General features: G+C 46.1%; 1 protein-coding gene and 1 long non-coding RNA gene across 11 annotated transcripts; one reads left to right on the top strand and one right to left on the bottom strand.

Annotated features, from left to right (window-relative positions):
* Nucleotides 1–4,099: 4,099 nt before the first annotated feature.
* LOC147361157 (uncharacterized) lies at nucleotides 4,100–12,341 on the bottom strand. The gene is made up of 2 exons (XR_015139838.1): nucleotides 12,208–12,341; nucleotides 4,100–5,114 (listed from the first exon to the last, which is right to left on the bottom strand). It is a non-coding gene; the product is annotated as an uncharacterized LOC147361157 (long non-coding RNA).
* Nucleotides 12,342–12,350: 9 nt separating this feature from the next.
* On the top strand, nucleotides 12,351–48,876 carry IL15RA (interleukin 15 receptor subunit alpha). Of its 10 annotated transcripts, none has more exons than XM_086334781.1 (7): nucleotides 12,351–12,484; nucleotides 32,147–32,341; nucleotides 34,121–34,213; nucleotides 37,032–37,223; nucleotides 37,792–37,824; nucleotides 45,881–45,950; nucleotides 48,030–48,876. In XM_086334781.1, exons 1-7 carry the CDS (start codon nucleotides 12,391–12,393, stop codon nucleotides 48,211–48,213), a joined length of 861 nt encoding a protein of 286 aa, XP_086190907.1. In that variant the 5' UTR covers nucleotides 12,351–12,390; the 3' UTR covers nucleotides 48,214–48,876. The 10 variants fall into 10 exon arrangements, with proteins under 10 accessions (XP_086190907.1, XP_086190906.1, XP_086190913.1 ...); XM_086334780.1 differs by having other exon boundaries at nucleotides 45,878–45,950; XM_086334783.1 differs by lacking the exon at nucleotides 12,351–12,484 and adding an exon at nucleotides 12,531–12,754.
* Nucleotides 48,877–57,907: the final 9,031 nt, after the last annotated feature.

Here is a 57,907-nt window from a genome sequence, read left to right as displayed (position 1 = left end):
GGGAGGTCGTGGACAGTGCCCGGTCCCACCAGTTGGAGACCTGGGAGGTCGTGGACAATGCCCGGTCCCACCAGCCTGGAGACCTGGGAGGTCATGGACAATGCCCGCTCCCACTAGCCAGCCTAAAGCTCTCTGGATTCCGTAACTCATGAGGCACTGGGTAGAGTGCTCAGAGGGGCCACACCTCAGCATTGGGGAATAACAACCTCCAGGCTACAAGCTGTGTAAATCCTTCCTGACACACCTTAAAAGCGAGATCCAAAAGGATCAAAGCGTATCCACGCATTTCACTGCACTCTGGAACTAAGCTCGAGATTGTTTACAGGAATGCAGAAAAACATCCAGCAGCCAACTAGATAAAATCCACAAACCAGTCAGGATGTACGGGCCATGCAAGCAAGCAGGAGTACATGACTCACAATGAGTAAAGGTCAATCGATCAAAACCAAAGCCGGTGACCCATTAGAACGTTAACAGTAACTGCAGTCCATCTGTTTAAAAAAGAAAAAGGAGGACTTCCCTGGTGGTCCACTGGCTAGGAATCTGCCTGCCAATGCAGGGGACACGGGTTCGATCCCTGATCCGGGAAGATTCCACATGGCATGGAGCAACTAAAGCCTGTATGCCTGGAGCCTGCGCTTGGCAACAGGAGAAGCCGCTGCAATGAGAAGCCCGCGCACCCAACTAGAGTAGCTCCCTCTCGCTGCACGCAACTAGAGAAAAGCCCAACCACAGCAGCAAACACCCAGCACAGTCAAAATTAATTAACTAATTTTAAAAGATTTTTTTAAAAGCTAGAGGAAAGATTATATATGTTAAGTGGAGACATGGAAGATGGGCAGGGAGGGGCAGAGTAAGGGTTAAAAGGGCTTTTGTGTGACTGTGGCTTTACAGGTGCGGACATATCAAAACCTATCCAACCGTATGCTTCAAATATTAACCCCCTCCAATAACATGCTTTCTGAAAAATTCACCTCTGTTTGAAGTTCCTGGTGGGGTGGCAGGGTTTGGGAGGTTCGAGGGGAGACTGGCGTCTGAATGAAATGTCTTCTGGCCTCACCAGCCTGCAGGTTCAGATGAAGCCAGGCTACTGGGGATAAACCATAATGCCTTGTTCTTGCTCCATCTGCTAGAGCTGGACTTCAACCCCGCACACACCCACGGCATATGCGCACACACACGCTGACACGCACACACCGTTTCCCTCAGACACCTTTGGGGATCCCCAGGATCTGGCTGTCAGGACTGCATTTACACTAAAACAAGTTCTGTGCACCCTGGAATCTCACCTGGAGTCTCTGTGAACCCCAAGTTCTCAGCTCACACCTAAATAGCTTTTCAGGTTCTCATCCACAGCCAGGGGGCCAGACCACTGGGACAGCCTCAGACAGGCACCAGCCTGTCCTCTCTTCCCCCGTGGGCTTGTCCCCGGGGCCCACTCCTCCAAAACTGCAAATAGACTCCTGCTTACTGTCCCTAGAGGTGCAGCAGGCATGCCCCGAGAGGGGTGGATTTCACTGGTGAACTCAAGGGCACGGGACATCCAGTCTACAGAGATCAGGACCACGGTGCTAAAACCTCTTCTAGGGCCTCTGGAGTTTCAGCTTCCTGTGTATTCATTTTACAAATATGGAGCACCACTCTCTAGGGAAAACCAGACAGACAGCTTCATAGCCGGTATGCAAGGATCCTACATAAAGGAGGACGTTTTGACTGTGTTAGAAATGAAAGGACTAGTCTGTGTTCTGCACCCCTGCAACCACCAACGCTGGGACTCATGAAAACAAAGTCACCAGATGCTAATCTGGTTCAAGGAAACTCCACCAACTGCGTGGGACAAAAAAGGAGGGGGATCTCGGGACAACCGGGAGAGCGTGTTTCCTTCCCTATGCCCATTGCCTCCCCAGCCCGTGGGGAAGAGGAGAGGGCAGGGGAGGGGCGAGCTCAGAGCCCACCGTCCCCTGCTCTGGGGCGGGTGGGAGGTTCTGACACAGGCACTGTTAAACTGAGACTCAGGAGAGACCTGGGCAACTGTGGAGGGACAGGGGACGGCAAAGACCCTGGTGATCTTTTCATGATGCATAACATGTATCAAACATCTTTAGGGTACGTAATTTTTATATGTCAAAGAACATCAACAAAGCTGTTAAAAAAAAAAACAAAAACAAAAAGAGCCTAGGGGAGTCTGACTGTTTTGGGATGGGCAGCCAGGACACTAATCTTGCGCTCCTAGAAGTGGGAAAGCCGGGGAGCTGTCAGAGATGGCCCAAGTTCTGAGCTCCCCTCGGGGCAAATGAGGCCCGAACAGAATCCAAACGTTCCCAGGTGCCCGGTGCACCGCAGGCAGGGACTGCACACTCTCCAGGCCTCAGCGAGGAAGGAGCCTGGGTGCAGGCAGGGAGCTGAGGCTCAGGATGTCAGCGGATCTCCTGCAGGGCACGCCCGGAACTGCTGGGACTGGAACAGGAAACCCTCCCTCAGCACTTGGAGACACTGGGGCAGAAATCGATGAGAGACATCCCCCATCCAAGGAAGAGAGGGATGAAACTCAGACCCAGTTAATAATTGACCTGCAAGCTGACTGAAGTGGATGGAGGGACAGCGTGGAGTGGATGAGGTGGAATGGAATGTACCTGGCAGGTCAGAGGTTTAGTCAGAAATTATTGTCACACATTTCAGAATGGATGGAGCCTCAGTGAAGAGAAATACAGTGTGTTTTTTCTTTCATAATGTCTGTGTTCCTAAAATAATATTTCATTTTGATACTTAAATTGTATATGCAAGATGTTAAAAAAGAAATTATTGTCACAACTCTAGAATGCTTCTGCCACCTAGGTCCTGTGAGGGCAGATGTCTGCTCACTTAGTAGGAAATCAGATGGCATTTCTGCTCCCCAACACTACACCTGCAGGGTTGGCAGGCTTTTCCTTCCCTCTTCTCCCATGGTTCCTCTCCCTAGAGATGTCTCAGTCATATTATAGTGACAAACCATGTGCTTGGATCCTTAGAGACAAGGATATTGGAGAATAAATAAACTGCAAGTCCAGTTTTGTTTTTTCTGTTTGTTTGTTTGTTTTTCCTGCCACACTGAATGTCTTGTAACACCTTACTTCCCCAAACAGGGATTGAACCTGTGCCCCTGCGATGGGAGTGTGGAGCTCTAACCAGCGGACCACGAGCTACGTCCTTTCTTTGTGCTTCTTAGCCATGTCCCTCCATCCTCTTCTGGTTCACACAGTACCTGGTGTGAAGTCTTCAGAATGCAGTATATTCCTTATGGATCATTTCATTATTTCATTCTGGATGACTTTAAGTTTTTCCCTATATCACTGATTTTAAGCAGTTTGACAATGACATGCTATTTGTTTTTACTGGTATTTATCTTGATCGGGGTGCTTTCAGCTTCCTATTCTGGAGTTTGTTGTTTTTCATGCACTTTGGGAAAATTTCAGCTTTTATCTCTTCTTCCATCTTCCTCTCTTTCATCCTTCAAGGGCTCAGTAACATGCATGTAAGACTATCTTGTACTGTCCTGTGGCTCCAGGATGTTGTTATTTCTTGTCCTCCCTTTTCACACCCTATGTTTCAGTGTGGATCATTTCTATTGACCTTTCCTCAAGCTCATGGTTCTTTCCTCTGCTAATAAGCCTATTGAGGAATTCTTCATATCTCACATCATGGTTTCATTAGTCTGCTAAGGCAGGCCTTATCTCCAAATGCAGTCACCTTGGGGGGTTAGGGCTACAACAGATGAATCTGGGGGGAATTTAACCCGTAAAAATGATGTTCATTTTCAGAATTTTGATTTAACCGTTTTCTAATGTTCACTTTTCCAACTACGCCCTTTTAATACATTAGTCACAGTTATTTTTAAAGTTTTTGATAGTTCCCACATCTGCATCACCTCTGTGTCTGGTTCTGTTGACTGTTTTATCTCATGTTATCTTGTTTTTTGGGTGGGGGATAGCTTGTTATTTGGATTGAATGTTAAATTTTCTGTGTACAAGAATAGTAGAGACTGAAGCAAAGAATATTTACACCCATAAATGGGCATGGATGTTCTTCTATCAGGCAATTACAGCAACGTATTGCACTTGTCTTTACCTCTTTAAATAATTTTATTGAGGTATAATTTACATACCAAAAATCCACTCAATTTTAAAGTACAATTAAATGACTTTAGTAAATTTACTGAGTCGTTGCACTTCATTTTTATTGTGTTTTGCAGATAAACATCTTTCACAAACTGAAGGTTTGTGGCTACCCTACATAATCTGAGATTGGTCACAGACATAAGATTTTAAAATGTGTGAACTGAACTTATTCCAATAAAGTAATATTTCTAATTTTTAGCATGGTGGAGGAAGCTGAGTGGTTGAATAAAAAGATTACTATATATTAGATGTTGCAAAGCCTATAAATGGATTTTCTTGGGCTTGCATGGTGTCTTGATTTTTTTCTAAAACAATAATCACTGTTAGCAAGCCAGGAGTTATCACACAAGGACCCAAATGTTGGACACACACAAAGCCTGCAAGGGCTTTCAGCTCACTTCCTCTCATGCCCCGAGCCCTGCTGTCTGGCCATTGTGGGCATTTATTTGGGTTTGAGATCCTGGGGTAAGTCATGAGTTTGCATTTTTAAAACCCTAAGGTTCTGTCGCTTTCTTCCTTGGTTTTATCCTGAGTTATTCAGGAATGAACCAAAAAACAATGGAGAGAGCAGGAGGCTCACGAAGCTGGTCCTCGTCTTCAAGCCTCCTCACTGGGAGATGAGACAAGGGAGGAAGAGGAGACAGGATGAGGGGCAGAGAGGAGAGGCAGGTGTATTTCTGAAGATTAAGGAAGAAGCCTCAGGGCAACTGGCCACGTTGGGCCCTTGGGTGGATGAAGGATAGGAGGGGATTCTCATGGTGTAACTGAAAATGAAACACAAAGGCAGTTCAGCTCGGGCTGGTTTGCTTCATGAGTTCGGCATCTTAGTTGGCTGTAATCTTGCTGTAGGAGGTGATGGCGGAAGCAGGAAGATTGGTCCCAGCTGTTGGGACTTCACCCAGGGTGGGGTTTCTATTCTCACCATCTGTTCATGGGGCCTCACTGTCCATCTTCTTGAGACTTTGGTGTGATGAGAGGGAAAAAAAAAAAAAAAACTTTTGAGAAAAACAACTTTGTCTTTCTGAGTTGCTGCTGAGACATTGTATGCTGTGATAATCCTTCTCACACCCAGAGTCTGGACATCTGGATAAAGACTCAAATGGAGGATACCACTCCAAGTTCCCTCTTCAGTATTCTCGGGGCAGCTTTTAAAGTTACTGCTTACAGGGAAGCCTGTGAAAAATTAGTGACCTCCGCCCAAGGACTTCATGAGTAATAGATGTTTGCTCCCCTCCTCTCTACCTCTGGCTCACTGTGGCCTGGGATGGAGAATTGTCTTTCCTGGAGTCAGCTGGAGTCAGTTGTGCCCCACTCCTTGCTTTTGGGATCTGTAAGTGATGATAAATCCTTGCCTCTGCCTCCTTTGTGTGGATGCATTGAGACTTTGCCTTCAATCAAGAGGACCCCATGGGTTTTACTTCCCCAAAGCTGGAGCTGGGATGCTGAGAAAGCTCCCCGCCGACACCACGAGGGTGGCGGGTGCTGCCTCCTTCAGCAGATCACTGCCTGCCTGTTCTTCTTCTGTTACACCCTCTGGGCTCCTCCGGCTGTCTGGCCCCCATCTCGGCAGATGGCTCGACTTAGTGTCATAGATAATGTTTCTCCCAACCCCTTTCCCACCCCTAACTTGTACTTAACATTTCTAGCTGATAACTTTCTTTACAATCATCTAGGGAAAAGGTCAGTTTTCATTCCAATCCCAAAGAAAGGCAATGCCAAAGAATGCTCAAACTACCACACAATTGCACTCATCTCACATGCTAGTAAAGTAATGCTCAAAATTCTCCAACCCAGGCTTCAGCAATACATGAACTGTGAACTTCCAGATGTTCAAGCTGGTTTTAGAAAAGGCAGAGGAACCAGAGATCAAATTGCCAACATCTGATGGATCATGGAAAAAGCAAGAGAGTTCCAGAAAAACATCTACTTCTGCTTTATTGACTATGCCAAAGCCTTGGACTGTATGGATCACAATAAACTGTGGAAAATTCTGAAAGAGGGGAATAGCAGACCACCTGACCTGCCTCTTGAGAAACCTATATGCAGGCCAGGAAGCAACAGTTAGAACTGGACATGGAACAACAGACTGGTTCCAAATAGGAAAAGGAATACGTCAAGGATGTATATTGTCACCCTGCTTATTTAACTTATATGCAGAGTACATCATGAGAAATGCTGGGCTGGAAGAAGCACAAGCTGGAATCAAGATTGCCGGGAGAAGTATCAATAACCTCAGACATGCAGATAACACCACCCTTATGGCAGAAAGTGAAGAGGAACTAAAAAGCCTCTTGATGAAAGTGAAAGGGAAGAGTGAAAAAGCTGGCTTAAAGCTCAACATTCAGAAGACGAAGATCATGGCATCTGGTCCCATCACTTCATGGGAAATAGATGGGGAAACAGTGGAAACAGTATCCGACTTTATTGTTTTGGGCTCCAAAATCACTGCAGATGGTGACTGCAGCCATGAAATTAAAAGATGCTTACTCCTTGGAAGAAAAGTTATGACCAATCGAGATAGCATATTGAAAAGCAGAGACATTACTTTGCCAACAAAGGTCCATCTAGTCAAGGCTATGGTTTTTCCAGTGGTCATGTGTGGATGTGAGAGTTGGACTGTGAAGAAAGCTGAGTGCCGAAGAATTGATGGTTTTGAACTGTGGTGCTGGAGAAGACTCCTGAGAGTCCCTTGGACTGCAAGGAGATCCAACCAGTCCATTCTGAAGGAGATCAGCCCTGGGTGTTCTTTGGAGGGAATGATGCTAAAGCTGAAGCTCCAGTACTTTGGCCACCTCATGCGAAGAGTTGACTCATTGGAAAAGACTCTGATGCTGGGAGGGATTGGGGGCAGGAGGAGAGGGGACGACAGAGGATGAGATGGCTGGATGGCATCACTGACTCGATGGACGTGAGTCTGAGTGAACTCCAGGAGTTGGTGATGGACAGGGAGGCCTGGCGTGCTGCGATTCATGGGGTCGCAAAGAGTTGGACACGATTGAGCGACTGAACTGAACTGAACTGAGGGTAGTTTATAAAGGACAATGCATCACATATTACACATTATATGTCATATATGTAACACTTATCGAGTATTTGTTATATGTGGGGCACACAAAATGGTTTTATTAATTCATCTGATTTTCACGGCCACCCTATGGTGTGGATCTTATTATTACCACATGTGCAGAACTGGAGAGAATGTGGTTCAAAGTCAGTTAAAAAGCAAAAATTCCAAGACAAATCAAACAAAAATGAACACACAGATACAGAGAACAGAATAGGGGTTACCAGAGGGGAAGGGGCAGTGGAGGGTAAAATGGATACAGGGGATCAGCTGTATGGTGATGGAGGGAAAGTAAATTTTTGGTGGTGAGCACTCTGCAGGGTAGACAGAAGTAAAAATAAAACATTTTACAAATGAAACTTGCTATAAGTCTTGTCACCTCAGTATAAAGATCCAAAACAATGTTGAGTCAAAAGAAAAAAAAAATGAAACTGCAAAGAGTTGTTAAACACACTCTCCTCTGACACATTTAAATCTTTAAAATTCAGAGTCCATCACTCCATCTTTCAACTACAAAAGTGATTCGAGTATGGCTATGAGACTACAAATGAATATAATTGTGATATCAAGAAATGGATTGGGGGACTTCTCTAGCAGTCCAGTGGTTAAGAATCTGACCTCCAATGCAGGAGGCCTAGGTTTGATCCTTGGTCAGGAAACTAAAATCCCACACTCCAGGGGCAACTAAGCCCCAGCATCGCCCCTGGAGAGGAGCCTGTGTGCCGCAGCGAGGATTCTGTGAGCTGCAGCAGCGATCTGATGCAGCCAAAACGAAAATGAAGCAAGTAGATGAAAGGAATGGATTGGTCGCTTGGAGATTTCTGCTACTGAAGACTTATCACAGGGAAGAAACTGAGGGGTGATTTTCCCTGAGGGTGAATAGGCTTTTGTGTTCCAGAATCCAGGCTCTCCCAGGGATGCAGTTTACAGACTGTGTGATGTTTACTTGTCTGATTGATGGCTGGGTACCAGGGAGGTGGACCCACATAGGACTCTTCTGGATAAGGACCTCAGCTAATTGAGAGCTTCTGCTGAGACTGCCCGTGAGGCTGTGCAAAACGGTGTATCAAGGGGAATGGAGGTGGAATCCCTAGAAGGGGTCAGAGAGGCCTGCTGAAACCAGAGGCTGGAGCCTGGGTCTGGACAACAACTATCCAGAAATAATCAAGAAGTCAGAGGTGGCAGGCCTCCTCTCTAGTTTTCCTGAAAAAAACCCATGGGAAGGGAAGAGAGCCATTGCTTTGGGAAGGGTGCGGGGGTGGGGGAGGCGGGAGTCGTATCGGATTTTTGTTGATCTTGGCAAATGGAAGCTTGGGGCCAGATATGAAGACTTACAAAAATAGAAAATGTGGTGTTTTTTATATTCTGAAGATTGAGAAGCAGTTCCTTCCTCGCACAGCCAGCACTCGTCTGTCTGCTCTTCAGCAAGGCTCCTCTGGGCATGGACTTGTTTTCTCTTGGTCCCTGTATCGCAGTTTGCTGCCTTGGTTTCCCTGGGCTGTCTACTGCTACATGCCCGTACACTGATCCCTACAGATTTCCCTCGCCTTAGCTCCTGAGTCAGCATCTCCCAAACTCAAGGATGCTATCCCTTGGTGAGCAGTGGAATGATCACCCCCAGTCTGGGGACCAGTTGTGCCTGGTCCTTAAATGGCCCCCACGTCTTTGTGCTGTCCTTCAAGAATCTGAGTGTGTCCACGTGACCCAACAATTCTGCTCCTAGGCACACACCCAAGGGGACTGAAGACATAGATTCACCCAAAGGCTTGTACATGAATGTTCTCAGCAGCATTGTTCCTAACAGCCAAAAGGTAGAAACAGCTCAAATATCCATGTGCTGGCTTATGAATAAACAAAATGTGGAATATCTAGTTAATGGAATATTATGTAGCCAAAAAAATGAATAAAGTACTGATACACCCTACAACACGGATGAACCTTGAAAAAATTATGCTGAGTGAAAGATACCAGACACAGAAGGACATACTGTATGATTCCATTTATGTGAAAGATTCAGAACAGGCATATCCATAGGAAAAGAAAGATGTGAGGTTAGCAGGGACTAAGGAGAGGGGGAACTAGGAGTAACTCCGATAGGCACTGGGTTTCTTTCTGGGATGATGGAAGTGTTCCGGAATTCACTATTGGTGATGGTTATACAATGTCATGGAGAAGGCAATGGCAACCCACTCCAGTACTCTTGCCCGGAGAATCCCATAGACAGAGGAGCCTGGTGGGCTACAGTCCACAGGGTCACACAGACTCAGACACACCTGGAATGTCTTAGCACGCATGCATACAATGTCATGAATAAAAACAAATGAATTATACACAATAAAGTGGTGAATTTACTGTTATATGAATTACAGTTTACTTTAAAAGTTTAACATTCTTGGGACTTTCCTGGTGGTCCAGTGGCTAAAACTCTGAGCTTCCAATGCAGGGGCCCCAGGTTCAATCCCTGGTCAGGGAACTATTAATAGATCCCACATGTCACAATAAAGGTCGAAGATCCTGCATACTGCAACTAAGACCTGGTGCAGCCAAATAAACAATTTTTTTAAATTAAGATTCTAAAGCAAGAAGGAGGCAGAGGAGGAGGAGGGTGGGAAATAATCCATTAGCCTTGATCCACGGCCTCCTCCTCTGGGTGACCCAGTGTGACCCATTACCCTTCTGTCCTGAGGGTCCACTGTCTACTCCTCCAGAGGAAGGGCTATGGCTGAAGACCCTGCTACCAGGAATCACCTTTCCTGTTCCCACAGCTGTGTCCTCAACCCTAGCTGCGCTCTGAGTGGCGGCTGATAACCCAGTTCCCCAGCCCTGTAAAGGCCTCTGATTTGAAGGCCCTGGGACAAACTCCTACATGAGTCACCCTCAAGGTGTGGATACCGCAGGGACCCAGCTGCTCACTCCCTTTGGCCTGAAAAATAGGTCTTGGACTTTGTTCTCAGAAGTAAAGATACCATAGGGGCTTCCCTGCTGATTCAGTGGGTAAGAATCCACCTGCCAACGCAGGGACACCGGTTCAATCACACGCCCCATGTGAGCCGCATGGGAGCCACAACTACTGAGCCCTAGATCTGGAGCCTGGGGGCAGAAAATATGAAGCCCCCACAATGAGAAGCCTGCACGCTGGAACTAAAGAGACGCCCCCGCTCACCATCCCTAGAGAAAGCCCATTCAGCAATGAAGACTTGGTGCAGCCAAACATTAAATAAATACATAAAACAAATTTAAAAAATAAAAAAACACCCTCTTGTTTAGGTGGAAATGTGTCATCCTAGAAACATATGCTGAAGTCCTAACTCCCAGTGACTCAGCATGTCACCACTTTGGAAACAGGATCTCTAAGAGGTCATCAAGAGAAAACGAGGTCATTAGGATTAGGGTGCTTCCTAATCCATTACATCTGGTGTCTATAGAAGAGGGAGAAATTTGAACAGAGACAGGCATAGAGGGAAGGCAAGTTAGTAACTGGGAGTAACTGCAGTGACGCACTGACAAACCCAGGAACTCCAGAAGCTAGAAGACGCGGGTAGGACGGTCCCCCAGCGTCTTCCCAGAGAGCTGGGCCCCCAGGAACACTTGGATCTGAGACTCCTGACCTCCAGAACATCAGAGAATCACTTTCTGCTGTAATCAAGCACCTAGTTCTTGAAACTTTGTTAAGGCAGCCCTAGCAAACTAACACAGACCCAAAAGCACAGGGCGTCTGGGTGTGGATGGCGGAGCCTCACACGTTTTAAAAAAGAAACCGTCAGTATTGCTCACTAAAAGTGACAAAGTACTGACACACAGCAACTTGAATGGATCTCAAGGGACAAGAGTGGACCTCTAGTGGTTACAAACTGTACGATTCCACTTATATACCATCCTTCAAACGACAAGGTCACAAAGATGGAGGACAACTCGACGATGGCCAGGGCTCCATGAGAGGGTGCTGGGGACGAGTGCTCTCCGTCTTGACAGTGGGGGGCACAGACATCTTCACACATGACAAGACTGCCTAGAACTGAGCACACACCCTCCCCTGAGTCATGGAAAACGGACCAAACCTGAGCAAGGGCTGCGGTTGGCATTCGTGACAGTTTGCTGTGTGCCGAGTTATTCCGGATCTTAGCACTTGGAGAATGGAGGGAGGCCCAGGCCAAAGATGCCGCGTCGGCCTCATTTCACTTCCCAAACTGGGGGTTTTCGATTGTGCATCGGGAGCTTTCTCATAGCGCACCTGCTTCTCAGGACTGTCCAGCTTACCTGGAGATCCCAGGAAAGCAAGCTGCCTGCCCAGCAGCAGGATGGTAGGCTAGGCGAATTCCTCTAACGGAGGAATAAGGCACAGAGGGGAACCACGGTTGGTCCTCTCTCCCGAGCCCCCTTTAAATAGCTGAAATGTTCTTGGGGAAGAAAGATGCAGCAAGACTAAGAAGCGCCAGTGCCAGTGCCAGGAGTCGGGGAACGTTGGGTCAGGCAGCTCCGGGTGCGCGCCAGGTCTGGGCCTGGACGCACAGGGCAGGTGACCAAGCCAGCCACGCCGGGCGACAGCCCAGTTGTCACCCAGCGTCACAGGCCAGGACTGGCAGGGCGTGGGGCCGCTCGTTCGCAGGCAGCCCAAGGTCCAGGCCTTCTAAATCAGAGCGACAGACGCACACAAGCCAGGGGAGGTGACCGAGTGGAGTGGAAGCCAGGTGTGACGCCCACCGGCCGTGTTTACGGGAACGAGTCGGTTTCTCCCATTCCCTCTGCGCGGGGACACGCGACGGAATAAACCGCTGGGGACACCAGGGGCTGGAGGGCACAGCCGGCGAGGACTCCGGGCCTCCGCGGGGCACAGTCCGGGCCTCCGCGGGGCACATTCCGGGTTCCCGTCCGGGCGCGGCCGGAGGCGCTGCGGGGACTCGGCGGCGGCGCGGGGGTCACGGCGCCGCCGGGTTTTTTCCAGGGGAGGGGGCGGGGATGCTGAGTCACGGAACTGTCACCGCTTCTCACCTCTCTCCTGCCCTCGGGGGCTAAAGCAAAAGCGAAAGCGAATGCGGCTCGCGGGGCGGCCGGTCTGGAGCTGCGGCCCGCCGCCTCCCCCAGGCCGTGGGCATCTGAGCGCGCCGGCGGCGGGGCGTCCCGGCCGGGGCGAGCCCGGGAGGCGGCCGGCGGGGGCGCGGCCGAAGTCTGGCCATGTCCGGGCGGCTCCGGGGCCGCGGGGCCGGCGCCCTCCCCGCGCTGGGGCTGCTGCTGCTACTACTGCTGCTCGGATCTTCGGCCACGCGGGGTAGGGCGCGCGCGCCTGGCGGGCGGGCAGGGAGGCGGGCGGCCGGGCGCGGGGCGGCCCCCAGCACGAGGTGCGCCCCGCGCGCCGGGGACACGTGGAGGGACGCGGGGACCACGGGCTGCGGGCCCCGCTCGCCTGGCCACTCAAGGCAGGCAGCGAGTCGCCGGGCTTTTCATTCTACGTTTTCCCCAATTTCCGAGGCAAAGGGAAGAAGCCGGGGTGTGCTGCACGAGCTACAGTTGGGAGCTTTACAGCGATTTCGAGAAATGGGTGAGCCCCGCGAGGAAAGCAGGGAGAGCGTTCAACAGCCGGCAGTCCTCGCGGGGGTCCCTCCCCTCGACCAAAGCAGGTTATACGGGTGGGCGGCGGTACGACGGGGTACGGACCGCGTGCGTCCCAGAGGAGAGCAAACGTGTCAGGCAGGTTGCACACCCGGGGGGCCTGGCAACAGCTGGGAAGTCTCAGCGTTAGGAAACCCTGAGGGCGCGCGGAGGTAGGGGCCGCAGTCCGGACGGCGCGGTCCCAGACAAACCGGGAAAAATGAAGTGGAAGGATGGCTGGGTGTGTGTGTTCAGGAGGAATTTTAGACACACAGCTGTCAACTCACTGGGCAGACTCAAATGAGTGTCGTTCTGGTGGGTTTTCGTCCCAGGAGCTGGACAAGAGGGAGGAGAAAGTAGGGATGTATCCGCGTTTATCCGCGTTGGCACGCCTTAATCATTTCGCAGTCACGGAGCTGCGAGGGTCTGATGAAAGCTACAAACCCTCTCCTCTGAAAAACACACGAATGCACGACTTAACAAAACCTGCATATAGTTTTGGGGTTAAGGGGCCCCCAAAGGCCATCCATGGACTCTCCAGAGGAGAGTAATCCCGCGATCTGTCTGTGCACGTGTGTGTGTTTAAGGCAACACTTCTCATAACATATCCAGTCGGGTCAGTCGGCCGTTCCTCCACTGGAGGATCCATCCGCATTGGCCGCCGGCTGGCCTGCTGAGAATCCCCTAGCTCTTCTGGCTTTCCTGAGGTTTTTTTTCCCTGAGACGATGTTTGGATTTCCCCCCATATCTGAGAATCCGAGTTATGAGGGTGATGTCAATTCCTCCCACCTGCCTAGCCAATGTCCCGCATGACCCAGGGGAGAACAATGTGGGGCAAGTCTACTGGACGATATGAAAGTGAAATGCAGCCTTAGTCAGAACCCAGCAAAACCGAGAGCAGTGTACCTCCCAGGGCAGAGCAGGCTGCAGGCAAACTCCCTGAAGCTCTTCAGCTCCAGCAGCTCTTTGACCTCACAGAGGCACGGCTTCCATCTCTTAGCTCCTGATGGTTCTTAGTTTTTCCTAAACAGCTCTCTTGGGGGGCGGTTGACAGATAATAAACAGTGCACATATAAATTAAACAATTTGATAAGTTTAGAGGTAAACGTAAAGTCAGGAAACCATCACCACCACCACGAAAGTAAATATAATCATCACTCTCAGAAGCTTCCCCATGTCCTGTGTTCCTTTCACTTATAATAATTATCCTGAGAATTCTCCAGCTTGTAACTTGTATCAAGCAGTCCATTCTTCTTTATTACTGAGAATTGTTCTAATGCACGGATGTTGTAGTTTTTTTATCCATCCACTTTGTTGCTGGACGTTTTGGGAGTTTCTGGTTTTGACTATTAAATATAAAACTATTATGAACATTTCCATATAGGTTTTTGTGTGGACAGAGGTTTTCATTTCACTTGGGTAGAGAAAATGGCTGGGAGTGAATGGCTGGATAACATGACATGTGTATGCTTACTGTTTAAAGTAACAGCCAATCTGTTTTCTAAAGTAATTGTACTCATTTACATTCCCACCAGCAGTGGGCAAGAGTTCCACTTCCTCTCCATCCTTGTTGGCACTTGGTATGGCCAGTCTTTTTTTGTTAACTTTTAATTTTTTTCCAGTTTTATTGAGGTATATGTAATTGATATATAATATTGTGCAAGTTTAAGCTGTACAAAGGGCTTCCCAGATGGCACAGTGATAAACAACCCACCTGCCAATGCAGGAGATGCCAGAGACACAGGTTTGATCGCTGGGTCAGAAAGATCCCCTGGAGGAGGGCATGGCTACCCATGTTCTCCAGTGTTCTTGCCTGGAGAATCCCATGGACAGAGGAGCCTGGTAGGCTACAGTGCATGAGGTCGCAGAATCAGAACAACTGAGCAACTGACCGCACACACAAGGTGTACAAAGTGATGATTTGATATGTGTATATATTGTGAAATGCTTGCCGCAATAAGATTAACACATTCATCATCAGCTCCCATAGTTATCAAAAGAAAACAATTATGTGTGTGTGATCAGTCTTTCTCTTTAATCATCCCCATTCTAGTAGATGTGTAGTTGTCTTTCATAGTTTTAATTTGCATTTTGCTAATAATTAATAATATTGAGCATCTCTTCTTGTGCTTCCTTGCCATCAATCTGTCTTCTTTTGGTAAAGTGTCTAATTAAGCATTCTGCCCTTTAAAAAATTGAGTTATTGAATTATTATTGAGTTTTGAGAGTTCTTTATATTTTCTGGGTATAAGTCCTTAATTGGATATATGATTTGCAAAAAAAAATTTTCAGAGTCTGTGACTTCTCTTTTCATTTTCATAACAGTGTTTGATGAAGAGAAGACATTTTTAATTTTGATGAAGTTCAGCTCATTAATTTGTTCTTTTGTATTGTGCTCTTAGTGTCATATCTAAGAAATATTTGCTTAAGTCAAGGTTACAAAGGTTTTCTTCTATGTTTACTTCTAGAAGTTTTATAGTTTAACTTTTATTGATGTCTGTGATTCATTTTGAATTAATTTTTCATATAATATGAAATATGGGTTGAAAATATTGTATTTGTTTGGTTTTCCAAGCAAATGTGGCTATCCAATTTTTCCAGCACCATTTGTTGAAAAGATGATCTCTGCTGAACTGCTCTTACACCTGTATTCAGCATCAGCTGTTTGTATATATTGGTTGCTATAGACAAAACATCACTACATGAAAATCAATTATATTTCTATACATTAGCAATGAGTAATTGGAAACTGAATTTTTTAAATAACAATATCATTTGCAATAGCATCAGAAAGTTAGGGATAACTCTGACAAAAAAAAAAAAAATGAGAAAGACTACACTAAAACCCACAAAGCACTGCTGAGAGAAATTAAAGAAGATCTAAACAAATGGAGGTGTGTCATGTTCACGGACTGGACAAATTAATGCTGCTAAAGTATCAGTTCTCCAGATAAAATTTTTATCAGATAAAAATTCCAGCAGGCTTTCTTATAGAAAATGATAGACTGGTTGCAAAATTGAGACAGGAAATGCAAAAGACCTAGCACAATCAAACAGCTTTGAAAGACAACTGAGCTGGGGGATCAGCACTTCTGACTTTAAGACTTACAAAGTTGCAGTAATCAGGACAGCGTGCTTGCTAAGTGCTTCATTTGTGTTCGACTCTTTGCGACTCCTTGGAATGAAGCACGCCAGCCTCCTCTGTCCATGGGATTTTCCAGGCAAGAATACTGGAGTGGATGGCCATGCCCTCCTCCAGGGATCAAACCCAGGTCTGCATTGGCGGGCGGGTTCTTTACCACTAATGCCACCTGGGTAGCCGCCAGGACATGTTCTCCTGGTGTAAAAATGGATGAATAGCTAAGAGAACAAAGGGTACCTGATGTTTTTAAGTGAACTGAGAAGGGAAGTGGACACAGATGATTAGATTTGCTACTTGGCAGTGTGATCCTGTTCGGGAGTTATACAGAGCAGCTCCTTCCTTACAACTAGCTGGGTAAATGATAGTTTCAGATCTGTTCCCGCTAGTTTTCAGTGCTAATAGACAAAGCGAGTTGCTGTCATCTGTTCTGATTCAGGAGGCCTGATCTGGAGGGGAACGCATCATCTTGGCCAGGCAGCTTCTTAAAGACCCTCGTAACCGTGAGGCTTCAGGTGATTTGCCTAAAGCAGCTGGAGACGATGATGATTCGTTTGAAGCTGAATATCCCTGCTCACCAGCTTGGGTTTTGTTATGCAGGGTGCTGGTGTGCCTAAGGGTGGTTGTACAGCTTGTGTCTTTAAACATTTTTTAAATTAATAAGCCATTTTTCAGACATCTGGGGAGTTTTGCTAAAACTTTTGTCAAATCATTTTTATCTCATTTTTGCTTTGTGCTGCTACTGATGGCAAAAAAGTGATACAAACTTAAATGTACAAAATATAGGATTTGTTGAAATCAACCTGAATGCCCAACAGTGGAGGACTGCATAAATATAATGGGGTTGCTTTCAAACAGTACGCACCGTATGATTCAGTCTTTACTAGAGATCTAGAGTCGAGAGATGATAGGTTGTGTGTGTACGCGTCTGTGTCTGTGTAGTTTTCTGCCTTTTCTTGTCTTTCCAATGTAATTTGCATTGCTTTTGTAATAAAAGGAAAAAATAAAACTACAAAAGAAGTAACACAAAAAAGAGCTAGAATTTTGGAGTTTTTTCTAATTCATCTTTAGTTAATTATAACCAATCCTGTTTGGCAATGTTTTGGTGGCTTTGTAAATTTTGCAGATTGCTCAAAATCGTGCTCTATAAAGTCACTGCATATAACTGCATTATATACATATATTTTACAATCCTTTATGACTTGTTTAAATAATTCCTTATTGTTAGAGTTGTTGGTAGGCTTCTGTTACCTGCCAAAGGATGGATATTCAGGTTGTTTCAAAATCTCTGATATTCTACACAGCATAGAATAAAACAAATAAGGCAAGGGGAAAGCCCTCGAAATCTTTTTTAAATGGCATAAACATTTGAGGATATTCTTTTGCAATAAAATCATCACTCTAGCTAACTTGTATTGGGCTAGATCACTTCTACCAAACTGATTTTACCCAATAGCACATAACTAAGTAAATACATGTATAAAGTCCCCTAGTACATTCTCCTGGAGTCGTATCCATGTTACTTATTAAACATGATTGGTGTTATTTGAATGTTTCTACTTGGAAAGATGATTTTCTCCTGCACAGCGGGAAGGTAATTAAGGGCTGGGCCCAGGGGGTATTACTGGAGCTGTATGGTGGAAGAGTCGGACCTCTCTAGTGGCTCAGATGGTAAAGAATCCACCTGCAGTGTGGGAGACCCAGATTTGATCCTTGGGTCAGGAAGATCCCCTGGAAGAGAATATAGCAACCCAATCCAGCATTCTTGCCTGGGAAATCCCATGGAGAGGAGCCTGGCAGGCTACAGTCCACAGGGTCACAAAGAGTTGGGCACAACTAAAGCGACTTAGCATGCATGCACGTGGTGTACGGGTTACTCTTGTCAAGAGTGTGGAGAATAAACTGTAGGCAAGAGAGTCTGGAGGCAGGAAGCTAAGCTGGAGACTTTTGCAATAGTTCCAGTAAGTGGTGATGAAACCCTGAACCAAGGCGGTGTTGGTAAGGCGGAAGGTGGGGGGCAGATTTCCTCCTGAGTCCTTCGAGTATAGAATGTATTTCATTCTTTTGTTCGTCCTTCAACCTACAGCCACTCAAGTCTCCCAAGCTTTCAGAAGTCATAATTTAAGGATTTGAATGATGATGAGTCTACCTACCACACAAAAGGTAGACTGGGAGGCTTAGTTAATGGGCCTGAGAGAGCTGATGAGTTAAAGGCATGACCTGGGTGTAGCGGGTACTTACACTGAGTGCCAAGAGGAAAATGTGTGTTGGCTTGGCTGGTGCTTCAGCCAGAATAAAGAGGGAGAATGGATTACTGAAAACACAGAAAGGCTTTTATGCATTGGCTACATCAGTGTCACAATGAGCACAAGGGCAGCGATCATATCCTATACGTCTCGGTATCCCACCAGTCAGCGTGCTATAGGCGTTTCAACAGCAGAATATGAGGCAGGAAATGCTGAAATGGATTCTGACTTTTCTTACAGAATGGGAGGAGCCTGCTACTCTTGAGCTCTGGATTCGAGAGTAGGCCAGGATTACTTACTCATGTTAGAAAAAAGTCTGATTCACAGGTTTTGGGAAGTAGAAAGAGGTGTGGCCCTACACAAATATTTTGGTGACTTCATTTAAACAATCGTTAGGACTTGTTATGTATATTTTTTGCCTACTTAAGAATTTTGAAAATCCAAGAATCTTACATTTTCTCCCATTTCCATTACTTCATCCATTCCATTCTATAGATTAGTAAGCTGAAAACTAACTTCAGAAAACACCCATCACATACTGGGCTTAGCTCCTGTAATAAGAGTACCTGAGAACTATATTCAGGAGCTTTCAGTGTAGTAAACAAGGTGAGATTTGCTTCACTAACTATCTAGAGGACAATGTTATGAGAAGAGAAATTATAATTGAAGTATCAAAAGGTGTGACTAAGGCCTCTGAGATGAAGATTATTGACACAATCCAATGTGTTACCTCCATTGCACTTGTGAAAGTCTAGCTTCGTAAAGTGAGTTACTGACCAATATGTGGTTGATTGGCTGCGCAGGTGGCTCCGTGGTAAAGAATCTGCCTGCAATGTAGGAGACACAGGTTCCATCCCTGGGTTGGGAAGATCCCCTGGAGATGGGAATGGCAACCTACTCCAGTATTCTTGCCTGGGAAATCCCATGGACACAGGAGCTTGGCGGGCTATAGTCCATGGGGTTGCAAAGCGTTTGACACAACTGAGAGGCTAAGCATGCACACACACACACACACACACACGCACACACACACACTGTTCACAGTGGAAAGTAGACTTCCTTTTTCAGTAAAATGACAGAGTAGACATTCTGAAAAATTCTGCTGGAAACAAAACACCCAGAAATGATGAATAATAGATAGAAAACATCTATTAAAATCCATAGCCAATAAAATATGTAATCAGCTGTTTAAAGTAAAAATAATAATAATGTGGTATTTATAAGTAGAAGCAAAACATTTGAGAGAATAGCAAAAGGCTGGATGGAGAGAAATGAAAGTATATTGTTCAAGGTTCTTATACTACACATGTGAAGTAGTATGATTTCACCTGTGGGTGAGCTGTGATGAGGCAAAGACATATACTACAGATCTGAAAGCAAACACTGCAATAACACAACAGAGTGTTACATTTAGTAAGACAACACAGTAAATGAAATGGAATCATGAAATTTCTATGGAACCACCTGCATAGAAAATCCCATGGAATCTACAAAAATGCTAATGGAATGAGTGAGCAAAGTTGCAGAGCACACAATCAATTTACAAACATCAATATACAAAATACTAGCAACAATTAAAAACTGAAATAAACATAATGTCATTTGGGTTGTAGTAAAAATATGAAGTACTTAGGGATATATTGACAAAAGATGTACAAAATTGATACACTGAAAACTAGAAAAAATTTCTGAGATAAATTACTGAAGACTTAAATAAATCAAGAAAGACTGTGTTTATGGGTATTGAGAAGACTCAGTACTATTAAGATGTCAGTTCTTCACCAACTTGATCTATAAATTTAATGCAATTTCAATAAAACTTTCAGCAGGCTTATTTTTTTCCAGTTAGAAATTGATATACTGATTCAATAACCCAGTAAAGGACCAAAGTCAGCTTTGAAAATGATTAAAAAAGTCAGAGGATTTATACTACCTGACTTCAACAATAAAGCTACAATAATCAAGACAGCAAGGTATTGGATGTCTAGATGAACAAATAGACAAATATATCATTGGAACAGAATGTCAAGTCCCTAAATAACCCCACGTATACTTGGTCCTGGGTACAGATCCTATACCAACACCGCTGGAGACCCACCACTGCTGCTGCTGGAGACGCTTTTACATGCACAAACCCGTTAAAGATAACGAGGGAGCGTTTGGCTGCCACGAAAGGAAAAGGCAAGACGACTGAAAGCTGCAAGCCTGAGCGCCAGGCACAGCGGGCCTGCCTAAGACTGAGGCTGGACCAGGACAAGAGTCAGCTTCCCCTGGCCCCACCGCATCCAGGCAAGCAAATGCCAAGTCACAAGCGCAGCCATCAACTGCCCAGGGTGGGGTGGGCAGGAGTGTGGAGAGATAACCCCTGTGGTTTAGATAAACAGAAGAGGACTCAAGATGAGGGTGGAGCAGGAACACTGAGAAAAACCCCCGCCACTCCAGCCCCCAGTCGAAGCACTTGTTGCTCAGTCACTATGTGGTGTCTGACTGCAGCCCCATGGATTGCAGCACACCAGGATCCTCTGCCCTCCGTTATCTCCCAGAGTTTACTCAAATTCACCCTAAGCACAAGAAAAGACTAAAAGAGGGCTTCCCTGGTGGCACAGTGGTAAAGAATTCACCTGCCAATGCAGAGGACACAGGTTCGATCCCTGCGCAGGAATATCCCACATGCCACAGAGCAACTAAGTGTGTATGCCACAACTACTGAGCCTGTGCTCTCGAGCCTGGGAGCAGCAGCTACTGAAACCTGTGTGTGCCCTGCAGCCATGCTCTGCAACAAGAGACGCCACTGCAGTGAGAAGCCCGCACGCAGCAACTAGAGAGGAGACCCTGCTCACTGCAGCGAAGACCCAACACAGCCCCCGCCCTGCTCCATCCCCTGCTAAAACAAACAAACAACAAAAAAAAAAACTGGGGGAATTTGAAGCCAATGCTAGTCTGAAGTTAACCATAGCAACAACAAAATCTAAATCCAATTCAACAACTGACTTGACTGACTGGACCTTTCCCACATCATCAGTTTAGCATTAGAAGTGTTCACACTTTCAGGTATAAATACTGTTTATCTCAGTTCTACAAATATGGTTAAGCATTCAATCAAAAATTGAGCCATGCAAAAAAATATGTCTCAACATACTGTATGTCTATGTCACAACAACAGAAAAGTCCCACTATGAAGTGAAAGTGAAGTCGCTCAGTCTTGTCCGACTCTTTGGGACCCCATGGACTATGGCCTACCAGGTTCCTCCGTCCATGGGATTTTCCAGGCAAGAGTACTGGAGTGGGTTGCCATTTCCTCCTCCAGGGGATCTTCCCGACCCAGGGATCAAAAGCAATAAACAAGACTCACCGATGACCCAGAAATTGAAACTATCAGTTCAGTTCAGTTCAGTTCAGTCGCTCAGTCGTGTCCGACTCTTTGCACTGGAAGTTAAAGGAACTGTTGGGTTGGCCAAAAAGGTCCTTCAGTTTTTTAGGTAAAAATAAAAGACACATTTTTCATTTTCACCAAGAACTTTCTTTTCTTTTCTTTTTTTTTTTTACCGAGAACTTTATTCAACAATGTATTCCCTGTTTTGTTCCACTACCTTCTGCCATTTTTTTCAGGCAACTTCATAAATCCATCTTCCCAAAACTTTGTATCTTTTTGAGCAAACAACTGTTCCAAGTGCCTTATACAGTCTTCCAGGGAATTGAAAGTTTTTCCATTAATTTGTAAAGACTGAAATAAATGGACACCTAAAGGTGCAGTGTCTGGTGTATATGGCAGATGAATCAGAACTTTCCAGTCAAACTGCAACAGTTTTTGCTTGGTGTCAAAGAAACACGCGATCTTGCATTATCTTGATGTACATGTGTTTTCTGTTGACTAATTTTGGATGCTTTTCGCTGAGTGCTGCTTTCAGTTGGTCTAATTGGGAGCAGTATTTGTTGGAATTAATCGTTTGGTTTTCCAGAAGGAGTTCATAATAGAGGACTCCCTTCCAATCCCACCATATACACAACATCACTTTCTTTGGATGAAGATCGGCCTTTGGTATGGTTGGTGGTGGTTCATTTCACCTGGCCCACTATCTTTTCCATTCTGCATTATTGTACAGTGTCTACTTTTCATGACCTGTCACAGTTTGTTTTAAAAATGGAAGATATTACATTTAAGTGGAGAGTCACATGTAGAAATACAGTCAAGGTTTTTTTTGTTTTTGTTTTTGTTTTGCTTAACTTTGTGGAACCCAAACATCAAAGCGATGGATATAAGCAACCTGGTGCACAGGATCTTCAACCCTCGGTTTGGATACTTTGAGTATGTCAGCAATCGCCTGCATGATATAACAATTAATTGACTGTTCTCAATTAATGTCTCAATTTGACTACTATCAACTTCAACTGGTCTACTCAACCATGGAATGTCATCCAGTGAGAAATCTCCAGCATGAAACTTTGCAAACCACCTTTGACATGTTCGATTAGTCACAGCATCGTCTCCATACACTGCAAAAATATCTTTCTGCATTGCAGTTGTGTTTTTACCTTTCCTGAAATAATAATGCACAATATGCCAAAAATGTTGCTTTTTTCTTCCATCTTCAATATTTAAAATGGCTACATACAAATTCCCCAATTTTGATAAGCTTTTAAAAATGTATGCTGATATGATAGTTGTCACAATACAATCTAACAAAATTGTTTCCAGTGAAGTTAAAGACAACTAAGCTCTATGAGAGCCATCTTATGGAAAAAACCAAAGGAACCTTTTGGCTAGCTCAATATCATTAACATGTTAAAGGCTCAGATGAAAAAGATAGACAGCATTCATGAGTAAAGGGGGGAATTTCAGCTGAGAAATGGAAATCATGAGAAAGTCTCAAATGATAATATTAGAAAAAACTTAACAACAATAGAGATGAAGCAAGCCTTTGACAAGCTTATCACAGCGCTTGACATAGCCAAGAAAAGAATCAGTAAACTTGAAGACAGGTCAGTACACATTAACAGCAACACAAAGAGCAAACAAGAGAGGGAAAACAGACCAGAGCAGAGCATCCAAGAGCTGTGGTACAGTAGGAAGTGGTTTCATACATGTGTAATCAGAGCTCCACAAACAGAAGAGAATGGAGCAGAAGAAATAGTTGAAGAGATAATAGTTGGGAATTTCTCCAAGTTTATAAAAGCTATTCAATTACAGATGCAGGAAGCTAAGAGAACACCAAGCAGGATAAATGCCAGCCCCTTGAAATAATCTCATGCTAGACACATCATACTCAGACTGCTGAAAAATGAGGAGAGGGAGAAAATCATGACCCAAAGAATAAAGATACATTATATACAGAGGAACAAAGATAAGAAAGTAGGGTCTTAAAGAGATATTTGTGCACCTATGATCATAGCAGCATTATTCACAGTAAGCAAATCGTAGAAGCAGCACAAGTGTCCATCAGCAGATGAATGACAATCAAAATGTGGTTGATACAGAGTGCAATATTTAGCCTTAAAAAGGAAGGTGGTTTTGAAATATGCTACAATATTGATTATGCTAAATGAAATAGTGTGTTAGTCACTCAGTCATGTTCACTCTTTGCGACCCCATGGACTGTAGCCCACCAGGCTCCTCTGTCCATGGAATTCTCCAGGCAAGAATACTGGAGTGGGTTGCCATGCCCTCCTCCAAGGGATCTTCGCCATCTAGGGATCAAACCTAGGTCTCCTGCAGTGTAGGCAGATTCTTTACCATCTGAGCCACCAGGGAAGCCCTTTAAGTGAAATAAGCTGGTCACAAAAAAGACAGGTACAGCTTTGAGCATGTTGCCTTTGCAATTCTGAGGAAATGGACTGGTCCTGAGCATCACTGTGTGTGTGGTGTTTGGGGTGAGGCGGGGGTTCTGAGTCTCCTCCCTTCTAAGGTTTCAGAACAACCTCTGGCAGAGAGGCTCAACACTCGACTCTGACATTACAGACTCTCCCAAGGCCAAGACAATGATGGTGTCAGCTCCAGAGACCAGACTTGGAATAAGGAAGGAAACCAGCTAAATACACTCTTGCCAACTAAATCCCATCTTTGCCGAGCCCTCTCCCATCTGCTGTATTCTCTGGAGTTACTCCTCTGTGACTGGAGAGACCGTCCAGCCATCAGTAATGTACCCTGAGAGGTCCAAAAGTCCAAGGTCCATTCAGGCTCCCACAGAAGGAAGGAACACTTTATCATAGAACAGAGTCTAGTGTTTTTATGGGACTATCCATGCTGGTCATGGTCAAATGCTTCCAGGGTTGAGTTTTACGGTCATTCCTCTCCACTTCACCTACCCGTCCCCTTCTAAATACTTCCCCAGCTCTGTTAACGTATAGCAAAGCCCCACAGGTACAGACTTAGGATTTTGGTAGCAAAAATCTGAGATTTAATTTAAGATTTTGTGGTGTGGTACTGTCAAGCTAGACACACACAAACACACCCACAGAACATTTTTGAGCTGGAGGTGGGGGAGAATTAGATTCAATGAAAAAATATTATAAATTCAGAGGAGCACACCAGGAAGAACTGTGAAAGAAATCCTCACTGATGGAACCAAGACCATGACCTGAAAAAGAATGAACAAGCAGTTTTCATGCTGAAAAGTAACTTGCTGTGATGCCAGGGCGCTTCTACGCCTGTAAATAGCAGAGGGCATGGTCCCTGGGCCGGCAGCATCGTCATCACCAGGAGCTTGTTAGGGCTGGGGTTAGGAAGTGAGATGCTTGGCTCCTGCCTGGGACCTGCTGACTCGGGAGTTCCAAGAAGAGGGTGCAGTACTCTGTGTTGTCACAGGCCCTCCAGACGGTTCTGGTGCACATCTGAGAAGCACTCACAAGGAGGGTAGAAGAGGAGGGTAAAGGCAGCAAAGAGCAGAGTTGACGAGGCAGAGCAAGGCCTCCAGTGTGGCCCTGACGGAGACGAACACTCCCATCAGGGACAATGCAGAACTCTTGGCTGCAGCCTGCGAGCGGCAACTAAAAGACCCCACACGCTGCAGCTAAGACCCGGAGCAGGGCTCCCCTGGTGGCTCGGTGGCAAAGAATCTGCCTGCCAGTGCCAGAGACTTGGTTTCGAGCCCTGATCCAGGAAGATCCCATATGCTGCAGAGCAACTAAGCCTGTGCGCCACAACCATTGACCTTGTGCTCTAGAGCCACAACTACTGAAGCTCTCGGACCCCAGAGCAACAAGAGAGGCCATGAGCGCCGCACCTGGAGTAGCCCCCGATCACCACAACTAGAGAAAAGCCCACGCAGCAACAAAGACCCAGCACAGCCAAAAATAAAGAAATAGCATAATCAAATTTTTTAGAAGACCCAGAGCAGTGAAATAAACATTAAAAAAAAAAAGACGACCAAGTGTAGAAAGAGTGGAAGCACCACTACTGGCCCCCGGGGAAGTGAGGAAGAAACTCTAAAAGGTGTGAAGAGAGGACAGGTAATGAGGGGCAGTCAGCACCATGAAAATCACGAGGGAAATAATCAAAGATTTTCCTGACCCAAAGGCAATTGTTGTCTGAGCTGTAGAGGGCTCGTAGAGTTTGCTTCAAGAGGAAATCTCAAGGAAAGGGCCCCAGGCACCACTCAGCTAATGTTGATTTGCATGCTTACTTATTTTTTACTTTTATTTATTCCGATAAAACCTCAAACTCACCAAGAAGTTGTAAAGACAGTACAAAGGCCTTCTGAATACCTTTTACCCATCTTTGCCAACTGTTTACATCTGGCCCCATTTTATTTTTTTCAAATGTATTTATGTGCTTTGTCGGGTCTTAGTTGCGTCATGTGAGATTGTGGCGCACAGACTCTGTAGTTGTGGCACATGGACTTAGATGCTCCATGGCATGTGGGATCTTAGTTCCCCAACCAGGGATCAAACCCATGTCCCCTGCACTGCAAAGCAGATTCCTGACCACTGGACCACCGTTTTATTTACTGTTTCCCCCTCTCTCTAAGTATAAGTACATTTGCATATTTGTATTACATGTACATCTTCTTCTGAAGCATCTAAACTGTTTGCCACATTATGCTTGAAATATTTATGCCTAAATATCTCAATGTATATTTCCCAGGAACACATTTTATTACATACCTTCCTAAAACACAACACTCTTACCAGATCACAGTATGACTGTCAAAATTAGGACATTTAATCTCGGCATAATAATATTATCTAATACAAGGTCCATTTTTTCAAATTTCGTCAGTTGTCCAATTAATGTCCTTTTAGCTGTTTTCTTCCTAATTCTGGATCTAATCTAGGACCACATGTAACATTTAGTTATCATATCTCTTTAGCCTCTTTCAGTCTGGAACATTCTGTATGTTTCCTCATGGTTAGATTCAGGTTATGAATTTAGGGGAGGGAAACCACAGATGTGGTCCTGTGTCCTTGGTAGTGAATCAGATCAGGAGGCATATGACAGCTGTATATCTCCATGTTGGTGATCTTACTTCTTTTTATTTAATATTTAATTTATTTATTTGACCACACCGAGTCTTAGTTGCAGCATGCAGGATGTAGTTCCCTGACCAGGGATCGAACCTAGGCCCCCTGCATTGGGGATACAGTGTCATAGCCACTAGACCACCAGGGGAACGTCCCTGTGATGTTATGTCTGATCACTTGGTTCAGGTGGGCAGCTTTCTTCAAGGTAGTTACCATTTTCCCTGTTGTAACTAGTAACCAACTGTGGGAAGCAACATAGTTACCATTTTCTCACTGTAACTAGTAAGCAACTGTGGGAGATACTCTGAGACTGTATCCGTCAGGATTGTGGTCCTAAGGATCTAAGAGGAGCAGAACCACCTTGTGCTGCTGTGGGAGCCAGTTACTGTCTAGGTGAGCTGTCCTTTCTGCATCTGAAGCCGGAGCCTCCAGGTCATGGTCTGGTGGGAAGATGGATGTAAACCGGGGGGAAGCAAGAGCCCCCTGGGAGCCGAGAGGCAGAGCTGGAACCCATGTGGGTCCTTCATCTTCCCTCTGAGACTCCAGCTTCCACAAGGGGCGCTCCTCATCCTGGAGCTGGACACACCTGGCCCAAAGGTGGGAGAAGCTGCAGCAAAGGGTCACAGGGCTGGAGGAGCTGCTCGGCCGCCCGTGGGGGCTGCAGATGAGTGACAGCAGGAGCTGCAAGGGCAGCCATCTCCCAAGTGCAAAGGAACAGGAGCGCTTCTTCCGTCCTGCCAGGGTGCTCACACCCATCTTTACCGTGTCGCAGGTTAACTATGCATCTAAGGTGGAGTCAGGCCACCATGGAGAAGACTGCCTATTTACTTAAGTCTGCCCCAAACTTAGAATTATTACATATGCCATAAACTTAGGTACTTATACATGCAATAAACTGTCCCACCCACATAGCAGGCAGCTCTGCAGAATGACACATTAGCACGGCGTCCTTACACTGCAGCAGTGATTCTTGTGGCTCTTACTGACACAGTTGCCATGGCCTCAACTTTTTAAATCCCCTCGAGTGACAGGGCAAATGTTTTATTTCAGAATGCCACAAACACTCAAAGTTGAAATTCATTGCCCTAAATGGAGGAAAGGATTTCCAGATTTAGAAGATGTAGGACAATTTGCTGACACATGATCTCAAACCTGAAGACAACATAGAAAACAGTGAGGACCAAAAAAAAAAAAAAGGTGACCAAGGAAAGATCAATAGATTCAAAACATGATTCGAAATTGGAATCCGTGGATGAAGCTGAACTTGAGGACTACAAGGCGAATAAGAATGTTTGGGAAGGGATTCAGGTGAGCAAGATGCAACCCAGACATCGGATGGAGAGAGTGGAGGAGGAAGGGAGTACACCTAAACAGCCAGATCGCTTATCCCATGATCTCTGTTCACACAAGTTAATAGGGAAAAAAAATTTTTTTAGAAAACTACTACATTAAAATATAATGGTTATCTTATGATCTCATTGAAAAGGGAATGAAAATGCTGTGTCCACTATAGAATCACTGTAAGTGGAGACAGCATTGCCAGCGTCAGGATGGAGTGATAAAGGACAGCAAGCTGGATATTATAGTTTTAAAAATGTAACATTAGGGACCTCTCTTGTGGTCCAGGGGCTAAGGCTTCATGCTCCTTGACTGGGGAACTAGATGCTATATGTGGCAACTGAGACCCAGTGCACCCTAAATAAGTAAATAAATATTTTAAAAATCTAATACTAGATGTCGATGGGGTTTTAAAAGAAGAGTCAGTGTTGGATTAAGAATGAAAATCAAACAATGTATTTTCCCTTCTGAGACTAGGAAGACCAAAGTAAAGCCCAGAGTGACTGACCCACTGGACTCGGGTGTGCTCAGGTGTGCTCAGGTGTGAGGATGCTGACACCTCACCAATACACCCTGAAGTGGGAGGTGGGGGTCTGACAGCTGGCCCTGTGGTGGCTGGCCTGTCTGTAGACTGCTGAGCACTTGGCAGTAACTGTTCCAACCACACTCTGAATGTGGCTCCCTCTGATTTGATGTCTAAAGAGGCCCTCCTAGCCAGCAGGATGTGGCAGAAGGGGTTCAGGAGGTGGTGACCCTGAGAGGTGAGTACATGTCCCACTCATTCTGGCAGTGATTCTCTGACATCTGTACCTAGGCTAGCAGCTGGGGAGTGTGGAAACCCAGAGGGCGTTTTCTGGAGGAGAAGATGGGTAAGCCCTGGGCAGAGGGTCAGGCAGGAAAGCAGAAAGCTAGGACTCCACGCAGAGATGCCATGGTGTTACAGTAAAAGCAATGAGCACGCTCCGCGTGGTTTAGTTCTCCTTTGTCCTGTGATTTCTGACTTCCTGTGGTGGGGTATTTTTAAATACCATCCCCCACTTTTTTATTATGAAGTATTTCATATATTTAAAACAGTATATAGTATATATATACATGACTGATATTCTGCCAGTTCTCATCCTTGGTGTGGCTTTTGATCTGTGGCCAGTGGTCACCCCATCGGGTCCTGGTTAATGCCAGCAGCTATTCTGATTGTTTGCTGTCTGAATCAGGCCACTGTTTGGCTGCTAGCTATTTTGATTGTTATCCCAGCATATATCATGGGGGAAAAAAAAAAAAAGAACCTGTGTACACATCAGCAGAAGAAACAGCATTACAAAATATTTCAAAAGCATTTTTAATAAAAATTCAGAAAGCATGAAAAGGCAGCAATCTTATCCCTCAGCTGCCTCACCTCCAGTGTGAATAGTTTCTTGTGTATGCTTTTGGAGATTTTATGTATAAACAAAAAACTGGATATATGTATTGCTTCATCTCTCACTGAGGGTAGTGTATAAAACACAGTGCTCTGTCCCTTTGCTCCCAAACCTAACAGTTTATCCTGGAAATCTCTCCACTTCAGTGCATAAATAAATTCTTTCTTTTTTTTTCTAATCTTTATTGTAAAGAGCTGGGTAGGACTTCATGGTACAGTGGCGCTATAATCTCTATTGTAATTTATTTATTCTCCTACTGACGACATACAGGGTAATTTACTGGCTATTTTAATGGATAATGTTGTACACACTCACTTCATAAATACACCAGTAAGGCAAATCCTAGAGGTGGAACTGCTGAGTTCAAGGGTACATGCATAAGTGTTGTAACAGTGTTTCACAGGAATGCAGATATAGCTGTAAAATAAAATCCCTGGGAGCAGAATTGCAGGGTCAAAATGCATGGGTATTTAGATTACAAGTATGTCTCACTTGGGGTTGTATGAGCCACATGCCAGTAATGGTGTAGTAACCAACTTCTGGCTCTATTCCAACTTGGGAGCTGAAAGCACTGTCTTAGGTAGTTTTATTTTACATTTCCTTCATTATGACTGAGGTTGAGCGTTTTTAAAATGTATTTAACAGCATTTGTATTTCCTTTTCTGTCAAGTTCCGGTTTATACTCTTTTCCTATTTTTCTGTGGGATTGGCAGTCTTTTGATTGACTTTCAGGAGCTCTTGACATGACAGAAGTTAACACTATGTGATAGAAAATGCAGTGTTTTTTTGTCATTTTGGTCATTTGTCTTCTGACTTACACTGAGTTTTGCCACGTGGGGCAGTTTTTCTTTTTATGCGGGGCAATGTTACTTTTGTCAACCTCAGTTACTCCGAGGGCGGCGCTAGTTCTCTGCTGACTCACTCAGCTGGTCTTAGTAACAAGGGCAGTGGTTTGTTTCAAGGCTACACAGCCTGGGGCAGGCTGTTCCTGAAAAGGGGCCAGGAAGTAAATAATTTAGATCTCTGTTGTAACAATTCAGTCCTGCTGTTGCAGAGTGAAAGTATCTATCTTCATGAACAAATGAGCAAGGCTGTGTGCCAATAAAACTTTATTGGCAAAAGTAGATGGCAGGCTGGATTTGGCCCTTGAGCCCTAGTTTGGACCCCTGGCACAGGGGCAGTTAGGGCGCCTTCCTCCTCCAGACTGTGAATCCAACTGGCGCTACATTCAGTCTTCCCCTCAGAGTCCCTCGCTGGCAGAAAGATTACTTCACTCACTCCTCTTGCCAGAGTCCTAACCCTCATGATGCTCCAGCTGCTCAGCAGAGACTTACTCATTTCCCAACCTGGAACCCGGAAGTCAGCTCTGCAGGCAGCTGTGGGCAGCCAGGCACCCAACCAACGAGCCACTCAGCACAGACACACCCTTTAGTAACTGAGAAAGGAGCCTTCAGGATGATGGCAAATGCTATTGAGGAATTTCCCTGTGGGACTTTGCCTCCAGCACAGCCCACTCTCAGCTGCCTCGACCGCCCCACATATGCGAGGCTTGCCCTCAGAAACTAGCTCTCCCATCTCTTCCATGCACAAGAAAACCTAATAATGTACTAAATTGATAGGGGAAAGAGCATTAAGAAATCATACAGTTATTTCAAGTGGCTACAGGAAAATCTTGCTTTGAAACTTTAACTGCAATAAACTCTTCCTGGCTTTGGATGGGACTCAGTCTTAAAGGAGGCCGCTTTGGAGGAAAGGTGGTAACCTGGCTGGGTCCTCACCTTGTAAGAACTGAGGACCCTTGTGAGGGAGGGCTTTCCTGAGGAAGTAACATTGAACTAAGCTAGGAAGGGTGGGATGGGGGGAGGCAGGGGGCATGGTGAAGGCATGGGGGGTGGTGATGGGCCAAAGGCCAGTGTGGCCAGAGACAAGAGTAGCTGGAGAGGCAGACGGGGCCAGCAGAGCCTTCTTGAAGGCTCCGTGTCTTAAATACAGCTGTGGATGGAACCCACTGTAGAGGAAAAGGACACAGAACTCTGGGACTCAGGTGACTGCAGGGGTGAGGGAGGGCTTTCCTAAGAAAGTGACATTAAACTCAGCTTAGGAAAGATGGCAGTGGGCAACCAGGAAAAAGTGAAGTCATCAAATATGCATTTATAAAGATGCTGCTGGGGACTCCCCTGATGGTCTAGTGGTTAAGACTCCACATTCCCAGTGCAGGGGTCCCGGGTTCCATCACTGGTGGGGGAACTAGATCCCACATACTGCAACTAAAGATCTCACATGCCACAACTAAAGATCCTGAATGCCACAACCAAGACCTGGGGCAGCCAAAGAAATAAATACATAAACTATTTAAAAAATGAAGATGATGCCAGCTGCCTTGTGGAAATGGAAGGTTTGTTAAAGGTAGCAATCTGGAGCCTTTTGCTGTTGTTCAGGGTAGGAGAGAGACAGAGGTGGATATGTTTGAAAGATACGGAGGCTGGAGACATGGGGGTAGAGGACAGGGAGAGGGGTCTCCACTGATGACCCCCAGGCTCTAGTGATGCTCAGTGGCTGGCTCTTAAAGAAAGATCCTGGACCACTTCTAGATGGTGGGTGCCCTTACTCGACATCTTCCACATGCTTGAATCTGGGGGGTGGATCCCCAGGGTCCCTTGGGTTTAAAGTTACTGACTTCCACACAAGCATCCTGCAGAGCAAGCTGCAATCTGCTCACATTTTCTCTCTCTTCTACGCTTCTGTAGGCATCACCTGCCCGACTCCCACATCCGTGGAGCATGCAGACATCCAGGTCAAGAGTTACAGCATCAACTCCAGGGAGCGGTATGTTTGTAATTCTGGCTTCAAGCGTAAAGCTGGGACCTCCAGCTTGACCCAATGTGTGTTTAACGAGACCGCGAAAGTCGCCCACTGGACCACTCCCAACCTCAAGTGCATCAGTAAGTGGCTGTCCCAGTACTGTCCCTCCACCCCTTTTGCCATGGCCACGCAGAGAGCAGACCGCAGTATGGGCAGCTGATGAGGGAGCCTACATGTCTGGGTTGAGGACTGAGGCTAAATAAACCAATGGGCCTCTAAACACAGCTCAAAGAGGGGGAACTACATGGGCTTTGGGGGCCACACAGTTCTGGATTCAAATCCTGGTTCTGCCACATAACCACCCATGAGACCTTGGGCAAGGGCCTCAATGTCTTCGATCTTTTGATTCTTCATCAATAAAATGGGCCTGATTCATCAGGTCCTTTTCAACATTGTGGGTTGCAGGAGGAGTAAGCAAACTCTGGTAAATATTAACTATTATTACCATCAGTGCTTTAGATCACAGAAGCAAGAACTGGGCTATAGACAGAGGTGTTTGCTCATAGCACCCTGCTCCCTGGAGGGCTGCCCAATTCCTCCCCAGGGGACAGCCCACAGGGAAATCACGGCCCTTCCTCCCCTGTTGATACCTGCCCTGAGAGAAGTGGGGAGACCCATGGAGCAGAGACCTCCTGGCCCAGACATTGTCTGGGATCCAGCCAGAGCTCCAGACCAAGAATGAAGAGAGATCTATGGGATTCCCCCACCTTAAAAAAAAAAAAAATCCACAGCTGGATAACCATGCCAGGAGAAGTCAAAGAATCTTAGAGTGGAAGCCAGCAGTGTTATTTTCAGCAAGACTAAGCCCTGTACTCTAGAGAAGGAAAGAGCAACCCATAGTCTTCCAAGAGAAGGATGTGTTGAATAGTTACTGCACACATGGTGTGTGTCCAGGTGGGACATGTTCTCACGTAAGATTTGCGGACATTCTCAGCTCCTTTCCGGGGAAAGCAGACAAACGGGGTTGTTCAAGAGCAGATTCATGGCTGGGGGACTCCTTGAAAAGCGTCTCCTATTGAATCTGTAGTGTTGAGATCACCCTGAGCCCCTGCCCTCCCACCGCGTGGCCGCCGTGCAGGGCTCAGAGGCCAGGCAGGCATTCTGCTTATAGCAGAAGCATCGCTGGGCTGGGAACAGGGTGCCCATCGCATGGACCGTTGGGCCCATGGGAATGGGCTGGGCGAGGCCAGGTCTGAGCAGTAACTTTGGGGAGAGCATGGCTGTTTTCCTTGGTCTAGCCCAGGGACCCACTGGAACTGTAGTCCAGGGGCAAAAATCAGGGCTTCCTACTGTAGAGAAAGTGGGCATTTCCTCAACGTTCCAATTCCTCTGGGTGAATGAATCAAGGATGTTGAACTGAACAGGGTGGGTTGCAGGGTGGGGTTGGGGGAATGAAAGATGGGGTAAGCCTAGAATCATAGATGTTTAGAACCAAAGACTAGGGGAACCTTTAGGTCTTAGCCCCCAAAGCCCCACCTTTTACTACTAACCACTCCCTCCATGATTTCCCCAACAACTTGTGCCCAGAACAATCCATTGAGTAATCATTTGTTTTGTCATGCAAAAGCCAGCGTTAAAAAGCTGAGTTGATGTCATTGCTATCATTCTAGCCAAAGATAAGACACTTGCCTCTGAACTTTTGCACTCTGTTTGCACTGGGAACTGCAGATAAACAGCTGTTTATCTCCTGTGTGTCTGGCCAGGCCTGGGTGGCCAGATGTGTCCACTTTAAATTATAAATGTATTATTTATTTAAAGTATACATTTATTATTATTATTCTTTTATCTACATGCAGTTCTGAAGCCACCCCAGGTTCCACCCTGGGATCATAAATGCCGTGTGGTTATCCTCTCTCTAGGAGACCCCTCCCTGAGTCACCAAAGGCCACCCTCCACAGCAGCGCCTACAGGGTTGACCCCAGAGCCAGAGAGCCCCACCCCCTCCGGAAAAGGTAGGAATGCCGCAGACTTTCTCAGGACTCCCATCCTCGGCTGCCCTCAGGTCCACAGAGAGCCTGCAGATCTGTGGACCGCTGCCGGGATTCCACCGCAAACACCCCTTATTCATGTCAAGGATAAGAACTGACATTAGCTTCATTTTCTCTTTTAAGCCAAAGTTGCCGGATAACCAGGCTTCATGGGTGCACACTTCATAATGGTTTAAAAGCCACTCTTACTAGGCCAGATCACACTTCATGGTAGATGTGTAGCTTCGAGAATGGGGGGGTGGGGGCTGAGGTTCTGCCCACCTTGCGTATCAGCCTTCCTGGGCCTCATGGGCACTGGCAGAAAACCCAATCCTCCTGGATCAGAGACGGAGGACTCTCTTGCCTGGCACTGCAGGCAGCGGGGCCACCGGCAGGTTTCATCAAGTCCCTCGTCCACACGTGCCTTAAACAGGCCTAAGCAGGTGCCCGTGTGGGCGGCAGACATCCCTGGAGAGGAGGGAGCCTGAGCAGGAACCTGATGTTTTAATGTTGGTGTGAACACATCTGCCCTGTGCTCCGAGGGAGGTACTATCTCCACCTGCCAAGGCCATCTAAGCATCCTTGAAAAGATGGACCTCCACTGGCGAGATGTGCAGAACTGGGAGAGACCCAAGCACACCATCTCCCAACAACCCTACCCGTGATTGTTTCGGTACACACGCTTGCACAAAGCTGCCAGGATTCTGCATTTTGACCGAGTCTTAGGAAACTCTACCCTAGTTTCCTCTGCACTGTTAAGAAAATCTGAGCTCTTGGATGCAAAATATCCTGGAAAGACTTGCCCTGTGTCTTCTGACACCCTCTCTTGACTCCTGATTCTCTGTGGCCCATTACCCAGTGTGAGGTTTTCATTAATTTTTTATTTATTTTGGCTGTGCTGGGTCTTTGTTGATGCTTAGGCTTTTCTCTAGCTGCGGTGAGCAAGGGCTATGGTCGAGTTGCAGTGCATGGGTTTCTCATTGCTATGGCTTCTCTTGCTGTGGTAGCACAGGCTCTAGGCGCCCAGGCTTCAGAAGTTGCAGCTCGTGGATCAGGAGTTGTGGCTCGAGGGCTCTAGTGCGCTGGCTCACTAGTTGTGGAGTCTAGGTTTAGTTTCCCTGCGGCATGTGGGAGCTTCCTGGGCCGGGGATCAAACCTGCGTCTCCTGCGTCGGCAGGTGGCTTCTTTACCACTGAGCCATCAGGGAAGCCCCAGTGCCAGGCTTCTCCTGGCCCCGTCTCCTCCTTTCCCTCCAGGCGCAGCCATCCCACAGTGGTTGACAGCGCTTCTCGGGCTGCCTCCCCAGAGAGCCAGTTCTTAACTGAGGATGCTCTCTGAGATCTGGAACTCTGGGTGGATGGGGAGCACCTGGTTACTGGAGTTCCAGAAGCTCTCCTGCGACCCTCAGGGGGCCAGGGCTGAGCACCATCACTGAAGGGAAGGTGGAGGGGTGGAGCAAGGGTTTCCTTCCAGTTACTGAGCCAATGACAAACAGGAAGAAGAGGCTGGGGTGCCCACAACCCCTTTGACCCGAGTCACACCTGGCTCGAGGGACCTCCCTCAGCCTGGCCTTCATGCCCCAAGCACTTGGCAGATTGCAGCCATGCAGGGAAATCTCAGGTGTGAGTGTAACCTCCAGGGTGGGTGCTGTGGCCAGGGCACCTCATGGGCCTGCTCCAAGTCAGGGGAAGCATGGTCTGCAGAGCGCCTAGGCCCTACGAGGTGCCGACAGAGGGTGAAAGGGCACAGTGACTCCTCCGGCGCACGTGGCTGGGAGAGCGTGGGGCAGAGGCCCTAACCAGGGGCCGGATAACCCGGAATGTGTGGTCACAGCTTCCCCTCCAGGGCTGGGCTCATCAGGACTGTATTATCACCCTGGAAGACCCACTCACCACGGAAACAGAACAGCAGGGTTGTGCACTGCAGCCTACAGGTTGCGGCAGCTGCTGGCCGGTGAGGGACAGGAGGTCAAGGACCTCAACGCAAGGCAGGTGGCTCAGCCGCCTCCCAGAGATGGGCGCAGAGCCAGGACGCATCCCTCATGTCCACTCACGAAAGGTCAGATGGGCTGAATCCCGGGTTCCCCTTATTTCAAAAGTTTTGTGCAAGTATGTACAAAGTAAACTAAAATTAGCATCCTGATGTCTTTGGCAAGTACAGTTCCTCTTTTCTTAACTATTTTTATTCATTCATTTTTTGGGTGCACTGGTTCTTCACTGCTGTGTGAGGGCTCTATCTAGCTGTGGTGGGCGGGGGTTACTCTAGTTGTAGGGCTCAGGCTTCTCACTGCCGTGGCTTCTCTTGTTGCAGAGCATGGACTCAGTAGTTGAGGCTGGTGGGCTCTAGAGCACAGGCTCAGCAGTTGTGGTGCACTGGCTTCGTTGCTCCACAGCATGAGGGATCTTTCCAGACCAGGGGTCGAACCCCCTGTTCGCTGCATTGGCAGGTGGATACTTATCCAATGGACAACCAGGGAAATCTCCAGTTCCATTTGTCTGAGCTGGGTCTCCTGGTAACCACTTCTCCAGTGCCTGATTCTACTCAAACCTTTGAGATTGTTAGCTTATGTGGCCCATGATAAATAGTCATAAATCCACTAGTGTCCACAAAAGCCTCTTGGCCATTCGGAACTGACGAAGATGTTGCCCACTCAAGGGATCTTCTCCCAGAGCTGTGGAGGAGTTTGCTGGGAGAGGGCTGGCCGGGGTGGGTTCACGGGAGGTGCTGGTCCACTCTCTTCTGAAGCTGAGAAAAGACACTGTTCTCAATGTTTTCATTATCCATGTCTTGCACCCCCCTGCAGAGCCAGATCTTACTTCCAAGTCAGACACCAAAGTGGCCACAAGGCCAGCTACTGGACCAGGCTCCAGGCTGCCATCCACAGCTCCTCCTGTGGGAACCACAGGGATAGTCAGTAAGGAGACCACCTACGTCCCAGCTCAGACAGCAGCCAAGGCTCCGGAACACACATACCCGGCCTTGCAGGACACGCCCGGTTAGTGCTGGCTTTGCCTGCTGGAGGACAGCGCAGCTCCCGGGGGCTGTTTCTGAGACGCGGGTGCAGATCCAGAGTAGGCCGATCACATCACACCATCCAATCCAAAATCAGGATGACTGCGTGACCCTCTGCCTCCTGCTCTCTGCCACAGCCTTCTCGCTCTGGCCTGTGCTCTATGCTCCACCCTGCTTCAGAGGGGAGAGAACTGTCTTGCCCCACATTAAGTTGCATGGCAGAGCCTTTGCTGAGAATCTGATTAAGATCTGCCTCCTCCTGACATGGGAGGACAGAGGAAGCTTTCTGCCATCTGGAATCACGGTGTGAGGGATGGGGGCATGCTCTCTGGGTAATCTGCATGTTCTGTAAATGTGCCTCTGATTCCTAAGCATGGCTCAGCATGGAAACAAGTGATCCTGGTTCTGTGCTAAAGTTAGTCTGATTTTGCCGGCTGTGAATCTCTCAAGGCTTTAATATGAGAGCCAAACTGTCCAGGAGTTCTCCTGCTTAGAGAAATTAGTGCCTTCAGGACCGTGGCAATAACTGAGCTGTAATCTCTTCCCTGCAGGTGCATATCAGAACAATCCCAGAGTTGTGACCGGTGAGTATTTTCCTTGGTCCTTTGTAGTTATATTTTATCTGCATCAAGTGGTGGTGTCTATGTTCAGGGGACCTCAGTGCCAGGGTGCTGGAAGGTCCTGACTTACGCCTGCTCTTCCAGCGTGGTCACCAACAGCTGCCCCTTTCACTCTCAGAAGTGTTTCCGTGTAGATGAGTTACATGATTGTGCTGTTTACAGTGTGTGCAGAATTCTAGGTTGGCTATTTATCTTAATGTTGGTAGGTTCTCACTGTCAGGCAATCGGTACAGAAGCCAGCGTCGGTGCACCACAGGGCCCCCTCGTGCAGCTGTTCAGGCCTACTAACTGGGGGCTAGACTCATTCAGGACCCACTGGAAAACCAGTTAACATGATTAAATGATATTCTGCCATGAGACGCACTTATCTTTCACAGGGAGTTAGCACTATACACTCAACAGCGAGAAGTTCTCGTCCTTGGTCTAAAAGGCATCTTTACAGAAGACACATGACTTTAAGGCTGGGAGAGAGAGAAAGTCCCAGAGAGTATAAGGAGGAAAATGGAAAAGTGCTTGCAAGAATGAAAGACAAAGAGGAAGGGAAGAGAGAGAGAAAAAAGGAGAGGGGAGGAAACAGAAGCAGGGAGAAATGCAAGGAAACAGAAGCAGGGAGAAATGCAAGAAATGCAAGGAAACAGAAGCAGGGAGAAATGCAAGTTTTCAGTGATTAAAAAAAACTATAATTTCAATGCAGGCAAAAATTAATTTCTAATTTCTATTCACAAGTTTCCTGGCTAGAGAATGATTCAAGTTTTTGTAGTTATATTTTATCTGCATCAAGTGTGTTCTGGGAAAAAAACCAAGTGGCTTTGGTCATTTTTGCATTTAGTTGATTAGAATGGTTTTAAGAATGATCAAAACATATGCCAATGCAAGATATTTTTAAAAGGCTCTCTGGAGAGTGTTTTCATGGAAAAACTGTGGCATTTAATGACAACGATGTTGAAACAAAAGTATGTTTATCATTTAAGAGGTGGCCAATAAGTCAGAGAGCTGACCAAATTTTTCTCCTTATGTCACATATTACATTAATCTTTCTACAGACTTTTACATTTTTTTAGTCATTTTCTTGAACTGTTAATATTTGCCCTGGGCTTAACAATTAAACGTTATAAAAGGCTGTACGGTAAAAAGCCCATCTCTGACTGAAAGTCCCCCTGCAGGCAGGCAGGAATTCCTGCTACTAGATTTCAGGGTATCCTTCAGAGAGAGTCAATCTGTAAATAGCATGTAGAAGATACACGATACAGGTAGGTGTATTATTTTCACTATTCTGCATCTTGTCTTTACCTAATGGTATGTCTTGGAAATTTTTTCATATCAATAGACGAAAAAACCACCTCATTCTTTCCAACAGCTCAGGATATTCTAATATATGGATTTGCCAAAATTTATCTAGCCAAAACCCCTACTGGGCCTTGGGGTTGCTTACATTCTTGGGCTACATAACAAAGGAGGACTAACTGGAAAACCTTATATCGCTTCACACACGTGCAAGGATGGTGGTGGCGCTGGTTTAGTCCCTAAGTCATGTGTGACTCTTGTGACTCCATGCCAGGCTCCTCTGTCCATGAGATTTCCCAGGCAAGAATACTGGAGTGGGTTGCCATTTCCTTCTCCAGGGGATCTTCCCGACCCAGGGATTGAACCCCCCAGTCTCTTGCATCTCCTGCAGTGGCAAGTGGATTCTTTACCACTGAGCCAGCTGGGAAGCCCATGTACAAGTATATCTGAAAGAAAAAAAATCCTACAAAATTTGAGGGCCATTTTTTTCCAAAGTGGATTTCCAAACTATTTTATTATGAGATCTAATCTGTATTTCTTTCCAGTTCATGACTTTCACTGGATTAAAATATCAAAAATTCTCTCCCTTATTCTAAAATGCCAGATAATAAACATTAACTGAATATCTACAATAGGCAAAGATAGCTCTGCTCAAGGAACTGTGGAAATACAGAGATTAAAAAAAAAAAACAAACTTTAAATCTTTTATGTGGCATGAATAAGATTTCTTTTCTTCCAGACTGCTTAATGTAGACACTAACTATAAGACAGGCCTAGTCAGCAAAGACATGAAAATGAGATCCATTTAAGTTTTATCGGCTAAGAAGATTGGAATTAAAACTAAAACCCTGCTGCTGCTGCTGCTGCTGCTAAGTCGCTTCAGTCGTGTCCGACTCTGTGCGACCCCATAGACGGCAGCCCATCAGGCTCCCCCGTCCCTGGGATTCTCCAGGCAAGAACACTGGAGTGGGTAGGTGTCTAGAAACACTTAGTGATGAACAGTTTCTCCAAAGTATGTCTGTCACACACAGTCCCAGCCACCTGGGCCCTAGGAGTGTGTCCCGCCGGTTACAAGAGGCAGGGACACTCATGGCACCTTGGGCGTCGGTAGGGGCTCCTATTTCTGCAGCAGTAAGCCACTGATTGATCATCTTTGGAAGATGATATAAATAATGCTTTACCATAGCAGTTGCTCAGTAGATATTAATGTTTTAATCAGTCCACTGGTATTACCAATATCAGTTCTTAAAAAATGAATCATGTAAATGATTATCATGACTTTTATGTATTTAAAGATATTTTTTGATGTGGACCATTTTAAAGTCTTTATTGAATTTGTTACAATATTGCTTCTGTTTTATGTTTTGGGTTTTTGGCCCTGAGGGATGTGGGGTCTTAGCTCCCCGACCAGTGACTGAACCTGGACTGCCAGGGAAGTCCCTTTCACAACTTTTAAAAGTGGCTCTTTTCGTGCAACAAAATGGTAAATAGTAAATGTTCCATAAGTGAGGGAGCAAATACTCATTGGAGTTTGAGGGCTCTAACATTTTAATACATGTTGAGGGAAATGGTCCTCATTTCACTGTCTTCTATATCTATGCACTCACTAGGCAGCCTTGTTTTGTAATCAATAACCTTATTCGATGATTCCAATGTCTGTCTCTGCTCCTTACCTAGGCTATTTTTGAAGATTCCTGGTTGTGAAATGAAAGGATAGAATGTCAGCTACAACGGCGTTTACACTGCCATATCCATTTAGTGCACCCGAGGGGAAGGGTTCGTCTTTCAGACTGTATTATACCTCCATCTCTCAGAGCAGAAGTACATCTGCTGCAGTTTACATGCTCAGCCTTTAAAGGGAGCTACTTCTATATCATATCATTTGTCTGTTCAAATGATACAAATTGAGCTCCCATCTTGTGCCAGACATGGTCCTAAGCTGCAACAACATGCAGATTTCTCATTAAAAAGCAAATGGCACTTTACACGTCCTTCAGCTGCAGTTCAGTTCAGTCTCTCAGTTGTGTCCAACTTTTTGTGACCCCATGGACTGCAGCATGCCAAGCTTCCCTATCCTTCACTATCTCCCAGAGATTGCTCAAATTCATGTCCCTTGAGTCAGTGATGCCATCCAACCATCTCATCCTCTGTCATTCCCTTCTCCTCCCACCTTCAACCTTTCCCAGCATCAGGGTCTCTTCCAATGAGTCGACTCTTCTCATCAGGTGGCCAAAGTACTGGAGCTTCAGCTTCAGCATCAATTCTTCCAATGAATATTCAGGGTTGATTTCCTTTAGGGTTGAATGGTTTGATCTCCTGGCAGTCCAAGAGACTCTCAAGAGTCTTCTCTAACACTACGGTTCAAAAGCATCAATTCTTCAGCACTCAGCTCTCTTTGTGGTCTAATTCTCACATCCATACATGACCACTGGAAAAACCATAGCTTTGACTAGATGGACCTTTGTTGGCAAAGTGATGGCTCTGCTTTTCAATATGCTGTCTAGGTTGGTCACAGCTTTTCTTCCAAGGAGCAGTGCTTTTTAATTTCATAGCTGCAGTCACCATCCACAATAATTTTCAGGCCCAAGAAAATAAAGTCTGTCACTATTTACATTGTTTCCCCATCTATTTGCCATGAAGTGATGGGACCAGATGCCATGATCTTAGTTTTTTGAATGTTGAGTTTTAAGCCAGAATTTTCACTCTCCTCTTTCACTTTCATCAAGAGGCTCTTTAGTTCCTCTTCACTTTCTGCCATAAGGGTGGTGCCATCTGCATATCTGAGGTTATTGATATTTCTCCCGGCAATCTTGATTCCAGCTTGTGCTTCATCCAGCCCAGCATTTCACATGATGTACTCTGCATATAAGTTAAATAAGCAGGGTGACAATATACAGCCTTGACGTACTCCTTTACCTATTTGGAACCAGTCTGTTGTTCCATGTCTGGTTCTAACTGTTGCTTCTTGACCTGCATACAGATTTCTCAGGAGACAGGTAAGGTGGTCTGGTATTCCCATCTCTTTAAGAATTTTTCACAGTTTGTTGTGATCCACATGGTCAAAGGCTTTAGCGTAGTCAATAAAGCAGATGTTCTGGAATTCTCTTGCTTTTTCTATGATCCAACGGATGTTGGCAATTTGATCTCTGGTTCCTCTGCCTTTTCTAAATCCAGCTTGTACATCTGGAAGTTCTCGATTCAGGTACTGTTGAAGCCTAGCTTGCAGGATTTTGAGCATTACCTTGCTAGCATGTGAAATGAGTGCAGTTGTACTGTAGTTTGATCATTCCTTGGCATTGCCCTTTTTTGGGATTGGAATGAAAACTGATCTTTTCCAGTTCTTTAGCTTGCAGAAGTTTAATGGTTTAATTCCATCAATTAATCATTTATTGATTACCCACTCTGAACCCAGCACTTCCTATGTGCTCAGTATAGGAAGACACAAAAGAGAAACCATTGGCAGGGACTAAGGTGTTGACATTCTCATTTCATAACTGCTTTCAGCGAATGCAGGCACACAGCATGTCAGAGACCCTACCGTCTGCCTGAGCTAGTTTGAAGGTACTGCCAAGAAATGATGATTCCCTGGATATGCACAGAGAACACTTTTTAAAAACTGAAGTATAATTGATTTACAATATGTTAGTTTCAGGTGTGCAGCATTTTTGTAGATTACACTCCATCCATTCATGGCATTGAAACACGTATAATATCATATGCGAAACGAGTCGCCAGTCCAGGTTCGATGCACGATACTGGATGCTTGGGGCTGGTGCACTGGGATGACCCAGAGGGATGGTACGGGGAGGGAGGAGGGAGGAGGGTTCAGGATGGGGAACACGTGTATACCTGTGGCGGATTCATGTTGATATATGACAAAACCAATACAATATTGTAAAGTTAAAAAAAAAAAAAGAATAGCCAGCTACCAATAGATGATTAAAAAAAAAAAAAAACTGAAGTATAGTTGATTTACAACAATATGTTAGTTTCAGGTGTGCAGCATTTTTGTAGATTATACTCCCTCCATTCATGTTATTACAAGATAATTGTCTGTAAGCCCTTCTGCTGCACAGTATATCTTTATTGCTCATCTATTTTGTGTATGGTGGTTTATATCTGCTAATTCCCTATCTCTGATTTGCCCCCCTCTCTTCCCTCTTTCCTTTGGTAACCACAAGTTTGTTTTCTCTGTGTCTGTTCCCGTTTTACATATACATTCATTTGTGTTACTTGTTAGATTCCACATATAAGTGATATCATACAGTATTTCTCTTTCTCTGACCTATTTCACTAAGCATAATATACTCTAGGCCCATCCACACTGCTGCAAATGATAGAATTTCATTCTTTTTTATGGCTGAGCAATGTTACACTGTACATAAATACCACCTCTTTATCCATGCAGCTGTTTGCAGACATTTGGGTTGTTTCCATGTCTTGACTTGGAAAACAGTGCTGCTATGAACACTGGGGGCACGAATTAGTATTCTCTGTCGACTTGTTGATGGTGGCCATTCTGACTGGCATGAGGTGGTACCTCACTGTGGTTACAGAGGACTCCTTCACCCACACTGAACATGGTCCACTGGCCACCTCGGCTGTCTTCTCCACTGCAGACCCAACATCACCGTAGGCTGAAGGCCAGGCAGGGGCTCCTGCCTTCTGGCCTGTGCAATAACCATCTTCTGCTTCCTCTCTCAAGCTAATCCTCCTCCCTTCTCTGTCTCATCAGATCTCTTTTCCTCTTTCTCCAACCCACGCAGCCTGCTAGGAAACATAAAAGGTTGGAAAACATGACAGTTGATTTATTAATCCACTGTTTTGGCGATTCTGGTTTCAATCTCTTTACTAAATTTGGTGATTCTTGTTTCAATTTCTTTACTACATTTGCCTGGAAATAACTGGGGAAGGAACCAACTGTCTGAGTTCCAGGGGCTGAATTCAGATTGCTTTGTCATATCATTGGCTCAGGACCCCTCTTTGTACTTGAGTCTGAGTCTGCAGCTTCTATTCTCAGTTAGAAACAGGAAGCAGCACTGTGAAAGTGGAACTAGAGTTAACACTAGCTCGCCTTTTCCAATAAATCTCTCCGTGGACAGTAAATGCATGCCAACCTGATTAGTCAACGTGAAGGAATAGTTTACTGGAGGGTAAGACATCTCTGCTAAGAAATTTGTCTTTTAGTCATAATGATGATTAATGTTAAATTTAGAAGCTCAGAACAACGTTCACTAATTTCTCATGTTTTCTCTTATTCTTTTGGAATAGCTTTTCTAAGTTTTATTTACTTAGGTAAATAAAAGTAGTCTTGTTTTTGTAACTTTAGTGTCTCTTCTGATTGGAGCGTCATTGCAAAAAGATCGGGGGTGGGGGAAAATGCAAACTTTTTAAAAAAGAAAATAAAGTTATCTACAAGCCCAAAGAATTACTTAATACTTGGCATATATTCTTCAAGACTATTTTGTGTATATGGACACATACGTGGCTTACTGGAAATTCTTTTATTTATTTTTATCTCAACCAGCTTTTTCACTTAAGACTTTGTAGACATCTTTCTGTGTTAACAAATGTAGATTTCAAAGTTTTGAAAAGCTGAATAATACTCCATTGTATGGGTATGCCACATTTCATTTAACTGTCTACTGATAAGAGAGTTAGATTAATATTTAAAAAAAATTATTTTAAACAATGCTTTAGTGACTACTCCTGTGTATGCATTTCCCCTTTTCTTAGAATACATTTCTAGAAGTGAAATTAGAGTCAAAAGGAATGGTCTTCTCTGAAGCTTCCGTTACACATCACCCGTTTCCTCTTCTAGCCTGTAGAAATCTGGGTATGTTCCCTCATCCTATCTCTAGCTGTTTTTGAGGACAGTTCTAGTTGAAGGCCAAGTCCTTGCACACACAGCTGTGGCTGTCTGTCTAGGCACAGGTCTGAAAAGCTCAAGGCTCCAGGTGATCAATATGCCTCCTGGGCCACAGTGAGACTCCTGGGTCCACAGTTGTTCAGGTTGTCACCTTAAATTTTTTAAAATTTAGTTTATTTTTGGCTGTGATGGGTCTTCACTGCTGTGTGCACTTTCTCTAGTTGCAGTGCTCAGGCTTCTCGTTGCAGTGGCTTTCCTCCTCATGGAGTACGGGCTCTAGGGCCTGCATGGGCTTCAGTAGTTGTGGCTCCCGGACTCTAGAGCACAGGCTCAGTAGTTGGGGTACTTGGGCCCAGGTGCTCCACAGCAAGTGGGATGTTCCCAGACCAAGGATCAAACCCATGTCTCCTGCATTGGCAAGTGAATTCTTTACCACTGAGTCACCAGGGAAGCCCCAGATTGTCATCTTAGACGCAGGGCACGTTGGTGATTTTTGCAGGGAGATTTCACAATATTAAAGCAAAATGGCCAAATCTGCTGGGAGCTTCTGATGGATACAAGTGTTTTAAAGAGAGTACTGTTTCACCTGCTCCTGGGCCCAGCCCTCTTGCATCCACGTGAAGGTCCCACCCTCCCTAACAACTCCCAAACAACCACTGTGGCTGTGCTGCCGGGAAAGGAGTGTCCTCTCTGCCCTGATGTAGAACAGACAGAACAGCGTGGATCTCAGGATCTGTTAGTAACTGTGAGCTGGTTGGGAAGGCATCTGGATCTCCCTGCAGAAGCGTAAACTGTACAGAATTTTCAGGCTCAGAAACGCTGGGACTTTGAGCAGGGTGCCAACTCATTCTGCTCTCTTTCCAGCAGCCGTCTCAACTGTCACCGTGCTCTTTGTAGTATGCCTGGTGTTTCTTCTGGGACGTTGCCTGTGGTCAAGGTGAGTAGCACAGGAGACCCATGCTGGACAAGATGCTTCCTCCCCCAAGAGCAGGGTTGCATCTGATGACCTGGCTCTGCCCTTGCCAAGGAAGACCATTTCCTGGCTGGAGGTGTGAGTGCTCCCACCCACTCTGTGCTGGGCAAAAGGGGTGTCCAGGCCAAGTGGTCACTGAGTCAGGCCTGTTCCCTTCACTGTCCAAAGGCAGCCTGCAGGTCACTGGTCAGAATCTGGGCAGCCAGAAATGAATGGACGGCATGGGGCCAATTCACCAAAAGCCAATTCAGAGGGAAAGAATGTGCCAAGTAACCGATGTGATGGACGTGCAATTTGTATGATATATTTACGGATTGTTCTTCTTGAATGTACTTGTTAAATACGGGCACACGTCCCCATAAATAGGTTTATACATGTTGGCCTTGGCATTTCTAATACTAGAAATTCTATATTTCAGCAAGACTGTTTCTGCCACTTGCTGAAATTTCAGCTTTTATTTTTCTAATCTTTAGGCATTTTTACCATTTCTTCATAAAAGCCTTAAATAGCATATTAGCCTTAATTCTGTACTTCCATCAGTTGGTGACCAGTATTTTACCATTCCATAGTGATATGGCTGTTCCAGACATATCAGGTGTGTTGAAACTAAACTTTCAATCACTAGTCACAAAAATTTCTTCCTAAATATTATATCAATATAAAGATTATACCACTCTTCGAGCCTAACTTTGACAAAATGAATATTCCACGAAATGGCACTGCAAAGCCAAAATATAAAACAGCCATCAAAATATTCACACACATCTTCAAAAGCTATTAATATCACCCTATGCAAAAAGAAATACCACAAACTTCAGAGTCTAGAAATCAAGAAAAGAAAGCTGATATTTTACTTAAAAATTCATCAAAAAATCCCCCTAAATGCTAAAATATTTGCAAAATAGAAAATTACTTTCAAAAGGATTTTAAGAATATCATTACGGTTAAATAATTTCTACATAAAATGTATATAGAATTATTCTTAGGAGATAGAATATATTCACTGATTATATTAAAAAAGAATAAATATACAATCTTTTTAAAGAAGACATTAAAAATATATTCTTAAAAAGAATTTGTAAATTTGATAAATATGGCCAATAAATATGCTCCTAAAAGGAATACAGCAATATTCACTGACTGTATTTATGGTACGAGTCATGAATGGATCTTTAAGAACTGGTAAACATTGCTACTTGGGCATGTGGTGAGCTGATTCTTTCCATAAGCTGATTAATTTGCAAATGGGTTATTAAGTAGATTAGTGATTCGACAAATTGGGTTTTAGAAAATTGGTTTTATAAACTGGCCTAGAGTTCTGATTTATAGTTTAGGCCTCACTCCAAGGAGCTTGAGTGTTGACTCTACAATGTCCTGAAACTTGCTTCTTCTCAGGAGGCAGACTGTAATCCACAGGTCCACATAATCAGGACCTAAAACACACTTCCAGTGACAGGTGGGGAGGCGTGGGATGAAGATTCTCTGCATCCCCTACTCCTGGCTTCTCAAGAACTGATTATTATATTTGTTTATTTAACATTTACTAAATAAATGTCAGGGCTTACCTGGTGGCTCAGATGGTAAAGTCTCTGTGTACAATGCGGGAGACCTGGGTCCTATCCCTGGGTTGGGAAGATCCCCTGGAGAAGGAAATGGCAACTCATTCCAGTACCGTTGCCTGGAAAATCCAATGGACAGCGCAGCCCCGTAGGCTACAGCCCATGGGGTTGCAGAGAGTCGGACATGACTGAGTGAGCTTTATAACCACTACATCACTTTTATCAGGACTGCCAATGCTGGCTTGGCCAGGCTCCTCGTCACTCACTCCTCCCATGGCACCTGGCACTGGAACCACTGCCTTTTGGCAGGGGGTTGGCAAGGCGGGGGGAGCTGCCCCCACAGTGCTGGTAAAACTTGGTGGAAATGCAAAATAAGACCTAAAGACCGCCTGTGAGTGGAGGCAGTCTAGGTGCTCTCCATCAGAGTGTCCAAAAGGAACTGTTTGTTGACACAATCTTCTCTGTCAATTATCCTGCTTTCCAGGCGAGCCCACCAGACACCCGGTGTTGAGATGGAGAGCATGGAGAGTGTGCCAATGACCACGGGGGCCGATGCCAGAGGGGAGGACACGGAAATCCACCCGCATGGCCTAGGAGGCTCCGGGGACGCTGAGGCCAGCAGCGGCCGCAGTGAAGGCCCAGCTCTTCCCCAGTCAGAGAGGACCTAGGGAAGACTTGGGGCGCTGGCCCCAGGGGAAAGACCCCCAGGGTGAGGAAACATCCGGCCTTCATCTTACCGACGGCCCAGGTCCAGCATCGCCCTTACCGGTGGGTTCTCTGGGCTCAGGACAGATGCCCGCCGTCCGCCTGCCTTGCCTGCCCGCCCTGGGCGTAAGGCCCAGTTCCCAAAGTCCCAGCCGTCAACAGTTACCCAGGAGGGAGTGAAGGCCTCAGGGCTTCCTATCAGGGCTTTTATTTCATCATGACATTTATTCAGGACAGCTTGTCCACTCGATTCAATCCCATTCCTCAGCCTGACCAGCAGGTTACAAAGAGAAGAAACACACCCGAGGCTCCAAGTGAGCTACAAGACTCCTCCTGGATTGGGAGGTGTTAACAAGGATGACACCAGCATTTCAACTCGTAAAACCTTCTCTCGGCCAGGTGCTGTGCGTGCATGGAAAGGGAGCAGAGAGACTGTGCCGAGTGGCTCCTCTAGATTTAAGGATTCAGAAAGAAGAAAACTTGGTGACGTTTTTCTATAGATGTGCATTTATATTTATATCCTTGTCTTTTATATCTATGTATTGTAAGGTTTGTATTTTGAAATTTGTTCCTTGTACAAACAATATAAAATGTCTATTTTCAATTAAAAAAAAAAAAAGATTGCACTGAAAGAATCACTGACGAGAAATGTACCAGAAAGAAAAAAAGGAGATCAGGAATGCAGAGTCCCGCATGACTGAGGTCAGCTTTTCTGAAAGAAGGAAAAAGTCTTGCCTGCAGCCGAGTCAGACTGTGGCTTTGGAGAATTTCCGGTAGCGTTTCTACGTGAGAAGCACGTGCGTGTCTGCTGCACACGCTGTTCCTGTGTTCTTTCCTCCTTTGGTGTTTACGTTTGTTTATAAAATCATGGGCCTTGTCCCAGCTCTTCATTTTACAGATGGGAAAACTGAGACCTAGAGAAGTGACTTGCCCATTTACTCATGCAGAGTCTGCACAGAGTCGGATGGGGGCAGGTACAGGGGCGGGACTGTAAACCAGGTGTCAGCCGCCCCATCACATGGCCAGGGTAGCCGGGACGGGGAGGTGGACTGGAGGCAGAGCAACCAGTCCACCCGCTGCTGGGGCTCTCAGTGTTCCTTCTTGTGAATTTCTTCAGGTCATGAATTTAGATGCCTTCATCAGGGCTGGTGAACTGGGATGACCCTGAGAGATGGGATGGGGAGGAAGGTGGGAGGGGGGTTTCAGGATGGGGAACACATGTATACCCAAGGCTGATTCAGGTCAATGTATGGCAAAAACCACTACAATATTGTAATTAGCCTCCAATTAAAATAAATTAATTTTAAAAAAAGAGTGAAGGAAGAAAGGGTGGGAATGCTAAATAGCTGGTGTTGGGGATTTCAGAGATGTACCATATTCACTGTCTCTTTCAATGAGCAGGGAACACTGCTAACACTCGAGCTGAGCCTTACATACACTTGGTTATCTGGTTATCCTTACATAGCAGCAGCAGCTGGTGGATCAGAAGTTAAAGTGTCTGCCTGCAATGCGGGAGACCTGGGTTCAATCCCTGGGTCGGGAAGATCCCCTGGAAAAGGAAATGGCAACCCACTCCAATATCCTTGCCTGGAGAATCCCATGGACAGAGGAGCCTGGTGGGCTACAGTTCACAGGGTCACAAAGAGTCGGACACGACTGAGTGACTTCACTTTTACTTTCTTTTATCCTTACATACACGGGTTACCTACACTTTTTTGTTTCTCTCTACAGCTGTTTGTCCCTAAGTTTCTAGAGTTATTAATGCTTGGACCCAGTTTGTTCTTTACAAGAATTTTTAAGTGCACGACCCTTGTTATTTTTAAAACTTATTTAACAGGAACAACATCAACAAAAAGGCACATGTTCAGTGGAGCCAGGGATTCGAAAGGTTTCTATAAGAGTCGGAGACGACTGAGTGACTTCACTTTCATGCATTGGAGAAGGAAATGGCAACCCACTCCAGCGTTCTTGCCTGGAGAATCCCAGGGACGGGGGAGCCTGGTGGGCTGCAGTCCATGGGGTCGCTAGGAGTCGGACACGACTGAGCAACTTCACTTTCACTTTTCACTTTCCTACATTGGAGAAAGAAATGGCAACTCACTCCAGTGTTCTTGCCTGGAGAATCCCAGGGACGGGGGAGCCTGGTGGGCTGCCTTCTCTGGGGTCACACAGAGTCGGACACGACAGAAGCGACTTAGCAGCAGCAGCAGCATGGGATGGAAGAGGGCTGGGTCACAGGGCTAGCTCATGGATTTATGCACATCCTCCTGGGGAGAGTGAGTGATGTGATGCTGTGGAATCACCTGACTCATGTCCAGCACGAAGTCTGCTGTCCACCAAGCACCAACCAAGTTCAAGCTGGGTGAATTATATGTCAAAAGTTAGATCTAGACATAGCAGCGAGCAGAGCTGGGTGGAGCTGGGGTCTAAAAGGGCCAAGAGGGCTTGGGTAGGGACAGATCAATCACTCACTCAATGAGGGCTTTTTTTTTTTCCAGTCCAAGGGATAAAATGAATTCTTTTACCAGCTGGTGCAGTCCTTCTAGGGGAAGGTTTAAACAACCTCTATAATGCCAAAACATACCAAGGCCCCAGAATGCATCCATCACGCAGTGAACATCTTGGAAAGAACTATGTGTTCATCTTTGAATTCTCTCAGAGATTGACACACTGCCCTGAAGGTCATTAACAGATGCTAGATCAACAAACTAAAAGATTCCATTGGAGAAGGAAATGGCAACCCACTCCAGTATTCCTGCCTAGGAGATCCCATGGACAGAGGAGCCTGGCGGGCTACAGTCCATGGGGTCACAAAGAGTCGGACACGACTGAATGAACGATTACACAATGTATCTCAGGCTAAGACCCTATGGGTGCCTATGATTTCTGTAGCCCATTTTAAATCATCCCTTTAATAAATTCTCAAAGTCCATAATTCTTCACAATCTATATAAAAGAAAAAAATAGGTTAATTAAAATATTCCAAATAATAAAATCAAAATAAGGTCAAATGTTCTGAGAGCTGGTTCTCAGGCAGAGTTAAAAGGAGGTAACCTGGGGACACTCAGCACCCAGCTGCCTATCCTTCTCCGACGTCTCCAAGCACCTCGAGTTCTACATGTCCCCCGTTTCTACATGCAGACAGCAACTGATCCCAGAGGGCTGGCCTGGGCGGACACCAGGTGCCCAGAAGTGAGGCGTCATCACGGAGACCACAGCAACCTACCCGGGAGGGCAAAGGAGTGCACGTGGGGTCTCCGGTGCCCTTCTTCTGTTGCATCAGGACTTGTTCCCATCCCCTCACACCTGTGCCCATGCGCAGGCCAACTGTGAGTTCTCCAAAACCACCACTTCCCATCCGACCTGGAAGCCTCGACTCAGCCAACCGGGAGGGTCCTGCAGGTGGACCCGATGTGATGCCGCCTCCTTCGACCTGTCACCACGTGTCGGGCCTCCCCAGAAGCAGCTCCAGACCACTACTGCTTGCTGCCCTTGGGGGCTGACTGGGCTCAGCCAGGCAGGTCTGCTCTGCACGTCGTCAACTTGTCTGCATTCCGTTAGTCGCTGGGCTGAGCTAGAAGACCTGAGAAGACCTCCCTTGTGTGGGGCCCTAGCGCTCCCTTGCATGAATGCTCCATGTGGCTAGCTTGGGCTTCTTCACAGATGGTGGCCTTGGGACAGCCAGACCACTTCCAGGTGAAAGAAGAAACTGCCAGGCCCCTTAAGGGTGGGGACTGCCACATCTTATGGGCACATCTGTTTCATTTCATTGGTCAAAGCAAGTCGCTGGGCCGCCCAGACTCTCGGAGATGTGGTGGGCTGACAAAAGAGGAGGGAAGGAATCAGGGGAACCATCTGGGGAGATTCTACCTTGGTACTGCCCAGGGCCAGCATTTGTCTTTCCATCCTTGGTAGTCCGTAAATGCCAAGGAGTGTTGGATGGATGAGTGAGGAGAATGATAGGAGTCAGCACCTGCCAGGCACTGGGAAGAGTCCATCTTTTTATTTTTAGTGGAGAAAGCACACAGGACTCAAAAGGATCTGTGAGCTCTACAGGTGTTAGAGGTCTTGAGCCCAGATGACACTGTCAGTTGGCTATGAACCTACATAATTCATATTTTTCCCTGCTCTCATTTCCTGTCCTACACAACATTTGTCACAAAGAAAACTGCCTATCATCTTTTTTACCTTGACTTGATCAGTAAATAAGACTTTCGTCTTTATAAACTCTCTTCTAGATGTTAAAAAGTAAGAGAACAGGGACCAAAGGGGCACATTTAAGGGTGGTTACATGTTTCCAACTGACTGATCTGCTTCAATTCTGGCCTCAGAATTTCAAGAACGTAGCTGAGAATCTTGGGTTTACTTGTTGGTTTTCCCATAAGTCTTGAAGGCAAAGAAACCAGCTCAATTCAAATCAAAGCATCCCCAACACCTCACACTGTCAGGAACAAATCAGGAACTCAACATGTGACATTTTCACAGAATTTATAAATATACGGTGTTACAAGTATAAAGGAGTCATGGTTCACTTTTCTCCCCTAGGGTCCTGTCTATGAACCCACCCATTCTACTTCTCTGGACCTGAGTAACCTGGGGTGTGACGCTCTGTCTTCTCCAATTTGTCGTTGTTGCTCAGTGGCTGTCCCGTCCGACTCTTTGCAAAACCAAGGACTGCAGCAGGCCAGGCTTCCCTGTCATTCACCGTCTCTCAGTTTGCTCAAATTCATGTCCATTGAGTCAGTGATGCCATCCAACATCTCATCCTCTGTTGTCCCCTCCTCCTGCCCTCAATCTTTCCCAGCATCAGGGTCTTTTCCAATGAGTCAGCTCTTCTCATCAGGTGGCCAAAGTACTGGAGCTTCAGCAACAGTCCTTCCAATGAATAATCAGGGTTGATTTCCTTTAGGATGGACTGGTTGGATTTCCTTGCAGTCCAAGGGACTCTCAGGAGTCTTCTCCAACACCACACTTTGAAAGCATCAATTCTTTAGGGCTCAGCCTTCTTTATGGTTTGACTCTCACATCTGCATGTGACTACTGGAAAAAGCTTTGATTAAACACACCACTGTTGGCAGAGTGATCTGCAATCATGTTGGAGACCTCTCGCCCACACGCAGAGAGGCTGATATCCCCTTCTCCAGCTCCCACCAGGGTGCAGATCCAGACCCACGTGAGGCCCATCGGATGCCCTCACCTGGTGAGAAGCACTGAGTATGGAATGAGCAAACACAGCAGAACTGATGGAGTGGCAGCCGGCAGTGCTTTGGAGGCACCAAGTGGTTGTCATGCTGCCGTTGTCTTAGCTCTCCAGGCTGCCTCAATTCCTCCCAGCTTTCCTAACCTAATCCTCCAACTTCCTGTGATCCTCCGAGCCCCCAACATTCTTCCATTGCATCTTCTTTCCTTATTACAGACTGTTTCCATCACTTGTCACCAAAGCATTCCCACCAGAATGATTTGGTAGTAGAAGCAAGTATTGCTAATCACAGAGAAGTAGGGAAGGAGGAATAACTCTGAATCATGATCTGCCTTACAGATGACAGAAAAACAGCATAAGTTCTGCCAACAGCCTGAGATGGAGCAGGAGTGGCCTGGAATGGCACACTCACCAACTGTGCAGCTTTGTGGTTCTCCTACAACCCCCTCCCCTGCTCCAGGGGTTGCTGTGACCCTAGGTGGTTCCAGGACTGCTCAGTGACTATTATATAAACAAACCGAAACAAAAGCAGCCTTGAAGACTGAAGGTTGTGCAGGGACTGGTTGCAATCAGCAGAATCTTTGGGTCCTACTCAAGTCCCAGGCACTACCCAGGGGGCCCTTTCTCATGGACTCCATCACCATGAACTTGGTTATCTGTACAGGACTGTTTCTTCACGTATTTGGGCAGAGAGCCAAAGGCACTCATTACAAAACTCGCATGGAATCTTCAGAATACCCTCTGAGAAAACCGACATCAGGAGGGCGCCAGAGTTGCTCTAACTCCAAGAGGTCCAGCGCCCCCTGCGCTACATGAGGCTGCAGTGTCTCTGGTCTTCCAGAAACCTCTAAGGTTTCCCAGAAGCCTTAGAGGCTGCTCAGCTTGGGGGCTTCCCAGGGGAGAGCTTAGAAGGAATTCTAGCTGCTACTCTGAGTATGGCAGCTGTATTTATTGTGAGTAAAATTTGGTTTGAAGAATGCCATGGCTGAGAACATCTGAAAGCCTTCTATGCTTTGTTTCCGACAGATCTGGGTTTTCGGAAGAGCTCTAGTGCCAACCGTCGACGTGCCGGTGCTGGAAACACCATGGGTTTGGAGATCACACTGGTTTCAACCTGAGCACTATGTTACGTGCTACTGATCAACCACCCTAGAGCCTGGCTCACCACCTGCTCCCCCAGGCTTGTCAGGAGAGCTGAATAAGGTGACACTTGGTGTCCCAAGTGTGTCTACCAGGCTCATAAACATTGAAGTTGCTTCCTGGATAAGGTCAATGTAAATACTGGACAACCAGGCCCCAGTGGCTGCCTGCTCCCTCCCTCCTTCTCAAATGAGTTCCCACTTTGGGGTATTAATTCCCTTCCACACTGTCGTGTGCATCAAAGGAAGTGGACCTCACCCAGACTCCAGGAAAGCAAATCTGGATTACTCTATGCATCACCAACTCCAGCCCACATTCTGCCCTCTACGGAAATATTCTGCCCAGGACTCCCCTGTCCTGGGTCAGGCTTGCTGTTTGCTAGGGAAGGTCCTCCTCATCCTGACTGGCCCTTTACTGTGCTGGGATTCAGCCTTCCTGCAGCTTCCTAAGGAAGGCAGCATGGTGGATGACATGTTTACATGTAAAAGCGTCTTTATTTTACTGGTCCTTTGGTTGGGTTTGGGATGCTAGGCTGGAAATCACTTTCCCTGGGTTCTGAGGTGCAGCTCCTCGGTGTGGAGTTGCATAACCTGAAGATGTTTCCACTCCTGGACCTTTGCACACAGGTAATGCTCTTCCTGTAGGATCTCCATCTCTGGCTCGCTGGAGGTCTATCTTCATATATTTTGCTGATCATTTCAACCTGCAAACTCATAATTCAGTTCTGGGTGATTTTTCATATTAAAAATGAAAGTTGCCAGCTTGTTTTCTTTTTGCCAAACTCCTTTGGCATTGAGATGCTCAACCTCTTAAGGCGGTTCTGATCACGTGTCTCCTTTCAATCTTTTGTTCAACTTCCTATATTATTTTTTCAACTTCTTTCTTTCAACTATTCTATTGGTTTTTCATTTTATACTTTTGTCTCCAAATACACACACACACACAACTGATCCTGTTATCTCATGCATACACTGTCTTCTCTTATTCTTTGAATACATTTAAGAGATTTAGATTTTTCTTTTCCTTGTACAGACCATTTCTTTCAAGTTGATTCTTTTCTGTTTTGATATCCCACTTTCGTCTTGGAGGCTCTTTTCAGATGGCTGGAGATCCACATTTGGTTGGTCTGCGGCTCCTATTTAAGGGTCGAGCACTAAAAACTTATTTGAAACCCTGGGCACTTGGGTAGTCTGATGCCGATACGGGTTCCAGGGGGCCAGTCACCCAAGGAATCTACATCACTGTGGGTGTTTCACTGAAGTTGGGTCTACTCCCTACAGAAGTTGCTGGTCTCCCATCTAGCATGTGCATGCATATGTATAAAACTAGGATGTTGATTCCTAACCACACCCCTACCAAGGGGACGGTGTCAGGAGATGGGGCCTTTGGGGGTGATGAGGTCACGGGGTGAAGCCCTCGGGATGGGATCAGCGTCTTGGGAACAGACCCGAGAGCTCCCTGCTCCTTCCTCAGGTGAAGACACAGTGAGAAGATGCTCTCTGTGAACCAGGAAGCAGGTGCTCAACAGCCAGGTGCCAGTGCCTTCCCCTCACACTCCCAGCTTCCAGAACTGGGAGGAGTTGGAGTCTGAAGGTTACAAGCCTTCTGCTGCAGCCGCCTGAGCTCGAGACGATGACGGCCTGTGTCCACCGTGGCCCTGGCCCTCAGGTGTGCCTGGTCTCTTTCAGGAGAGCCTCCTGTTTCATCCTTCCTAGAGACCAAAGCTCTGGATTCCGCCAGGGTTGAGGACGAGACGTTGCCCAGTTTCACAGGACAGCAAGGAGATGTAACTGGCTTTTATTCAAACTCTCGGCCACTGTTCCTGCTCCACCTTTACTCCTAATTCCCGTGGTCCCAGCACCATTAAGTCCCGCCCCTTGTCAGAGTTCTTGGGCCTGGGGAGCTGTCAGTCATCACTCACTTATCTGCTTCCCAACCTCCAGACTCTTGTGGCTGTCACTTTCTCCCTGTTGTCTTTGTCCGAACAGGTTTATGCCTTTAAAAAAGGATCCTATTTGCTGTCCCTGAAGTATGGCTTCAGGAAGCAACCAAAGTACACATGTATGACTGGTCTATGATCATGTTTGGTTACCTAAAGGCCCCATCCACGTTAGCCCCCGCAGTCCAGCTCCTGGCCTCACTGAACTGACCATGCTAACACCGCCTCTGGCTTTGCAACTTTATTCCCCACCTGTGCTGGTCTGGGCAGTGCTGGACGCTGAAGCCACTTCCACTTAAACCCCTTCCTCTCCTGAATTCAGCAGCAACTCCATCTTTGGGAACTGGCTGTTGCCTCTTCAGAGAATGCTCTTCCTTTCTCAGCTCAAGCCTGGTGTTCCTCTGTGCTTTCTTTTCTGGACACTATGGTGGAGTGGACTCGTCGAAACCCTCATGCTGGTCTTCCTCACCCGCCACTTACACACGACAACTCTAAACTGCTTCCAGTCCATGCCAGTCTGCTGACCTACAGACCTGTGTCCCCATCAGCAAACCTACTTGGGTTTCTTATAAGCACCCAAACTTGGACAAGTCAAAACCAAGTCCATCAGTGTTTTTACACAAACCTACTACGTCCCATGTTTTCTGTCCCAATGAAGGGTACCCTCACCCACACTGCAAATGAGCCAGAAACCCAGGGGTCTTGTCAGGATTCCTACCACTGACTTATTACCCTCAATGAAGCCCTAAGTCCTACTGATTTGACCTCTTTAATCCCAAAAGCAGAAGTTCTCAGAACTCAGTGCACATCAGAATCACTTGTAGGGCTCGTTAAACATCAACATCAACCACATGTCCCTCAACAGATGAATGGATAAAGAAGATGTGGTACATATATATACAATGGAGTATTATTCAGCCACAAAAAGGAACAAAACTATGCCATTTGCAGAGATGTGGATGGACCTAGAGGCTGTCATAAAGAATGTGAAATAAGTCAGAAAGAGTAAAACCAATATCGCTCATATGTGGAATCTAGAAAAATGGTACAGATGAATTTATTTGCAAAGTAGAAATGAAGAGACAGATGCAGAGAACAAACGTATGGATACAAAATGGGGAGGGGAATGGGATGAAGTGGGAGACAGGGACAGACGTATACACAGTGCTATGTGCAAAACTGATCGCCAAGCACAGGGAACTGTACTCAATACTCTACGATGATGTAAATGGGAAGGAAATCCCGAAGAGAGGGGATGCGTGTATATGTACTATAACTGATTCACACTGCTGTACAGCAGAAACTAACAGCATTGTAAAGCAAAGACATTCTAATAAAAAGTAATAATAAGAAGAAGAATACTAACTGCTGGCCTCAG

This window comes from Bos grunniens, chromosome 13, assembly GCF_055505025.1.
Source record: "Bos grunniens cultivar Pamir isolate PY7600 chromosome 13, Bosgru_T2T1.0, whole genome shotgun sequence".
NCBI lineage: Eukaryota > Metazoa > Chordata > Mammalia > Artiodactyla > Bovidae > Bos > Bos grunniens.
The sequence above is the reverse complement of the archived record's forward strand: the minus strand, read 5'-3'. Positions and strand labels throughout refer to the sequence as shown.

Coding starts and splice junctions, on each gene's coding strand:
- IL15RA (XM_086334780.1), top strand. CDS start 12,391: ATGTCCGGGCGGCTCCGGGGCCGCGGGGCCGGCGCCCTCCCCGCGCTG. Junction 37,224..37,791: donor GGCCTTGCAGGACACGCCCG/GTTAGTGCTGGC, acceptor TCTTCCCTGCAG/GTGCATATCAGAACAATCCC. Junction 45,951..48,029: donor GGACGTTGCCTGTGGTCAAG/GTGAGTAGCACA, acceptor CCTGCTTTCCAG/GCGAGCCCACCAGACACCCG.